The sequence below is a fragment of the Mus caroli genome, unplaced genomic scaffold (genome assembly GCF_978045245.1).
Source record: "Mus caroli unplaced genomic scaffold, Mus_caroli_1 scaffold_1, whole genome shotgun sequence".
Taxonomy (NCBI): Eukaryota; Metazoa; Chordata; class Mammalia; order Rodentia; family Muridae; genus Mus; species Mus caroli.
In genome coordinates, this window is record NW_028227256.1 from 124,907,508 (window position 1) to 124,979,596 (window position 72,089).

General features: G+C 40.3%; 1 protein-coding gene across 2 annotated transcripts; it reads right to left on the bottom strand.

Annotated features, from left to right (window-relative positions):
• Positions 1–1,813: 1,813 nt before the first annotated feature.
• On the bottom strand, positions 1,814–54,472 carry Dars1 (aspartyl-tRNA synthetase 1). Of its 2 annotated transcripts, none has more exons than XM_085840823.1 (16): positions 54,234–54,472; positions 52,413–52,470; positions 50,699–50,791; positions 42,287–42,389; positions 29,322–29,424; positions 26,935–27,015; positions 24,979–25,038; positions 16,262–16,373; positions 13,775–13,909; positions 11,309–11,456; positions 9,501–9,647; positions 6,790–6,832; positions 5,761–5,841; positions 4,324–4,435; positions 4,103–4,174; positions 1,814–2,424 (listed from the first exon to the last, which is right to left on the bottom strand). In XM_085840823.1, exons 1-16 carry the CDS (start codon positions 54,297–54,299, stop codon positions 2,333–2,335), a joined length of 1,506 nt encoding a protein of 501 aa, XP_085696949.1. In that variant the 5' UTR covers positions 54,300–54,472; the 3' UTR covers positions 1,814–2,332. The 2 variants fall into 2 exon arrangements, with proteins under 2 accessions (XP_085696949.1, XP_085696957.1); XM_085840831.1 differs by lacking the exon at positions 54,234–54,472 and adding an exon at positions 53,236–53,565.
• Between the last annotated feature and the right edge of the window lie 17,617 nt (positions 54,473–72,089).

A 72,089-nucleotide genomic window follows, 5' to 3' on the forward strand; every position in this document is an offset into this window, starting at 1 on the left:
AGATACATTTCCTCAAGTTATTCCAATTACAGTGGTAACACTCCCTTCAAAAGATACAGACTAATACAAACTCCAGTCCTAGGCAGGAAAATCTTCTCTTCAAGTTGTTGGCCAAGGAAGTCCAAAAGACTCCCCGCAAAATACAGTTGTCTTAGACCTTGAAGGTAAAACCCTATTGCCATAGACACCACACACTTCAGATCTAGAACTTGGAGAAATCAAAAACAAACCTGAGAGTCTCTCCCCTGAAGATTCCCTCAGAAGCCAAAAGATGCAAAATCTTAATTTTTTTCTTTGTAAATGGATGTCAATTGGAGACAGCTTCCAGGTTGGGGATAGGAGCTTGTGTCAATTTCCCTTGTAAGTACTGGGTCTCTGTTGGCTTGACCCTATGCATGCTGTCACATTCTGCATCCCAATGTGCATCGATGGATCCTGTTGTATCTAGGAGACAATGCTCCCTTGGTGTCATCCATCCTCTCTGGCCCTTACAGTGCTTTGGCCTCTTCCACATAGCCTCCTGAAGCCTGAAGGGAGAGGCTTCATCAAGACAACCTCACTCTCTGCACATTGTCTAGTTGTGGGTCTGTGTTAGTTTTCACCCACTGCAAGAGGAAGTTTCTCTGATGCTGGCTGAGTAAGGCACTGATCTATGAGTATAGACAGGTGTCCTTACGAGTCATTTGTTATGTTCCTTTAACAGAATAGTATTTGATTTCCTCTAGGCCCATGGCCTATCTAGTCTAAAGGCTACCTGAGCTCAGGTACACTGCAACTCCTCTCCTGGTGCTTAGTGCCTGGCATCACTAAGCTTCTACAAAATGGATGTTTTGTCTCTAGGGATGGTGCTACAGTAGACCACAGCCATCAACTCCTGTTGTTGGCAGACAAGTCACTGAAGTTAGAGACTAGCACAGATACGGTGAGTACAGCTCATGTTGATGTACAGTGTGGGACCAGGAAGCACCCCTGGAGCAAGAGTGGGATGGAGGTACCTCAACCCCTGGAAATCTTCCTGAGACTGGCAGGCGTAGGATCACTTCCCACCTGCCCCAGGTCTGTGTGTCCTGCCCACATAACCCTGTGCCCTCACTCATCCCCACCCCAGGGGGTCATGTAGCCCAGTAGCCAGGTTAAACTTTCTGGCAGCTCCTGGAACTCCTTATACAAATGAGGCATCCCCAGCATCCTGGCCTTGGCCAACGATGCCCAATCACCTGGAAAGCCCCTACCCACCCCACAAATGTTTAAGTAGCTGTTGTCCGCAACCCGCCTCCAGCCCCCATTAAACGACCTGTCTCACTGAAGCGATCTTCCAAGAGTCTGTTCTCTTAAGACTCACAGCTGCCTGAGGTCTCCTCCACTCCTGGCCATCCTGCCTTGATCTGCACTACTGAAGCACATCACCCCAAACAGCACCCCAGCCTCCACCCCACCACCTAGCTATTCTGTGTCAGCTGTGCCCAGTGTGCAGTGACCGTGACAAACCAATTTGTGCTGCTTCTTTGGAGGGATCTCTCTCAACGGCACCAAATATATACTAAGATATCTACATGTCGCGCATGTTTGTGTAGACTTTCCCATGTGCTTACTTTTCCTCTGAGGCAGATCTCACGTAGCAGAAGTCCTGAACTGTTAGCTCTCCTGTGCTCACACCCTAGTGCTGGGGTCACAGGCACATCCTGTCATGCACCCTCGGCACTTTTCACATCTAATATTAATATAAGGTTAGTTTACTTTCTATTTTCCCAATATACATTCATCAATAACCAGTTATACAATCAGATTTCTATAAAGTCACACAAAACTATCATTAGCTGTAAGTTTTTATTGAATTTCAGCCTCAGGACTGGTAACAATGTCTCAGTGTTACTGGTTCTAGCCAGTTTCAGATGCTTCACAGGATTTTTGAAAGTAACTTTTAAGACATACCAATTTTATAGATGTTAAAATCTTGGTAATTTCTCCAATTCTTTTTTTTCAATGTCAAGAGTTCAAATATTGAAAATTTAGAATATTAGTATGGTGGCCACCTCAATATAGAAAAGAAAAAAAATTATATAATCCTAAACTGTTTAAATTTTCCTTAACATTTCCTATAGTGAAAGACTATGAATTTCAACCATAGAAATTTCTCATTAAAACGTTCAAGTAATTCCTATTTAAGGATATTTGAAATTCTAAAACGTTTTTTACTTAAATTAATTTGTACTGAGTTACTTAAAAAATAATTGTGGCACTTTAGTAAGACATTAATTCTACTGCATATCTTAAGTACCTCAGGTATAACCTAATCAATAGCAGATTCCTGGAGAGAATAAAAAGTGTGGCTTTAAGGCGTGAGTCGTTTGGGGTCACGAGGGAACATTGAGGTCTGACGTACGTTATGCAATCCTAAAAACAGCATCGTCACCCTTTCCAACCCTGTGGACAAGAAAATAACAGTTAATCCCCCTTTGAAAACCTCTCATTTACCAACCCAATAGCTTTTTGGTGGAGCATACTGTTTTATTTTATAAAACTGAAACTATTATCTATTAAATATTCTTTTTCCTCATCCCTCAGACATAGACATTCACCAAACTACTCTCTGGTTCTGAACCTAACACCTCTAAATACCAGAAAAGTAGAATCATACACAACTTGCCCTTTTGCAACTGGCTCATTTATTCATATGTTGTCTGCATAGTTCATTTATGCTGAAGCACGCGTCAAAATTTCTTTCTTTTTTAAGACTGAGCCGGGTGTGGTGGCACACGGCTTTAGTCCCAGCACTCAGGAGGCAGAGGCAGGCGGATTTCTGAGTTCAAGGCCAGCCTGGTCTACAGAGTGAGTTCTAGGACAGCCAGGGCTACACAGAGAAACCCTATCTCAAAAAAAAAAAAAAAAAAAAAAAAAAAAAAGACTGGCCATACACTCACTCACTCTCTCTCTCTCTCTCTCTCTCACACACACACACACACACACACACACACACACACACACACACACCTCCCCCCCAACTTATTCCAGAAACCAAAACTGTTCTAAAATCTGGAATTCTGGGAGCATCATGCAACACTCAAGGATTTTCAATGGTAAAGTCTATGAATTTATTCCAAACCTCAAGAAAATACAAAATTTGAAATACTCTGGTCCTGAACATGTCAGACAGGGATCCTTAACCACTACCACATTCTCCTGGCCCATCTACTCATGATGGATACTTGGCTGTATTCACGTCTCAGCCACTGTCAAAAATACCACTATGAAGATGTATACATAAGATGTCTTTGATGTGCCATTTCTAATTCTTTTGGGCACATACACAGATTTAGACTGCTAGCTAGGTCATATGGCAATTCTTTCTTTAGGGTATATACATAGAGGCAGACTGTTGGATCCTATGGTGAATGAATCTTTATCTTGTTGAGGAACTATAATGCTGTTTTCTGCCCTGGGCATTTGTCCTGGTGATTGTTATTATAGCTTAAGCTAGCAGCCATCCCAGCCATGTGCAGCGGACCTCACTGAGGACTGGTGCTGCTGAGCATCTGCTCATGCACTCACCAACAAGCACGGAGAAATGTCTGTTCAGGTCCTTTGCCCATTTTGAACTTTTTATTTATTGTGGATATTTACCTCTTATCAAATATATGAACTATAAATATTTGTTCCCATTTATGTAAGCTGCCTTTTACTCATATTTTAACTTGAGAAAATTATTTATTTATATAATTACATGTCTGTGCATGCAGATGTGTTCAGGAGGCATTAGGTCTCTTGGATCTGAGGTTTTAGGTGATTTTAAAGGCCACTGTTCTTGGCCTTTAAAAATTATTTATTTTTAATTTACATATATGTGTGTGAATACATGTGAGTTTATTTGTACTGCTACATATGTAAGAAGCCTGCTGAGGCCAGAAGGTGGCATTAGGTCCCCTAAAACTGGAATTATAAATGGTTGTATTGTTATGTGGGTGTTGGAAACTGAACCCAGGTCCTCTGCAAGAGCAGCAAGTGCTCTTTACCACTGAGCAATCTTTCCAGGTTCCTTTCATAGTCTTTAAATTTGTTTTTCACTTGAGTTTACGTAACTATTTATAAGCAATAGCAGTATTACCAATGCCACCACCAGCATGAGGAGGAGCTCCAAAGCGGAAGGAATCAATGTAAGCTTTGATTTTCTCCAAATCTAAAAAAGAAAACATAACTTATCATCTTAGAATAAAAAAAGCTACTATTAAAATGAAGAGGGGGGAGACTTATCATGAGACATCTTTAAAATGTTCACAATGTGTTATTTTTATAATATACACTGTTTAAATATTTTAAGTTACTTACCAATTCCATGGTGTAAAGCTCTCTCTGTAAGCAACTGAGGATCATGGATTCTTTGTGCTCCAGACAATATTTCTTCTCCTCTCATGAACATATCGTAAGAGTTGGACTGTTTCTGCAGAGAAAAAAAGAATGAGCCACTACCATTCTACTGTGTTATCACACTTTTCCCAGGATAAACGTGGGAAGCAATGATGACTGAGTTAATGATGGCCCTTCTACATAGTGTCCTCTTGATGGCAGAACTGCTAAGGGCAGAATAGTTTTTCTTTCTCTGTTCAGATTTCTGTCCTCTTTAGGTTACCTCTTAATAATCAGAACACCTTATCTAAAGCAGTGGCGCTGGTTTATTTTACATTATTGCCTGAAAATTATTTTTAGAAAGATACGAATTTTGGTCTGTTTTGGTTGCCAATAGATAGTCTATTTAATAAAACTCGTTTAAGTAAAGTTAAATTGAAACTGAATTAACATATCTAATAATAATAATTAATAAATAAAAAGGAAAAGAAACTGAATTAACCTATGTTTAACTTGCTGCCTATCAGGCATTTGATACTATCAGTTTTAACTTTCCAATAAACAAAGATTCTGATCACTTCATTATTACCTGGAACTTGTTATAAATGCTTACCCCTAATCGCTGCCCCAGCCCAATGATTAGAAATGCTAAGGTTAGCACTGAGCTATCTGTATTTCAAAAAGTCCTCTAGTTTGGTGCCAGTGGTATATACTTGGGAGGCACAGGCTGTCAGATCTCCAAGCTCCGGGCCAGCCTAGTCTATATAGCAAGTTCCAGGACAATTAATGCTAGATGGTAAGACCTTGTATTAAAAAAAAAAAAAAGTGAAAAAACAAAACAAAACCCCAAGCCCTGCAGATGGTTCATGAATACTAAGGGCTGGGAACCACTGTAAAGCAAAAAGCTCTAAAACATCTGGAGTATTAACTCCTAAATATAAGCTTTAATTTTCTTCAAATCTATCAAGTGAAAACAATTTATAGTGTGGAGAAATGGCTCAATGGTTAAGCCATTTCTGCTGACTGCTCTTCCAAAGGACCCGGGTTCTATTCCCAGCACCCACATGGCAGCTCACTACTGTCTGTAAGTCTGTAAGAGGACCTGACTCCCTCATACGAATGCATATAAAATTAAATAAATTACAAAAAAATAAAACAAAACCCCCACAATTTACCACCTTAGCGTTAAATTTAGAGAATTGAATGCTCAATTCAAAGTAAAGAATGAGGCTCTCACTTAGCTCTTGAGCATCTAGTACTAGCTAGCATATACAGCCCCATCCCAGTAAACCCTTAGAAGAAAATGACCTAGGATATTAAACTTAGGTTATCACAACTGATTTGTTACAACATTCAAATTGGTTATTATAGAGTTCTCTTTCTTCCCCACAAATAGATACTTAAGGTCAAATTACTTACCGGATTTCTTGGGTCAGGCATGGTATAGAAAGGTCTTACAGCCAATGGATATTTATCAAGAACATAAAAGTCTGTATCATACTATTAAAAGAAAGAAACTATGTTAGATCTATACAATATTTTGTGGAAATTTTCTAATATTAATCATTATTTAACATAAAACCCCTGATTACTTTCTTAATAATTTAGTTTTCTGTTTAGATATGTAAAGAAAATTGGGTACTATTCTTCAAATGGAAACAACTGAAGTAAGTACTGTTAAAGTGTTTGATATTTTTTACTCCCTCATAGGCTTAGTTAAAACGCAATTGCATCTCAGCTCTTCCCCGATGCCACACCCTTTAGTTAAAGGTGCAGATGGAGAGCACGCGAGCGAGTGCTGGAGTGCTGAGACAGCATGCTCAGGGCCTGTCCTAACACTACAGCCCTTCACAGAAAGCTTCACTATGTCAAGTGCAACCAGCAGGGGGAGCTCAAGGACTTTCTACACTTCATTAAATTATTGTCATTTAAAAAAACACAATGAAGATAAGCTTTTCTCTCCTTTGGTTTTAGATTTAGAAAATAAGGGCAAGAGTGCACAGGTTAGACCTTTATAGCTCAGAGACCCTTCACCACTAATCTGGTAATCTGGTGTCCTTTAGAGAGACTTCAGTGTGGCTGTACAAATGTCACACAATGAATTCAAATAGTTGGTTAGAATCTGTCTAAACATTTTTAAATTTTTCTAAGAACAAAAGTAAGCCGGGCCCGCCTTTAATCCCAGCACTCGGGAGGCAAAGGCAGGCGGATTTCTGAGTTAGAAGCCAGACAGGTCTACAGAGTGAGTTCCAGGACAGCCAGGGCTACACAGAGAAACCCTGTCTTGAACGCCCCCACCCCCACCCCAACCCCCCCAAAAAGTATAGTTTTCTTTACTAACTCTGGAGACATACCACTGTAGGGAGATGATAAAATACATTCCTTTTCCTAAGGAACATTTCAGATTTAAAAAACAAAAAAACCCTCCAACACATGTATTAATCCTACCTTTTCCTTCACCAAACGACCCAACAGTTTTTCATTTGGTGTACTGAAAGAGAAACATGAAAGTAGTATTTGAGGGTGAAACAGAAACTGTCTTAATTTTAAGATTTGTCTAAGTGTGTTGGATCCCCTAGAGCTGAGCTATACAGGCAGTTGTGAAGCAGCCTGGCGTGAATGCAGATAACTAAACTCACCGTTTCCGGATGGGCAGTCAGAGCTCTTAAGCACCGAGCTCTCTCTCCAGTCCCCACCAAGTCACACTTAAAATATTAGTTCAAATGAGAAAGGCACCTTGCTATTTAAGGTTCTCAAAGGATAATCAGCACTTCTGTCATCTGTGCACCCTGCACAGGCATTTCAGGAAGCCACCTACAAGTGCTGCTTGGTGCACACAAACACTGCCCCAACACTTAAAATCAGGCAGAGTTACGCTGGGCGTGGTGGCGCACGCCTTTAGTCCCAGCACTCGGGAGGCAGAGGCAGGCGGATTTCTGAGTTCAAGGCCAGCCTGGTCTACAAAATGAGTTCAAGGACAGCCAGAGCTACACAGAGAAACCCTGTCTCAAAAAACCAAACCAAACCAAACCAAAAAAATCAGGCAGAGTTTGGGATTCTGCTGATTCAGAAACAGGAGGCAAACACTTTACTAATTATATAAAATAAAATCTAGTGGGCTAACATTAGAAGGTCTTGCCGTTAAATAGTCTTCTTTCCTATCACTCCACAAAGGTTTGTAATATGACAGCCAGTACACCCAAGACTTTAATTAAACAAATAAATAATGGGCTTAGAATCAAGTATATTTTCTGGGGGAAAAAAAAAAGCAATCACCTTATGCTTCCACATATCTCATTATGTACTGTCGTGATAATTTAACTATTTTGACCAGGAACTTCTAAATAAAATGTATATTGACAGCAGTTAGGTAACAAAATATGGAATATTGATAACATATAGACATTAGTATTTTATGCCCAGTCCTGTATGGGGTGATTTAGAATGCTCTTTACCCTTGTTATCATGGTGATTTTTAAAGTGCACTTGATCTTAGCCAAAAGGCTGAGAAGCGATTGTGATTTTTAAAGTGAAGTAACATTATGACCAAAAATCACAAGCAAAAGTCAGGTATGTACTGGCTAGTTATGTGTCAATTTGACAGAGCTGGAGTTATCACAGAGAAAAGAGCTTCAGTTGGAGAGATGCCTCCATGAGACCCAGCTGTAAGGCATTTTCTCAATGAGTGATCAAGGGGGGAGGTCCTCTTGTGGGTGGGACCATCTCTGAGCTGGTAGTCTTGGGTTCTATAAGAGAGCAGGCTGAGCAAGCCAGGGGAAGCAAGCCAGTAAAGAACATCCTTCCATGGCTTCTGCATCAGCTCCTGATTCCTGACCTGCCTGAGTTCCAGTCCTGACTTCCTTTGGTGATCAACAGCAATGTATAAAGTGTAAGCTGAATAAACCCTTTCCTCCCCAACTGCTTTTTGGTCATGATGTTTGTGCAGGAATAGAAACCCTGTCTAAGACAGTGGTACACACCTTTAATCTCAGCACTTGGAAGGAAGAGGCAAGTGGATTTCTGAGTTTCTGAGTTCTAGTAATGAATTCCAGGACAGGAAGGGGAGACCCTACCTTGAAAATAAAAAAGTAAAACAAAAAAAAACAGGGAAAACTCTCCACATTCTCTTCTTGTTCTATATTACTATTTTCATAAGATAAATTAGGTTCTATGCCTCTATGGCTCTTCCCTCCCTCTCCCTCTCTCTATATATAGTTATTTGAGACAGGGTTTCTTTTTATAACCTTGGCTGTCCCGGATTTCATTATATAGACCAGGCCCCTGCCCCCTGAGTGCTAGGATTAAAGATGTGCACCAAAATGCCTAGTCATAAAATATTTTTAAAGATTCATTTACTTTTATACACATGACTGTTTGGCCTGTCTGTCTGTCTGTATGTATGTATATGTAGTACATGAATACCTGGTGTCCTGCCATGGATCCCCTAGAAGAGGAACTACCAATAGCTATAAGCCATCTGTACTGGAAGCCAAATCTGGATCCTCTAAAAGAGCAGCAAGAGCTCTTAACTGCTGAGCTCCAGTCCCTGCCCCCCAATATATGTATGTATATAATTCATATATTATATATGTTATTATAATATATACTATCTACCCATCTCTATATATAATGTATTTGCTTGTTGTGTGTGACTGTTTATCTACATGTGTTCTGCAAGAACGGCAAGTATTCTTATCCACTGAGCCATCTTTCCAGATCTCCTTTTCATTCATTTTGAGGCTCAGATCTTACTCTGAAGTCCAGGCAAGCTTTGAATTAGGAAACCTCTTGCCTCCTGAGTACATGGGATTACTGTCCTGTGCCATCAGGTTTGTCTTCCTACATTTGTCAAAGGCTTACAACTAGGGGAGAAACTGAAAAGTTATAGACAAAATTATTAAAGCATAGGCAAACAGATTAAATATAACATTAATTTTATCATGTAAAATATTATTATGCAAAATGCCAATGTATTAAGAGTTATTAAGAGTTAAAGATGTGCACCAAAATGCCTAGTCATAAAATATTTTTAAAGATTCATTTACTTTTATTTTATACACATGACTGTTTGGCCTGTATGTATGTATGTAATGTATCAGCTGGGTGAAATACATTAAACCTAAGCATTAAAGTTAAAAGAGAAAATATCAGAGACCAACCTTAGATCTTCCTCATCGTCCATTTCAACTCCAGCTTCTCTAAGCATTGCCAAAGCCTCACAATACTCCAGTCTTAAAGTTGGCTCCAAAAATTTGAACGGCTCACATGGGAACTGTTTACTCACAGTCTGAATTTCAGTCTGAAACCTGTATGTTCAATGCTTTAGTCAATAAAATGTTCATTAAATGTTTCTTCCACAAGAGGTCACTATAAGCAATACACAATATCAGTGACTGAACCAAGAAAAGCATTATCAATTTGTTTAGCATTAACATACTTAAAACATTTCAGTTTCATGCTTTAAAAAGAAGTTTTAGTAGCACTAGAGGATTAAAATTTTTATTTGCAATAATTATCAGCTAACACTGTTGGAAACACAAAATAGCCATTTGGAGAAGCATTAAAAACCCAACTTTTTAATCCTGAAACACTTCTTATACATGAGGACACTAATGCAGGTCTGCCTTGTTCTCCCATTCCCACCATGCTGTCTAAGTTATTTCAAGAACACGACTTCTTTCCTACTGTGATATCCCTAAGGTCCAATGCCTACCCTACACATAGTAGGACAAGAAAAATGGTAACTGCAGAGCTGCATTTCTGTTGTGAAGGATGCTTTCTTGTTTTTTGAGACCCTGATTAGCCTCACGCTTGTGATCTGCAATGTCACTGTCTCAAAATGCTGCAATTTAAAGGTATAAGCCATTATACCTGGCTCAGAGATATTTTAATAAGATTTAGAAAAGCATCTTTTTGGCTAAAATATTTATCGATGAAATGACAGGAAACTTGCTTCAGACGGAGAAGGAACTGGGCATAACAAGAATTAGCGCCAGGTGTGGTGGTGCACGCCTTTAATTCCAGCACTTGGGAGGCAGAGGCAGGCGGATTTCTGAGTTCGAGGCCAGCCTGGTCTACAAAGTGAGTTCCAGGACAGCTAAGGCTACACAGAGAAACCCTGTCTCAAAAAACCTAAATAAATAAATAAATAAATAAATAAATAAATAAGCTGTAGACTGGCAATACCAAGTTCATGGGATTTGTGAGGTTTAATGTCCCTAGTTTAAACATGTTTTAAAGTAAGGGCTGGAGAGATGCCTCAGTGGTTAAAAGCACTCTTCTCTTGAAGACCTGAGTGCAGTTCCTAGTATCCACATCAGGTGGCTTGTAGCCCCCTGTAACTGTAGTGTCAGAGAAATTGACACCTTCTAGACTGAGGACACGTGTACTCACAACATATATACAAACCACCCCCACATATGCATAATAAAAAGCAAAAATTGTCTTTACTCCCATATGGGATTACAGGTGTGTGTCACACCTGGCAGTCATTGATTTGGAAATGACTGCTGCTTTGACTGTTTGTGTTTACTCTCTCCCAACAGTTGACAGGTTCCATCTGCATATTGTCCTGCATCATAAACATGAGCGGGATACAGCACAAGCCTGACAGTCCAAATTACAAGGGACAGAATAACAAACAGTTTCTTTTTTTATTTCCGAGACAGGGTTTCTCTGTGTAGCCCTGGCTGTCCTGGAACTCACTGTGTAGACCAGGCTGACCTCGAACTCAGAAATCCGCCTGCCTCTGCCTCCCAAGTGCTAGGATAAAAGGGGTGTGGCACCACCACCCGGCTTAACAAACAGTTTCAAAGCTATAATAGAAGGCTGTTTTTCAAACTGCTGCCCGCCTCCCCAACAAACAAACAAACAAACAAACAAACAAAAAACAACAACAAAACAAAACCCCAAAAAACTGCAACTGTTTTGAAATTAAGGCCATTTCAGGATATTAAATAATTGTAACCTTTCTTGAAGTCCTTTGAATATTTGCACCAAAGTGTCAGCAATCTCTTCTACAACTTCATGGTAATGATAATTAAAGGCCATTTCAATATCCAAACCAACAAATTCAGTCAGATGTCTATGGGTATTGGAGTCTTCAGCTCTGAAAACTGTTAAGTTAACCAAAGAAAAACAGCACAATATTTTAAGTCTTGTGTAAGTGAGGGCTTAAATACAGATTTCTATTTGGTAGTGCCTAAGTGATACTGTTTTCCCACCCCACAGAGCGAGATGGAGCACTGATAAGCCATCTGTCTTAGCATTCTCCTAGATGGCAAGTTCATTACAAACTCCCAAGTCCTAGAGAAAAGCAGAACCAAATGCAAATTAATAAGAGGCTCTTGAGAATCCCCAGGGAATGCAAGATCCTGAGGCACCACCTCAATAATTAAAACCAAACTCAATTATGACCAATATAGTGAGTTTGTCTCCAATTTATTAAGATATGGCTCAAGCAAAATGAACCTGAATAAATGAAGTAACATTATCCACTTTCCAGAAACTCTGAGTCCAGCTCCTATGCTCTCTGAATCTCCCTGCAGCCCTTCTGACCAGCATGGCTCATCTTTCACTCTACTACCAGATTAAGATTCCTGTAACACAGCCCTGCTTGGACACTCACAAAGACTCCCAAAAGATCACTGTAACAATACATAAAATGACAAAAGTCTGAAACCTTTATACTCTGCAATTTAATCTTAGCCCATCCTTCTACTTTCTAATTACTCTTATTTTTGTTTTCTCTGGTACTCTGTATATTTTAGCCATCCTGGTCCTTCTGACTAGAATATCATCTCAGTTTTTATATATCCTACTACATCCTTTTTTTTTTTTTTTTTGGTTTTTCGAGACAGGGTTTCTCTGTGTAGCCTCGGCTGTCCTGGCACTCACTTTGTAGACCAGGCTGGCCTCGAACTCAGAAATCCGCCTGCCTCTGCCTCCCAAGTGCTGGGATTAAAGGCGTGCGACACCACGCCCGGCTCCCTACTACATCCTTAAAGTCCACTGTAGTTTGAATTTTCTTTCACGGAGACTCCAGCAGACAATATTTCTACACTCACTGTTAATTTTACAGCACATTCTGATTCTTCTTTTTTTTTTTCTTTGAGATGGTGTCTCACTTGGTAGCACTAGTTGTCTGGAACTCATGATGATTCTCCTGCCTCAGTCTCCTGAGTGCTGGGTTACAAGCATGAGCCTCCACATGACTTACTGACACAGACTTAAAGGTGATGTCATTTGGATACATAATCATTGGATTATTTTGCAATTCATTTGCTTATTCCCTGTAACTTGTCTGTGTATGAATGGCATATTCGTACCAGAAGTGGGATAACATGTTACTTTTTCACTTGAGGCATGGTCTGTAAACTGGGAGTAGCAGCAGTTATCTGGGTGTTTGTCAGAGCCAGTTCAGTTTTTACCTAAGGATGCATCAGAACCTGCATTTTACCAAGATCCCCATCAGCATTTCATGAGTGCTATTGATTCTTCTATGAACATGGCACCCAGCATAAGAATATATATGCGGAGCCGGAGAGATAGCTCAGTGGTTACGAACACTGACTGTTCTTCCAAAGGTCCTGAGTTCATATCCCAGCAACCACATGGTGGCTCACAATCATCCGTAATGATATTTGATGCCCCCATCTGGGGTGTCTGAAGACAGCTACAGTGTACTTACATATAATAAATAAATCTTAAAATATATATATATATATATATATATATATATATATATATATATATATAATACATGTCTGGCAAATAACAGCTTAATAATTTCAGAAAATTAAACAATTAATTTTCGTCCCAATTTCTCTATTAGCAAAAGCGTAAGCTTTGTTCAACTATCAAAAACCTTATAGTGTATGGCTGTGCATTGTGTTCTAGCCCACAAAGGCTAGAAGCAGGCATCAAATCCCCTGTAACTGGAATCCTAGTTGGTTGTTGGCTATGGCTCAGCAGTTCAGAGCGCTGGCTTCTCTTCCAGAGGACCTAGGTTTGATTCCCAGCATTTGCACAAGAATTAAGATTCATTAAGATTCATCTGCCTCTGAGTCCTAGAATTAAAGGTATAAATCACCAAGCATGCATTGCTGGTTCTCAAAGCATCAACTTTGAGGTATTGTCATTGACACACATGCGCATGTTTTCATTTCTATCTTGAAGTTCAGTTCAAATTTTTTTTCCTTTTGTTTTTTGTGGAACTGAATGGAGAGTCCTGCACATACTAACAAATGTTCTACCACTGAGCCAGCCACATCCCCTGCTCTTAAATTCTAGTGTTTGTATAGTCACTATATAAAAGGATTTAAGCTTTCAAAATATCTAAACTCATAACTACTTTAAAATTAATGGACTTAATATAATTGTTTAACTCAACATAGTCATACAATTAATAAACATATAAATGATAATATCTTACCTGGTCCAATGCAGAAAACCTTCTCAAAATCAGCACAAATGCACATCTGCTTATACAATTGTGGAGACTGAGCAAGGTAGGCATTATTTTTAAAATAGGACACAGTAAAAACATTGGCTCCTCCTTCACTGGCAGCTGAAATACAAATATTTGCATTATCATAATCAATTGTATATTAAGTCATGTAAATTCTTTTTTTTTTAAAAAAGATTTATTTTATGTATATGAGTACACTGTCACTGTTCTCAGACACACCAGAAAGAGGACATCAGATCCCATTACAGATGGCTGTGAGCTACCAAGTAGTTGCTGGGAATAGAACTCAGGACCTCAGGTGCTCTTAACCGAAGAGCCATCTTTCCAGCTCGTAAATTCTTAATTAAAAGAAAAAGTAGAGCCAGGCATGGTGGCGCACACCTTTATTCCCAGCACTCGGGAGGCAGAGGCAGGCAGATTTCTGAGTTCGAGGCCAGCCTGGTCTACAACGTGAGCTCCGGGACAGCCAGACAGCCAGGGCTATACAGAGAAATCCTGTCTCGAAAAACCAAAAAAAAAAAAAAAAAAAAAAAAAAAAAAAAACCCAAAAAGTAGCACAGGGTCCCCAGTGAAGGTGATAGAGAAAGTTCCCAGGGAGCTGAAGGGGTCTGAAGCCCCATAGGAGGAACAACAATATGAACTAACCAGTACCCACAGAGCTCCTTGGAACTATACCATCAATCAAAGAAAGCACATGGTGGAACTTGTGACTCTAGCCGCATATGTTACAGAGGATGGCCTAGTCGGTCATCAATGGGAGGAGAGGTCCTTAGACCTGTGAAGGTTCTATGTCCCAGTATAGGGGAATGCCAGGACCACAAATGGGAGTGGATGGGTTGGGGAACAGGGGGAGGAAGAAAGGGGTAGGAGATTTTTGGAGGGGAAACTAGGAAATGGGATAACATTTGAAATATAAAGAAAATATCTAATAAAAAAGAAAAGAAAAAGTAGTTCACTTAGAGAAAAAAAGAAAATCTTGAGAATTGCAGATAAATGTTCCCTTTTCTGAACTGTTTTTATATCTATTACTTTAAGACTCTAAAAACCTAAATGAATAAATAGAAGGAAAAAAGATATTCTCTTTCGTCTTTCTGAGACAAGATCATATCAAGTAAGGCCATTGTCTTAATTATTTTTCTAACAGCTACTGAACAATTTCTCTCTTGAGAAAAGGGTTCTCTGCATTTCCCTGGCTGTCTTGGAACTCACTCTGTAGATCAAGCTGGCCGTGAATTCGGGTCTGCCTGCCTCTGCCTCCCGAGTAGGGGTAATTAAAGGTATATGCCACCACATCTGTCTGGCATTTTAACTATTTTTCTAACTGTAACAAAATACAATGTTTAACTTTTTAAATCTATGACTGCTATTCTTGCTTTCTGCTTTTATATAATATATGTACATCATATGCATACCTTGTAGCAGAGATGGTCAGAAGAAGGCATTGGATTTCCTGAAACTGGAATTACATACAGATGGTTCTAAGCTGTGTCTGTGTCAATGCTGGGAACTGAACCTGGGTCCTCTGAAGAGCATCAAGTGCTCTTAACCACTGAACCATCTCTCCAGTCCCATGAATGATAGATAGTCTTTAAAAATATGTGTTGACTAGGTGTATATGCTCGCTCACCTGTGGGGAATGTATCTGAAGGCCAGAGGACAGCTTATGAAAGTTGGTTCTTTCCTCCTCTCCTTGCACTGTGTGTCATGATGTTAGGCTTGGTGGCAGTGGCAAGCCTCTTTACTCGTTGAACCATCACACACTGGCCCTTTGGAGAAAGGCTCTCATTATATAGCTCTGGCTAACCTAGAACTCACAAAGATCTACCTGCCTCTGGCTCCAGAATGTTGGTTGGGATGAAAGGTGTTTTCCACCAAACCAGCTAGAATGCTATGTGTAATACATCTTTTAAGTGTTACGTCAACACTTCTAAAAGGGTAAATGATCAGGACAAGATTCTCATGCAAGAATGACATCAACAGGTATTTAGTCATTTTTACAATGCATTTTATATAAAACCAAACTGCAGTACCAATTTTGCAGTAAAGAAAATTTACTTAATAAAAATATCTATGGCCAGGTGAGGTGGCCCAGTACTCGGGAGGCAAAGGCAGGCGGATTTCTCTCGAGGCACAGCCAGGGCTATACAGAGAAACCTGTCTCGGGAAAAAAAAAAAAAAAAAAAAAATCAACCAAAAAAACCAAAAAGCCCCCCAAAATCTATGGTCTAGTAGGAATTGTGCTGTTTGCTACTGCATTATTTCCTTATAATTTCCACAAAATGACTCTTGAAGGAAGAATATGGAACACTGTAGGCCGTGGTATTACTGACCTTGAAATGGAACTAAACCTTAAGGGGGATTCTTAGGATTATTCCATTAAAAATTAACATAAGCAACACCTAGAAAGAACAATTAATTTTTTTTAATTATAGGAAACATTAAGAAGCATACCTGAAATAATTTTAGGAGTTTGGATTTCCACAAAACCTTTGTTAATTAAAGTTTCTCGGAAGAGATGGCAGATGCCGGACTGGAGACGGAAGATGGCCTGACTAGTTGATGTCTGTAAGAGAGCATCAAAATCTACTTAAATCAACCTGGCACACCAAGCACTCGCTCACCAAGAGTAAGTCAAACTATTCCTGTTCTCAACAATTTTTAAGTCCAGCAGTACTGCAGAAGATGGAACACACAACAACCCAAGCCAGAAGGTGATGAGACACGTTGCAATCTAATGAATACATATGACCACACTGAGCCATTCTGACTAGAGATGCTGCCTGAGCAGATGGTCTCATTTGTACGAATTCCATTTGAGAAAAATATTCAACTATTAATGAAACACCTTGGTTGTAGATCCTCTTGGGGACTCTTTTTAGAGGCAATCCATTAAATGAGATATATCAATATTTACATAGTATAAAAATACTCTCCTAAGCAAGAGTTTAGCATGGAGTAACAAACTACCAAAGACAACATGAATGTTCATCTTAATCATAACAAATTATATACTAACTGTAGATAGCCATGCATTTATTCTATTAAACTAAGAAAATGAATATATAGAAGGCATAAGCAGCTTACAACTCTGGCCTGCAATGGCACATAAAGCAGTGAACAGGAGCCCTTTAAGAGCTTGCTGCTGTCACCTGTTCTATTTTCTTTCATTTTTCCTCTTTACCTCCTCAATTACTCGGGCTTCCTTTGTTTACTTTCAGTCCTAATCAGGATTGATAGTGGCCAGAGCTCTCTATTAATTATCTGTGCTCCAGTCAAAAGAATTAGCTTCTCAGCATTAAGTATTGCCTAATACATTAAAGAAAAAAAGTTATAACCAGGTAGGTGTTTGGTAAACCTGACCTCAAACCACACCAGGGTAGTCACTGAGTTGGTATTGAGGCATTTCAATCAAATGGTCTATGGCCACAGCTCACTCCTGCACAGGCGCACAACACTCTGATGCAGACACTAAGGACCAGGTCGCCTCTTTGCATCTCCTTTATAGGAAAGGAGAAGATCCTGCCTTTTTTTTTTTTTCAAGACAGGATTCCACTATGTAAGTCCTGGCCATCCTGGAACTTGCTCTGTAGATTAGCTGGCCTTGAACTCAAAGAGGTCCTTTGCCTGGGATTAAAGGCTTGTGCCACCATCACCCAGGTGAGGGGCCTATTTTTTTTTTTTTTACATTTTATTCTGTGTGTATGTATCTTTGATGTCAAAGGATAACTTACGGAAGCTGGCTTTTTTTTTCTACCACATGGGAACTTGGATGGATTATCAGGCTTACTTGCAAGTACCTTTCTACCTTGAGCCATCTTGCCATCTTAAAACAGGGCACATTAAGCAACATTACTTTATAACTCAAATTAAGATACAATTAAGATACAATTCTTTTTTTTTAATTTTTAATATTTTTATTACATATTTTCCTCAATTACATTTCCAATGCTATCCCAAAAGTCCCCCATACTGCCCCCCCCCCACTTCCCTACCCACCCATTCCCATTCTTTTGGCCCTGGCATTCCCCTATATTGGGGCATATATAGTTTGCAAGTCCAATGGGCCTCTCTTTCCAGTGATGGCCAACTAGGCCATCTTTCGATACATATGCAGCTAGAGACAAGAGCTCCGGGGTACTGGTTAGTTCATCATGTTGTTCCAACTATAGGGTTGCAGATCCCTTTAGCTCCTTGGGTACTTTCTCTAGCTTCTCCATTGGGAGCCCTGTGATACATCCAATAGCTGACTGTGAGCATCCACTCCTGTGTTTGCTAGGCCCCGGCATAGTCTCACAAGAGACAGCTATATTTGGGTAAGATACAATTCAATGACTTATCTCAAAACAATAAATATTCTAAATATTCTCTATAATCTGTTTAATTATTCACTTTGAAGACATTTATATTTAAATTGGAGGATGTGTGACTCTTTATTTACTTGTTCATTTACTTATTCATTCATTTATTTTTTGCATTAAGTGACTTAAACACCAATTCATCCAATCACCACAAACTGTGTAAACTTCTGTTTTCAAAACCTAGTAGTCTACAAATCAAAGAGGTATGTCATTATATTGTTACATATATGGAGACACAATTCTCTTTAGTGTAATATACTCTGTAAAGGCCACTAGTACACTTCATAGCTATTTCTTTCTTTTAGCAAGGATAACTAAACTTAGTATTTTTAAAAAGCAAATTAAAAAAAAAAAAACAAAAAATAAATATACCCTATCACATACTAAACCCCTATTTTTGGTCTCCCGACTGTATCAATGTACATGGAAAATGGACTGTGTTATATAAGAATAAACACCTCCCTGCTCCATTAGGTTCCTCAATGCATTCGCTGGCTCCTAGAAAAGAAGGACCTGGGAATATAGCTCAAGGCCGTGTCATTTGTCTAGCAAGCTAACATATTCAAAATTCTGTGCTCGATTCGTATCATGGAAGAAGAAAACTTAAAAAAGTAGAAAGCAGTGTGGCTCAGCAGGACACTTCTTGCCCAGCATGCACAAGACCCTGAGTTTAATCTCTAACGCAAGGAAACCAAACCAAACCAAAAACCAAACCAAAAAACCCACCAAGAAACCAAACACAGTTGTTTAGATGATAATCCCAGTTATGTTCCACTTTCTATTTAGCACCTACATGCTAGAGGGTATTTTCCTGCAGATTCTACCCTTTAAAGGGTCTGTGGTGATTATAGACAGCAGTGTACATCTGTAATACCAGTTCTTAGGCTGAGGTACAAGGACTGCCACAATGAACAATAAGGTTGGTGAGAAGAGTTCATTGAAATTTCTATTTTGAAAATACAGTCTTTTTAAAAAGCAGTAAGAAAGAAAAAGTTTCAAAGGTAATCCCCAATTATTTGATTATTTGTAATGCTGACAAGAATTCTTACAAAGGAACCACACTTGCTACTTCTGACTGCACGCCAACTATCTTAGTACTCAAGGCATAAAAAGTCACCACTAAGAAGCTTGAGCATCTATGTATGGAAACTTGCCTAGAGGAAAAAATCTGTTCTCAGAGGAATTGTGCTCATCAGACCAAAAGCCCGAGAAACTTTGAGTCTACTGCTGAATCATGTTCAGCATGCATCTGCTCCTTCTTCAATCACAAAGCATCCTTAGGACATTAGAGGACAACATGGAGTTTGTAAAATCTAAGCAATAGTCAATCGAGTTTTCTGGGATTTGGCCAAACAGTCATTCTAGTTAGAATAATATTTAAAGAGAGTCAAAATCTACTTCTGTCAACTCTTTTAAAATAGAGACTAATTTTAGGGACTGGAAATAACCCAGACAAGGTAAAAATAAAGGGGGGGGGGAACCCCAAAACCAAGACTCTACTTAGAGAATTAGTTTCCCTGAGGTCATGTTATTAGAAAACAACATTGCACCAGGCAGTGGTGGTGGTGGTGGACACATTTTTAATCTCCGCTCTTGGAAGGCACAGAGAGGTAGGCAGATCTATGTGAGTTTCAGGACAGCCTGGTTTACAGAGTGAGTTCCAGGACAGCTAGGGGTACAAAGGATTCTGTCTTAAAAAAACAAGAGGAGGGTTGTTAGGGGGAGGACTGGGAGAAGGAAGAGAAGAAAGAAACCGTCTTTTCATCTTTTAGAGGACACAAGGGGTAGGTTAGTGGGAAGAGTCTGAAGTGTTTAGAGGGACAAATAAACAAAATATATCAAACAGGCCCAAGTTTTCAATGAAACTGTTAATATTCTCACAATAAACTATTTTCAGCTTGTGGCTTAAAAAAACAAAACAAATGAAACAAAAAAACTCAATTACTACCTCAATTGAACCCACTATAGCTTTTGTTTGTTTCCAGTTAATGGTTTATGAAGCTAGTTTATAGATCCTTGTGAAGCTGGACTGAGGAGCAAGAAAGATCTGATGAATATTCCTCAGTTGCAAATCTGAAATGCTCTACAATTTGAAACTTTCTGAACATTAATATGACGCTACAAGCAGAAAAATCTACACTTCTAGGCTATGTTTTATGCAGAAAATTAATGTAAAATAATGCATATAAAATCACCTTCGACTATGTATATATACATACAGATTACAAGTTGAGTTTCTCATCTAGACTTCAGTCCCGTCTCTGGAGTATCTCAATATGTACATGCACATACTCCTAAATCTGAAAAGACTTCAAAATATTTCCAGTTCCAAGCCTATATACAAAAGACACTCATTCTGTCATAGAAAACTGGATAGAAAGCTATTTCTAAAATTAAACCTTTTTCCATTCCAAATGAGCTATTTTTTTTTTAAATCAGGTTGATGTAGAATTTATAATCAAGTACAAGTAATCTTTGTGATAAAAACAAAAACCTGGAATCACTGCAAAACTGTGATTATATTAGCATAATAAGGGGACTTTGGCAGAGCTCAGGTTAAATCCAGTCAAGACTCTAGCACGCAGGCACTGTAGCATATGATAAAGGTACTGCAGACTGAGAATGGGTGGGTTTGCAACACAACAGTGTCAGGCATCCCTACCACACTGATTCAGGCCAACAGTTACCACACATCCAGGACACTCCCTGGACTACCTCAGATCAACGGAAGCTATGTTTAAAATGCTATAGACTATGGCAACCACCCACCTATGGTTCTTATAACACTCCCAATGTTCCCTCTGCTGCTCATATAAATCAGCATTAATTACTTCAACTTGTTTCTGCCTCTACTCATTTCTATTATGGTGGGTTTCACTTATATTAGCATTATTTCCCTTTAAGTCACACCTTAAATGGTGCATCCTTAGCAATATCATCTATGAACACATGAATTTAATTTGCAAGTTAAATCACATTAGCTATTAAAATATAAAGTACGCATCTGTTTAGCACCCAGAAACTACTGTATATTTCCAGTTTGCTGGTGTGCAAACTATATTGCCAAGAAAATCTTTTGTATTAAAAGGGTGTAAAAATTCAAAATATATTTTTTTTATTCTCTACTTAATGACACTCTGAGAAAGGGATGCATTGGGCTGGAGAGATGGGTCAGCAGTTAAGAGCACTGACTATTCTTCCAGGGGTCCTGGGTTCAATTCCCAGCAACCACACAGTAGCTCACAATCATCTGTAATGGGATCTGATGCCCTCTTCTGGTGTGTCTGAAGACAGCTACAGTGTACTCATGTACATAAAACAAATAAATAATTCTTTTAAAAGGGGGGGGGATACACTTTAAAATGTTTTTAGATTTATTTTATGTATATAAGTGTTTTGTATGAATGTATGTGAGTGTACTATGTGTATGCCCCTTTTCCTCAGAGGTCAGAAGAGGCCATTATCAGATCCTCTGAAACTGGAGTTGCAGACACTTGTAAGCTTCCATGACAGTGCTTGGAAACAAGACTTGCTCTTGGCAAGAGGAGCAAGTGCTCTTAACTGCTAAGCCTTCTCCAGCACCCCCGACCCACTCTCTTAAAAATGTATTTATTAATATTTGTTTTAACTAAAAATGTATGTGTATAGGTGTTTTGCCTGCATGTATGCTATGTGGTTTCAGTGCCCAGGGAGGTCTACAGGGCCGTGTTGGATCCCATAGAATTGGAGTTATAGTCAGCTACAAGCTGGGAAACCACATGTGCAAGAACAATGAACACCTTTAACCACTAAGCCATCTCTCCAGCTCTTGTCTAAAATAAAACAAAACAAAACAACATAGCACTTATGTGTGGGGGAAGGCAGTACCTGCCATGATGCATGTGGCAGTCAGAGGATGACATTCAAGAATTGATTGTCTCCCTTTATCACATGGGTTTCTGGGTCATCTCAGGTCATAGTGCTTGGTGGCAGGTACCTACACCGATGAACCATCTTGATAGCCCCAAGAATGTTAAAGTGTTAAAGCCATTTTTATTCTCAGAAAAGTCTGAGTTAATTGACTTTTTCTGTAAGAGCACTCACCCAGCTCCTATTATGGATCACTGTGGCAGTTCATTTCACCCTCCAAGGATGGCAGGCTACTTGGGAGCCTCTGTGGAAGGGTTGCTCTTAAATCAGAATCTCTCTTTGATTTCTCCTTATTCTTAGGTACAGATAAAAGTCGCCAAAATAGTAAATACTTATACTTCCTCTTGGGGATTCATTCTGTAAGTAACAGTGTTCCCTAAACAGAAATATATTACTTTAGTTAGTGTAACACTACAATCTATTTATTTCAAAAGCCCTTTACTGTTTTATGTGTAAAGTGCTTTGCCTGCATGTTTATCTAACATCCCACTCATGTTAATACTCTTGGGAGCCCAGAAAGAACACCAGACCCCTGAAACTGAAGTTACAGGACTATTATAGCTGTGGCCTGCCATGTGGGTGCTGGGAACTGAACAGCCCTCTGGAAGAGCAGCCAGAGCTCTTATCCACTGTGTCATCTCTCCAGTCTACAATTTGTTTTTGTTTTTTTTAAATTAATTGACACCTGCCCTCCCCGCCCCCAAAGTTTATGCTCATGTTACCAGTTTCATATAAACACTGGAATATATAGCAGTTACCTACTTCAAAGAACTCTTAGGAGATTAGACTGTTGTATGAGGTCTTTGTGCAGACCTACCTCCCTGGGGTTGTCAGGTTATCATACAAGTTGGAACTATTTTAAAAAAATCTTACCACATTTAGGCTTGGGATATAGCTAAGTCAGCTGAGTACCTACGCAGAATGTTATAAGGACCTAGATTCAATCCCCAGCACAACCGGATGTAAAACTTGAGAAGTAAAAGCAAGAGGATCAGAAATACACAGAAAGTTCAAGATCAGTTTGGAATGCATGAAGCCCTGTCTCAAAAAAAATAAATACAAGGGTCTGGTGAGATGGCTCAGCCAGAAGAGATGCTTGCTGCTAATCCTGATGACCTGAGTTTGATGCCTGGAAACTACACCCTGTAAGGAGAGAACCAACTCCTACAAGCTGTCCTCTGACTTTCACACTGTGTTCCATGGCATATCTCCCTTCCACAAAATATGTAAGATGGCCCATACAAGTGTTGAGGACAAGGGTTTAGCTCACTAGTACATAAAAAGGCAAATGGTTGTGGAGATCTGCTTATGACCACAGCTCTATAGAGCTAGAGATGGGAGAAAGCTGATTAGGGAGACCAGCCTCCAACAGCAAACCCTGCATTCAGTAAGAGACCCTGCCTCAATATGTAAAGGGAAGAGTGGTCCAGAAGAACTCGGGTAACCTCCTCAGGCCCCAACACACAGATGCACAAAAGGGCACAGGCACTCACACACATACATCTTTACATATGTACCTCCATATAGGGGAATACACACATTATGTACATGAAAACCACAAACACATGAAAAAAAGGTGTTTATAAGGATCAGACAAACACTATGACTGAAATAAAGGCACAATACTTCCTGGTGGTATAGGACAACAAAAAAGGTACATACTCTACTTAGTATTTTAGCCAACATGGGCCCAGGACTGCTAGGATCTCCAACTTCTCAAGAAAAGCCATTTGGATGTGAATATGAAAACCTTCCCACACTTCTTTTCCTCTCACAGACCACAATACTTTGCCCCAGATAGCCTCCAACTCATTTTTCTTCTGTTTTTTTGAGCTAGGGTCTCATTACTATAGTAAAGACTAACCTCTAATTGCCTATGTAATCTAAGTACACTTTGATTTTTACTGCCTCAGCCTCTTGAATGTTGGGATTACTGGTACACACAACCAAGCCTGATCAATCCTGGGTTCAAGTGATCTTTCTGTCTCAGCCTCCCAAATACCTGGGGTCAGAGGCCTGTGCCACTGCACTCAGCAAAACTCCCATTATTCAATGGTGACAATGCATTTAAATTAAAACACCCACACCACTAACATAATTCTTCTGGGCCAACTTGTAGCATAAGCCAGTTCAACAATGTTCAACAAACAGTATGAGCAAACCTAGTCCATCTAACCCTTACAGCCAAAATGCCTGAAAAAACCTAAGCTTTCTTTCTAGGCAGTACAGTACCAGGAGGTTACTTTTCAACATTAATTAAAATGGAAAAAAAAAAAAAGACAAAAAGCAAACAGAAGAAATACTAAGTGTACTACAAGGGGACAGACACTCACAACTTCAGAAGAATCAAAGTCAGAAAGAGCTTGGGGGAGCAAAGTACCTGAGCATGAGATAGATACTTAAGGAGGAAGATGTGGTCAGACATTAGGAAAGAAAGATGACAAACCAATGATGAAACCACTGAACTCTTTCACTTGCAACCAAACCAAAAGGAAATAGAAGCCCCACGAGACGGCAATGTAAACCGCAAGGGACAGTGACTCGCTTCTTCATAACACCTGTCCCTACCTGGCTGCACTAAATTGTAAGCATTTCTTCCACATCTTGTATGGCTTTAACGGTTACATTTCCACGTGCTGACGAAACAGTATAAAGCAGACATCACCCGGAAGCCACCCAAACATTGGTTTTTATAATCATCCGCTGTTTTCAAAGCAAGTCAGCACCCTGGGAACTAGTACTCACCTGCTCCTGTTGCTGGCGGCTCTTTCTGTGGGAAGGGTCAGTCAGAGGTACACTGTATCATGATACTTACACATAGGCAAGTGGCAATTAGCTTTCTGGTAGCTCCACCCATTTCAATGTTAGCATAATTGTTATCAACAAACAAATGAGGCCTACCCTAAGGTCAATGACTCTGTTGTCTAATCTTGTGTCCTGGTTAACGGTAGCTCTTCCGTCCTTTAAAAGAGAGAGAGAGAGGGAGTGAGTGGGAGGGGATAAAAAAACAGATTTTACCAGTATTTTCAAGTACACAAACACACACTACACCCCATTCTAAGAAGCAATGTTTCCTTTTAGTGAGAGATGTGTATGCTAATATTGTACAAGGAAATCAAGAAGCCAAGATAATGAACAAAATAAAAAGGAAGCCAGGGAGAAGTTGGTGAAGGCAGAAATGATGCTGGGGATGGTATGGGATGCCTCTAATGCTAGCACTTGGGAAGCAGAGGCAGGTGGATCTCTGTGAGTCTGAGGCTAGCCAGAACTTAGTGAGACTCCGTCTTGAATACACCCTCCCACACTCCACACACCAACAAAAGAGAAAAGGGAGTGAAGGAGAGGGAGACTTAGACTAATATCAGTGGGTAAAGCATATATAAAGGATGAATACTTGACTTTGAATCCCAATTTTCCCTGGTGGTAATACATGAGCTAGCTAAACTAGCTTAATCAGCGAGCCTAGGTTCAAAGTGAGCTACCCTGTCTCAATATCGAAGGTAAAGAGTGGTTAAGGAAGACAGACAGCCACTATCAATCTCTGGCATCCAATATGCACACAGGTACCCACATACATGGGAACATGCATATACACACACATATACAAAACCAGAGAGAGATGGTAAAATGAGAGGGAACAGATAAGCACTACTGCATTCTTTCCCTTCTCCAAAGCTGCTCCCTAGTGGGGCACCAGAACCACTACCAAAGACCCTCTCAGACTTTTTGTGTCAACTTGACACAGCTGGAGTTATCACAGATAAAAGAGCTTCAGTTGAGGAAATGCCTCCATGAGATACAGCTGTAAGGCATTTTCTCAATTAGTGATCAAGGGGGAAAGGCCCCTTGTGGGTGGGACCATCTCTGGACTGGTAGTCTTGGTTCTATAAGAGAGTAGGCTGAGCAAGCCAGGGGAGGCAAGCCAGTAAAGAACATCCCTCCATGGCCTCTGCATCAGTTCCTGCTTTCTGACCTGCTTGAGTTCCAGTCCTGACTTCCTTTGGTGATGAACAGCGGTATGGAAATGTAAACCCTTTCCTCCCCAACGGCTTCTTGGTCATGATGTCTGTGCAGGAATAGAAGCCCTGACTAAGACACCCCCTTTTTGGGGGTGAGGCAGTGTTTCTCTGTGTAGCCCCAGCTGTTCTAGAACTTGCTCTGTAGACTAGGTTAGTCTCAAACTCAGAGATACACCTGCCTCTGCCTGGAATTAAGGCATGGTCTGCACCACATGTGGCTCAATCGCTTTCGTTCTTACAATACTTTTTGTTCTCACTCATGAGAACTTTGTAAAAGCTTGGTAACTTTTCAACACTATGAATTCAAGAACTATATGAGAACCTAGATGTATTTAGTCAGATATTTATACACTTTGTCTATATTTAGCATGACGTCACACTTGTAATGGGAAAGTTTTGTTTTGGAAAATATAAAGTATGTTTTGGTCACTTTTACTTTTTATCTAAAATATATTCAAGCGTGCAATACTTTATTGACAAACACATCAATAAAACAAAAACTTCTGGGGTTATCTTTTATATTTTTAAGAATAAAAAAGGACATTTTTTCCTTTTGGATTTTGGGACTCCTGCCTGATAGATAAACCTCTACCACTAACCTGTATCCCTAGCTGCAAAACAAATCAGGACACCAAAAAAATTCTAGAGATATGCTGGTGTAACAGCAATGTAATTGAACCTGGGCCTCTTGAATACTAGATTAATCCTCTCCCACTGAGCTACACAGCCTAGTCCCTGTAAAGTTTAAGAACAAACTCAAATCACTTTCCAGGTCCACTTACTACAATGAATGTTACAGAGTACCCAGAGCAAGCAGATAATGTGACACAAAGTTTACCTCTTCTCCTTCCACTTCAGGTCGAATGGCATCATCCAGCTGCAAGGGCAGGCGAGGTTCAGCCAAGCTAATCACATAAATCTGAAAGTGAGAAATTGCCAAAAATACTAAGAAGTCAACAAAACCTGGTATCTTCTGTTTAAAGACAATCTACATGAAATATTTGCATACATCTTTAATGGAAACTACTTGGTGAAATAAAATAAGGTAATATCCATTTAAAAATAAATTATTTACTTTTATTTTATGTGCATTGGTGTTTCACCTGCATGTATGTCTGAATGAGGGAGTCCGGCTCCCTGGAACGGGAGTTACAAACAGTTGTGAGGTGCCATGTGGGTGCTTGGAATTGAATTAGGAACCTCCCACATCAGTCATTAATCAATTGCCACTAAGTCATTAGTGGATCCAGCCTGGATAATATCCATTTTTAATCTATGTCACAGGGATAATATTGTTGGCTTTATGGATTGTTTGAAGTTAACAAATATTTTACAAACCCTAGGTATACACCAATATAATAAACGAAAGCTGTGATTAAGGAAATCAATTCCAAAGCTCCAATTAAAATGGAATCTGCCACAAGAACCAAAGCATTAACATAGGGGTTGCGATTACTGTTAGCAGTACTCAGCCTTTCCCACTACGACGAGCAGCGAGGTTACACTCACCGTCCTTTCTTTATTCTTAACTGCCTCCTCTCATCAAATATCACATCTCACTTCCTGCTCTTCTGGTCAAGAACTGCCTCAGAGAGGATGTTCTTTTACGCTGTCCAAGCCCCTTAATACACACTAATTTCACATTTTAGTGAGAAAAATAGTGAGTTTATGAGTCAAGAAGGATTTTCTGAGCACCCTTAAAAACATATTACCTTATCACTTACTCCCAGTGAATCACAAAAGGGAATTGCCTTTATTTAGTTAAGTCAAGAAAGGAAGCTATATTCTCTCAATTTGTAGATTACACTTGGCATTAAGAGAAAGTGTCAGAAGGCTTTACTCGAAAGTAGAATTATCCATCATGGTTCCCTATACCCAAGTTTTAGGCTTCCTTTGGTTAACACAATCTTGACCTTCAAATCCCAAGCTGAAGAACCCAAGGGCTATGACTTTCATAACCAGTGGAAATCCACCCTCTCCTTCACTGGGTCTGAGTTCACATAGTACTTGGCACAAAATATATACAAGCAGTAACTGTTGAATACATAAGAGTGAGAGACAGCACAATTTAAATTTGTTGTAAAATACTTTATTATTAATATATAAAATATATTACCATGATGATGAAACTTTTACGTTTCTAAGACTTAAAAATTTATTATTGATACTTCTAATGTAAGATATGTGCTCTGCCATTGAGGTAGATCCTTCCTAATAAAAATATTAAAAATACATGTTTTGTTTTGTTTTGTTTTGAAGTCACAAAGTTTTCCTTAGTAGAGTGCTGAAAGCCTGTCAGTTGGAAGACAGTGGTAATGTATCCTTTTTGTCAATATAAATGGATTTCTTTAGTAGACTCAACCAAGAACATAGTAATGTGTCAGGTCAGGTCAACTAAGCAAAAATACAAGATTTTCTATATCTCAGAGTTCCATGACAATTAACTCCTATTAAATTTAGCTGTCCTGAACTCTCCAAGTGAGCCAACCCGTCATTCTTATGCAAGCTCCAGAGTACTTTACTCCTCCCCTCTGTGGGAGGGGTCTCTCTGTATACATTCCTTCTGATGGAGGGAAGAAACTATCCCTTGTCTTGAAAACTTCTTAAACAGTCATTCATTTATTTATATGAATGTGCGCATATATATGAAAACTTAGGCTCACATCTTGGACTAGGGTGGAGATCAGAGGACTTTTTTTTTTTGGTTTTTCGAGACAGGGTTTCTCTGTGTAGCCCTGGCTGTCCTGGAACTCACTCTGTAGACCAGGCTGCCCTCGAACTCAGAAATCCTCTGCCTCCCAAGTGCTGGGATTAAAGGTGTGCGCCACCACGCTCGGCCAGAGGACCATTTTTTATGAGTTGGTTCTCTCCTTGTAAGTGGGTCCCACAGCACAAACTAACCAATTCAGGGATTAACATAAACCTCAGAAATTTACATCAATTTGTTGTTTGGTTTGGTTTTTCACTATTAGATCAGGATAGCGTCAAACTCACAAATATCTGCCTACCTCTTACCTCCCAGTTGCTTCAATTAAAGGTGTATACCAATATGCCCAACTATAACTTAAGAACATAAAGATCTGACTTAAAACGGTCTAAGAATCCCTCAAATCTATATACAGTTTTATCTGTGTGTCTTTTATTCTTTCTTTTCTTATGGGTCAAATGCAGGTTACCATGCATGCTAAGCTCTATCTCCAGCCCTCACAGTTATAAATGAGTTACCTTCTGGACATGCAACTCAACATCCTGCTGGGTACAGCTTCCAATTTTCTGATTGACTTTTCTCACAACACCTTCTACGTCAATAATACTTTCTTTGTTGATGCTGTCAAGAGAAAAAAAATCCTCAACGTTAATAATCTCATTAGAGGTGCCAGAATTCATTTGGTATTTAAGCAGCAGAATATGTCAAGCCATTCTTTAACACAGGAGACTGTTTCAACAAAGCCAGCCTCTTCGATCTACTTAAAACAAGCCTTTGTGAGACTTGTTTAAAGAGATGACTTTTTAAAAAAGATGCCACAGTTTAGTAACCATTTATAAGATACTTGAGAACATAAAAGGCAATAGGACAGAGTGAACTGTGAAATGTAGTAAAGTCTCTGAATTATTAAAAAACCCTTTCCTTCTTATACTTGAGATTCACTAAGATCAGCATTTCCTATAATAAGAAACACTGGCTTCAATAAATGTAATTACTGTTATGTAATGGAATTAAATAATAGAAGAAGGTCAACCAAAAAGTGTTCCGAGTCCTTTGCAATTACAGTTTCATTGCTTAAGGGTTTTTTTTCCTCTCACCTTTCCCCTGGACTGTGACTGATAACCTGGATATGCACTCACACTTAAGGAATGCTCATGTGATACTTGTGTATTTGGTGAAAAATATAAGATTTAGTGTTCATGGAAAAGTTCCCTTCATTCTGTACCAGAATTGCATCTTCAGTAGCTGTGATGTTTCTAGACACCCTAGAAACCACACACTGCTCTCTTTATACCAGAACACCACAGGAAGGAAGCTACAAGGTAATCTACAAAGGTTTGGAAAGGAAAGCCTAAGCTGTACTGCCTAGGATTCTGTCACCAACTATTAAAAAAGAACAGGTCAGGCAGTGTGGTATATGCCTTTAATACCAGCTTTTCTCTCTTGAGTGTCTGTACCACAGCCATCACTGAATACCTAAAGAAAAATCATAATTTGTAATTAAAAGTAGGTGGTACCTGTAACCCAGAAGGATCAGGTTTACTGATGATCCATTTACCATGAAGAGCATTTCCCAACCCTGGTACTGTAGTGCTGGTCTACCTTCAGATGAAGATGCAGAACTCTAAGCTCCTCCTGCACCATGTCTGCCTAGATGCTGCCATGTTCCTGCCTTGATGATAATGGACTGAACCTCTGAACCTGTAAGCCAGCCCTAATTAAATGTTGTCCTTTTTAAGACTTGCTTTGGTTGTGGTGACTGTTCACAGCAGTAAACCCCTAACTAAGACAGGGAACAAAGACCCCCTGCTTAGGACTGGCTGGAGATTTCCTTAGGTTTCAAACCTGGGACAACTGGAAGAGGTGCCTATTTAACATATCAAAGAGGACCGCAGGTTCTCCCTATCTTCTTCAGTCTCTACAAGGTCATCCTGTCTGGCATACCCCACCTCCTACCCTGAACTGGGGGTGGGGTGGGGGGGGTGTTAGGCTGCTCTTCCCTAAATAATCCAACATTTTGGTTACTTGCCCTCTTTGTACCTTTTCGCCTCTTGGCTGCTGCAACAGCTCCCCTGGCCCCACCCCCCAGCACAACTCAGTCTGGTTCTGTCCATTCTGGACTCTCCCAGATGTCCCTGCCTCTGGATATGCTCTCCCAAGTATCTGTAATAAACTTCCACCACACCTAGGAACAGTTAGTCATGTTCTGTTTTCCTATTTTTTTTCATTCATAAATGAATGAAATTAAATTTTGGATAATCTATTTACTATTTTTAAATATCTAAATTTATGCATTTGCCTACCCCTAATTTGCAGAAATGAGTGAAATCATAAGAAAAAAAAAACCATAATAAGAAATAACAAAGGACTAATTCTAAAACTTTCTAGTAGAACCTGGAAGCGGCTGAAAGTTTCCTGAGTGTGCACAATCATGCACACTTAAGGGTCAACACAGTGACAAAACTACCTGCCAAATAAAAGTCCCACAAGTCATTCTGGTGTGGGCAATTTCTCAGCTGAGCTTCTATCTTCTCAAATGATCCCTGCAGAGGTCTCTGTGACCACCATGGCCAGCAGAATAATAATGTGTGGGAGGCAAGAAGGTAGTTCAGTTCAGTAGCCCATGTTGATTCAAACTCCAAACCTCAGGAATCTGACACCAAGTTGTTTATTTTAGATATATTTTGTTGACTTTTCCTGTGATGATTAACTTAATCTTGTATGCACAACAATAAAGGTTAAGTTGTGACTACATTGAAACTCTTTGTAAAATACATGTGATATCTTCCATAAAGATGGGTTCTACAGATTGACAAGCTCAAGGCGTGGGTCTGGGGGAGTACCTGGTGTGGTCTCAGCCATACTGATAGCACAAAGGGAACCAGGCTATTCACCACGTCCACTCCCAGCCTTCTGGGCTGAAAACAGGTTGTACATCCTTCCCTTTGAAGGAACATCTCTGGCTCCTCTAGTGCTCAGCAGTAAGCACAAAGACCTTGATACCTGCCCTTCCCAACCCCTCCCCCCCACAGATGCTAGCTTGTGCTGACACACAAAACACAAAAACAAAAGCAGTACAACTGACCCCTTGTCAACTTGATACACAAACATTATCACTAAACCATAACCTTTCTTTGTCCCCAGATCTCATGTTAATATTAATATCATAATACAAAACATAAATAACTTTAACTGATCCAGTCTTTAAAATATTCTACTTATGGGGCTGGAGAGATGGCTCAGAGGTTAAGAGCACTGACTGCTCTTTTGAAGATCCTGAGTTCAAATCCCAGCAACCACATGGTGGCTGACAATCACCTGCAATGAGATCTGGTGGCCTCTTCTAGTGTGTCTGAAAACAGCTACAGTGTACTTACATATAATAAATAAATCTTCAAAAAAAAAAAAAAAGAGCACCTGGCTGTTCTTCCAGCAGACACTGAATTAGATTTGAAGTACCCATATGCTAACTCACAAATGCCTGTAGCTCCAGTCTAAGGGGCCCTGACACCTTCCTCTAGCTTCTGCAGGCACCAGGAACACAAGTGGTGCACAAAGATATATGGGGACAGACTATTCATACACATAAATTTAAAAATCTACTTAATTAGGTATTAAATTGAAATTAGTCATAATACAACTGCCAGTGAATCAGAACACAAGGCTGTCAGCGTCAGCCCCTTCTCATGACTGAGATCTTCAGCGACATCAAATGCCATAGGTGACAAGACTGTAACAGGAGACTAACAGGTCCTGTGCTAACCCCAAAGTAAACATTAGGAAGATCAAATACTTTCTAATCCTTTCAGATAAATAAAGAAAGAAAAGTAGGAAACTACAAATGTATGAAGAAAGGGAGCTAGGAAGGGAGGGAAGGAAGAGAGAGGGAGGGAGGGAGGGAGGAAAAGGAGGAAGGGACATAAAGGTGGATTAGTGAATTTTCTTTCCCTCAGTAGGTCCTTGTACTCTGGAGATCTACAAAACAAAACTCACAAATGCTGTGAAAAGGCTCCAATTCGAGGAGATAATCTGAAGGTCATTGCTCAGATTGTCATTTCTACCTGGGCATTAGATGAAAAAATGTTAACTAGCACACCACTCTAGTCAAAGGCATGGCAATACTGCATGCACACGGGGAAGATATAATCCCGGGGAGGGAAAACCCAGCTCATCTTTCTTTTCTTGGTGTTGGGTCCTGGGCCAAGTGGCAACTCTTTCACCTTCCCCCTTTATCCCCCTTCCCTCCATTCATGCAGTTTTGTTTTGTCTTTCTGAGTATAAGGAATCACCTAGGATGGGTGTTAGCAAATGTCTGCAATGCCGGCACTTAGAAGGCTGAGGTAGGAGGACTGGTATGAGTGGAAAGTCCTAAATTACAAAGTAATTAGAAGCTAGCTGGGGTATAACATGCAACCCTGTAATCTATCTAAAAAATCAACCCAAACCAAACCTCCAGCTTAGACTGTCACTGACCTGGGAATGACAGAATATTCTTAGATTTTAAGCTCTTTCTTTATTGGCTATGCTGAGGCTAGAATCTGGGGCTTTACTGCTCCTGTTAGAGAGAAGTATTCTACTTCTTACTGACCCAGAGTCCTAGCCTTTTAGAGATGGCTCAGTGGTTAAGAGCACTGAGTTCAAATCCCAGCAACCACATGGTGGCCCACAACCATCCGTAACCAGGTATGACGCCCTCTTCTGGAGTATCTGAAGACAGCTAGGGTGTACTTATAATAAATAAATCTAAAAAAAAAAAGTTAAGAAAATATAGTTTTAAAACTTATTTTTTGGGTCTAGTAGTTAAGAGACCTTGTTGCTTTTGAAGAGGCCCAGGTTCAGTTCCCAGCACCCACCTCTGGAGACTCATAGTTCAAGGGACCCACCATACTCTCTGGCCTCCTGAGTACCATGCACACACATTGTATACTTACAAACATGCAAATAATCATACACATAAAATAAAAATAATTTTTAAAAACCACCTTATTTTTAATTACAAAATAATATTTACTTATTATCCAGATTCAAATGCTAATACAACTTTATCCTCTATGGTCACTGGTTTCTTTTTTCTTTGTTTTTTGTTGTTTGTTTGTTGTTTGCTTTTTAAAAGATTTATTTATTTATTGTCTGAGTACACTGTAGCTGTCTTCAGACACACCAGAAGAGGGCATCAGATCCCATTACAGATGGTTGTGAGCCACCATGTGGTTGCTGGGAATTGAACTCAGGACCTCTGGAAGAGCAGTGGGTGCTCTGAACCACTGAGCCAGCTCTCCAGCCCGGTCACTGGTTTCTATTTGGTACATAACTCCACATTTTTTTCTCTCTCATTTGCAGAGAATATGGAATGCGTCATAAACTTTATGTCATCATTTCACGATAGTTTGTTGAATTTATTTGTATTTTTTTAAATGCTGAAGAAGCTTAACACACTTTTATTTTGTAGCTCATAAAAGTCACTGCAAATCTCTACAGCACTGCCCGAATTATCACTCAGCCATTTCCTTCTAAGTTCCAGTTATGTTTAGTGCTTGAGGCACACAAACACCATTCCATTTACACTTTACAAGTGCCCATAAGGTAGGGATTATCATTTAAAGATGAAAAAACAAAACAAAACAAAACACCCAGATCCTAAGAAGTTAAATAATCAGCTGACCACATGCAGCTGGCCACAAATAAGTCAAAGGTTATTTGTTACTAAACCAAAAATTAGCACTAAATTTAAATATATCTTCACACTTGCAAACAATACACTTTCATTCTTTTTTTGAGACTCCCCCCCTCCCCCCAGGGTTTCTCTGTGTAACCCTGGCTGTCCTGGAACTCACTTTGTAGACCAGGCTGGCCTCGAACTCAGAAATCCTCAGAAATCCGCCTGCTTCTGCCTCCCAAGTGCTGGGATTAAAGGCGTGTGCCACCACATCTGGCTACACTTTCATTCTTAAGACCCTATGGGTTACAATGTTTCTCTAAAGCTTTGTGACACCAAGTAATGGGCCATCTGCTAAGAGTTTTCCAATGTTCAGGAATCTTATTACCTTCTTCAATAGCACTGATATAGTTTGATGCCCTAATATTGTCAACTTCAGCAGAGCTCAGCAGAATCTTTGTATGAAATAATAAGTCATTAATTATATTTAAGCTAGGTGATTTAATGCCATAAACTAGCTGGGAATTTCTGACATCAAATTTCAGACTTAATCTTATGTGTGTATGGAGCTCCTAAGGTCAGAGAATAACTTACAGTGCCAATCCTTGCCTTCTAGTTTATTTGAGACAGGGTCTTCTTATCATTTTCCTGCTTTGTATGCCAGGCTAGCCAGCCAGAGCTTCCAGGAAGTCTCCTGTTTTTACTTCTATATCCCTGTAGAAGTACTGGGATTACAGACCTGTAGGATACTGTGTCCATTATTTACATGGGTGATTCAAAATCAGGTCCACAAGCTTGACTGATATGGCAAATGCTTTACCCACTGAGAAATCTTCCCAGCCCTAGACTTAAGTTTTTAAAAAAATTACTTATACATTTGTACATGGGTTTTTTTGCCTTCACACCATATGTGCACAGTGCTTACAGATGCCAGAAGAGGATGTCAAATCCCCTGCAACTGGGGTTATAAACAGTTATGAGCTGCTATGCAGCTGATAATCAGATCCAGTTCTCTGTAAGAATAATTCGCTCCCTTAATTGTTGAATTATCTCTCCAGGCTTCCTAGAGTAATTTTTTTGTTGTTGTTGTTTTGTTTTTTTTTTGTTTTTCGAGACAAGGTTTCTCTGTGTATCCCTGGCTGTCCTGGAACTCACTCTGTAGACCAGGCTGGCCTGGAACTCAGAAATCCGCCTGCCTCAGCTTCCCAAGTGCTGGGATTAAAGGCATGTGCCATCACTGCCCGGCTCCCTAGACTAATTTTTAAAGCATACCTTTATCCAAAATTTCAGGACAAAGCTACATAGTCATTTCTTCCCTAGCAGATAGCAACTTGTTCCAACAAAGAGTCAAAGCATGTAGGTTCAAGGAGCAGTAATGAATAACAATGCAAAGGCTTAGCCTAAGCTACCAACTTATCCAAGTGGATATTTGGCTTCTTTGGGTCTCAACTCTAGGTAAGTATTTACTCTTACCAGCAAACTAATATGTTTCCATAGTTTTTAATCTTTTTCCCTGGTTGACAAGTTTGGCCAAGTGCCTGGACCAGTGCAGATGTTAATAAGTAAGTTTTCTAAGTCAGTGAGACTTCTGAGTAATAGTCTTCCTATTCACAGCTCTAATAGTTACAAAGTAGTAAAACAGAATGTTTATACCTACCAACCAGTGAACTATCTACTTTAGGTGACATAATCTCAGAGGAAGGAAAGGAAACAAAACTAGTATGTAGCTAGGTGACTCACTAGAGAATGAGGAATATACTTGTGACTCAGCCTCTAGCAGTAAATCATTTAACCACAGTGACTAATACAAAGAAAAATAAAGCCAAGCACATATATTTATGTACAGAGTAAACTTTGTTTTCAGAGTCAAAACAGCCTGATGTTTGAGGTAGAGTGAGCATGAAGAATAATACGTAATTCTTAACTTTAAAAACTACTGAAGCAGAGGCCAGCAGAGCTCTGTGAGTTCCAAGTCAAACTTGTCTACACAGCAAGTTCCAGGCCAGCCAGGGTACAAGGTGAGAGACTGTCTCTAACAAAACAAACATTGAAATTACTATCCATATTAGTTATAGCTCTTTAAAGCTGCTGCTACAAAATCAGCCTTAAGCCTCAAAAACTTGCATTTATATAAACTGTTGTCCGCCATTAATACTTGATACTGAATGGCTTCCAGAGCACCTTACCAAAATAAAAACAAACAAATCCAAAAAACTGCCTTTATAAGACTTAATTGTAACTCACACAAATGATAATGAATTAAAAACTTTTTTTCAAAAGAAAAAAAAGTCCGACTTCTTGCTCAGCTCTTTAAAGAATCAGGTGACAAAGTAAAGTGAGGTCAAAAGCTCAGTCTTCTGCTTCCCGAGAAATTTCATTTCAGAAAGACCGTCAACCATTTCAGACACACAATTAAGATTCTGGCCTTAAAATCCCTATGGAGGCGGATGTGCCAACCTCTCTGTGTAATTCATTCAGCTGCTTCATTTTTCTGCTCTTTCAGTCACAAGAAAATTGATCTAACAGATTGATTAAAATGATCTGCTCGAGCGTCCTATGGCACTGAATCTAATTAGTGAGCCAACTTTTGGGTGAGAACATTGATAAACTGGACGATCCCAGGACACATTTCCCTCCACATTAAATTCCAATGTTTCTTTTCAAGGAAAAAAATTTCAAAAGCTCAAAATTAGCAATACAGTTTAGTCAATAAGGCCTCAGATTTAATATCTAAAGTAAATGCTAAGATCATTATCTACTTAAGATATTACAAGTGACCTTGATTCTTGCCTTTTAAGTGATTAGGAAACCCCAGCTGGACCTATCTGATTTGGTATTTTTAATAGTGGAGTCCTAGCTTTTCTCCACCTGGTAAAAGACCAATGGGAATAGGGTTAAACATAGGGCTGCATGGAATTAACATATAAATACCATTCTTTCCCCCACTTTGTAGAGTAAGTTCACGATTTATTGTCCAGTGTCCTTGGGTTGCAATCTTCAAAATGGAAACACCTAGAGAGCCAACAGAGTTCAGGTCCTCTCTCTGCAGTAAAAACAGCCACAAGTATTTCATATGTAAAAAGTGACCCAGGAAAGAATTAAACATAAAGTGAGGGTTAAAAGCAGCCTTTTCTTCATACACGTATTTCTGTGGGTATTATTTTCTAAACCAGATTCTGGCAGCACTGTTAGCTGGCCCACTCCCTAAGCAGCTGGCTTCCGCCAAACAATGTGCTACAAAATATTCTTTTCAATCACTTCATGCTTCATTGGTCCTCAAATTTTTAACGTCAGCTAAAAACATAAGTAAGCTTTTCATTTTATTTAAGCACAACACCCAGAACTGGTTTAGAAGCTGGTCATGTGTTGTTTTGATCTTAATAGGAGGCCACTGCATATTTTATGGAACTCACTGTTTTCCAATTTTTTCTTGGGTAATTATACTTATAAAAGAGAGAATAAAAAGCAAATATCCTCAAGAATTCTGCTAACTAATGAAAGTATCTAAAGGCTGTAAGTCTTCAATCTTAATCCCCACTATCAGGTAGAATATATAGACAGGTCCAACTGAGTGGCAGATCAGGTCATGATCCCACACAATGGCCTCAGTCTGGGTGTGAGAAAAGCACCAGGAATCTGTAGAACAAGGGACTTACAGACATTGCCAGTCAAGGGGAAGAGAAAGGAACAGAGATAAGGGAGTTCTGGGTGAGGTACAGGATGATGGAGAGCCTTGAGGGAAGGGGTCTAAGAGAACAGTAGGGTTATATCTACGAGTTCCCTAAACTCCGAAGCCATCTTCCACTCCTGTTATTTTCTTCATTCCCACACAGGAGTAGTTAGCAAACAGGCAAGATGTTTTTCAAGAAGATGTAACACTTGTTTAAGAACAATGCCAACTGTATTTGTCTGTGTTAGGCAACACCAATGAGAACCACGAGGCCAATGTTATTAGCTATATCCATCTGCACTTGATGTTCCACCTTCCCTCCAATTCCAGGCAGCTTCCACAATTACTTCACAACAACAGAAGCTACATTTCTTTCACAAGCAAATTACAGATATTTTTCTCAAAGTAAAGTGCCATACTTACTATGTATTTACTAACCACCTAACATTTGTAAAACTGTTCAACCTACCTTTAAAAAGTCATATTCTTGCCCTTTACAAATGAGCCATTAAAGGCCAGGCAGTGGTGGCGCACGCCTTTAATCCTAGCACTTGGGAGGCAGAGGCAGGCGGATTTCTGATCGAAGCCAGCCTGGTCTACAGAGTGAGTTCCAGGACAGCCAGGGCTACACAGAGAAAACCCTGTCTTGAAAAACAAACAAACAAACAAGCAAACAAACAGAGCCATTAAGTTTCTCAGCATTATGCCATTAGCCTCACCCATAAACTGTGATCTTATTGCCCAATTTCATGCTGCACAGTGATTTTTAGGAATGTATATGTCACACAACAGAACTGACAATGTCTTAAGTCCCATTTTTTGAAAAATGTAACTTTATAGGATGCTCATGTCTGAATGTCCTGGGAACACTTTCTCTTGGAAGAACAGAGAGCAATTGTACAGATGTGTGACAAATACCTGCAAGGCAGGGCATCGAGCGACAGGACCCACCGACCCGCCAGCCGACGTGTGAGCTTTACAGGTGCGTAGCGGAAGACAGTGACTCTGACTTCTAAGTCTATCGTTGCATTTCCCCAACAGTTGTATTACCACACAGCTGCTTCGCTGGGGGAGTCTGCACTTCATTCCTCACAAAGGGAGTGCGGTGAATTTTACATTACACTGCTAAAGGCCATGCTGGTAAGAAAAAGGCCAAAGCCTCATTATCAAAAGTATGTGAGATTATTAGATCTATCTGGTAGCATAAAGGTTCCACGTTTAGAACTATTAAATTTTTTTATTACTGAGATTATTCAGAAAAAGTGACTGTCAGTGCAAACAAGAAACTCAGTTATAACTCCTTTTTCTCCTATTGTTTCAACAGCTTTTAAATATGGGGTGATTCCTTGGGAAGGTCCTTGTGTTTTATAAAAAAAATGAAATAAATATTAGTGTTAATGTTAGAAAACTTAATTCCTCCTTTGGAAAATTTTTTTTGTATCAATGAATTCAAAATACTTCCCTTTACTGTGTAAACCCCACTGTTCCCCCATCCTGCTGGAGGTCTTCTCTTAGACCCCTTCCTCACTGCTCCCCATCATCCTGTTCCTCACCCAGAACTCCCTTATCATACCTCTGCTCCCGTGTAAACAACTCAGTATTTCAATCCTGTATTTCCTTTGTTAAAGAGACAGATACACAAAGACTCCAAAGCAGTGCTTTAACTCATCTGGTGGTTGCCGCAATATTTTTAAGAAAATTGTCTTATCAAGCAACCCACACAACTACCGTATACCACCGTGACAAGAACTCGGTTACAAGAACTGTCACCACAAAAGCCACCAATACACGCACAATTCATTACTCTGCTTAATCCTTTAGTATATCAGTGCCAAAAGCATACAATTATAATGCAAGTATGATGTACTAAAGCTATTGCATAAAATTGACAATATCACTTGTACATAACTAAAGATTTTATAATCTGCGATAGCTTACTTTCTCCCACACATTGCTAACTGTATAAAGTCTAATTTTTAATGCACTAAATAAATAGATACATGCTTTAAAATTGTTTTAGCATGTGCCTTTAATGCTAGCACTTGGGAAGCAGAGGCAAGTTGTGTCTCAAAAAACCAACCAACCAAAACAAAACCAAAGGATCAACAACAAAATCTTACAGCCTAACTGTTAAGTATGAATGCCATCTAGATCTTCATTGAGTTCTACTTTATAAATCATGAATGTAGAATTATCTATATTTCTCTGTTTAAAAGAAAATTGATTTCTCGTATTTGTGAGTAGGTGAATGCCCATGGAGGTCAGAGGACAAAACCATGTAGGTATCATTCCTCAAACTACCAGTATTTTGAGGAAGGGTCTCGCATTGTCCTGGGTCTTGCCTTGCACAATAGGTTGGTTAATCAGTGAGCTCCAGGGATCCTCCTGTTTCTGCCTTCCCAGTGTTGGGATAATAAGAACACACCACCATGCCTGGATTTTTTCAGTGGGTTCTTGGGTACTGAACACAGGTATGCTCCAAGTACTTTACAACTGGCTAGACCAGCTGATATCACCCTTGACTATCACTTGTGCAATGAAAGCATGGCCTTTCTTTAATTTATAAACACAGGACACTGGTGAACTACATTCTGTTTGCAAGACTATTTGTAAGTACTTTTACCAGGTAGTAAGTTTGGGCTAATATATCAATTACTGTTACTTGTTTAATTCTCGGGATTCCTGAATGATCTGAATAAAAGGAATACTTTTTGTGGACCACACTAGCTATCACAGATACCCAGTGCCCACAATCAGTAGGGAACCCCTCAGTGAATATTAAGGGTTAATTGATTTTCTTCTTCTTTTTTAGTTTTTCGAAACAGGGTTTCTTTCTCTGTGTAGCCCTGGATATCCTGGATCTCACTCTGTAGACCAGGATGGCCTCCAGCTCAAGAGTGCTGAGATTAAAGGCATGTACTACCAACAGCCAGCCAGCTAGGGTTAATGGATTTTCATAAGGTTTTTCAACTATAATATATTATAGATGTAGGAATCTAGCCCTAAAGTTATAACAACCCGATAGAGGAAGTGTGTGCTATGTAAAACCATCAGTATCATTTATTAGTTTCCCAGAACTAAATAATATATAAAAGACAAAAATCAATAGATCTTTTTGTCTGAGGTTGATTTTTGCCAAGTATTTTAAATACAATTTAGCATGGCCATCTGTGATTTCCATGACCATTTACTTTAAGTAAATATTTTACAGGATTTACTTTAGATTTAACTTATCACTTAAAATGTAAGGGCAGTGGTGCCACACGCCTTTAATCCCGGGTGTATGTATATATACAGTGTACTTGACAGAGGTAGACGGATCTCTATGAGTTCGAGGCCCGCCTGGTCTATAGCTCAAGATCCAGGACAGCTAAGATTACACAGGGAATCACTGTCTCAAAAAAAAAAAAAAAGAGAGAGAAAACAAAAAAGATCATCCATTCATTTCCCCATGGCTCTTTAATCATTATCATGAGAATACTAAATTAAGAAAAACATGCTAACAAAATGGCTACATCGTGAACCACGAAGAGTCAGAGTACCTAACCACCCCTCTTTCCTATCTCAATGTCCTGCTTCTTGCAACTAAAACAAAACAATGTTTTTCTATAGAGCTCTGAGCCAGGCAGCAATTCCTTTACAGCTAGGAAAAAAGCAAGTTTTATCTCTTTTTTCCCCTAGACTCTTTGGTGTCAAAGTTAAAAGCTGTAACATTATTAATACATGTTTGACTTCCTTCAGGAGGAAATCATCTGCAAAAGCACATTGTCTTTCTTTACATACTTTTATTAGTTAGAAAACTTGTTGCTCATTATGCATCTCAAAGGGGTGGGGGAAGGGAGCTCAGCAAATACAGCAAACTCAAGTTGCTGTGCCCTGTTCAGGATGCCAGGCTTTTTGTTGCTCTACTTAAAAGTAATGTGACTTGTCTGTGAAGAGTGCAGCTTCAGCAATTCCAAATGAATCACAAGCCTGTGCTCCATATTTTCTCCTTTGTGAGTTTAATGTATTCAAGCAACACTGAACTGACAATTTAAATAACTACATTTTTAAACAAACGAAGCATTGATGTTAATGTATGAAAATGGTCCAAACCCCTGGGAGTCTTGGTTCCCACCATTGTTTATTCTGACAACAGGATATAATTGCTTACTTACTTGGCAGCAAATTTAACCATCTGCTTGCTTGCATGGTCTCCCACTGCCACAAGAGCCTGGACATTAAACTGCTGCTGCCTCAGGACTAAGAAGCACTGCTTCCCTGCATGAGACAGAGAACACGGTACATCAGAAACATATTAACTCAGGTTTTACAAAGGAAATGCCTTTCTACTTTAAGACTAGGTCAAAATTTATACACTCATCAGGTATATGTGTATGTTCATCTATCAGCTTTCAAAGCCAAAATACCCACACTCAACTGACAATCACAGAAACACTAGTTTTTATGAATAACAAAAAGTGCATTTGACAGGTTTCTTCTGAGAACATAGAGATACATAAATCTAGATGATTATTCTATAACATTGAACAAATTACAAGTTATTTCAGATGACTTTCACTATTCAACTAATGCTTCTATATTCTACAGGCAAGGAGGCTGAGCTAACTGCCATGGAAACTTCAATCATGCAATCACAAAAGTGCTAAGCAAGTGTTTACTAGTCAGAGGACAGTGCGCTTTGCGGTGGTCCATCTACAGAGTTCTTTCTGCCAAAGGACATTTTAAAGAGCACACAGATTAGCAGGATAGCTCCTGTTGCATTCCACTTCCCCACTCACTTGTCCTCTGCAATAGTCCTACGTTTTAAATCTTCAAGCAATTTTACTTTTGCCAGTAAAATGCCACCTTTTAGTAAGTCCTGTAACCAATTATATTTTCAGGTATGCTGACCGTTTGCTTCCCCTCCTTTCATACAGAGCTGTCATTTCTTATTCTTAATCTGAAAAATATTACTTATGCATCCTGTATCATCCATCCCTCTTCTTCCAAAGCAGGTCATTTTAAATCTCTGATCAAATTCTAGAAAACTATTTCCTCATAAAAATGAATTAATCTTTCCAAGAGCACTTGTCTTATCAGACTATCATATAAAACACCACAAGGGTATGTTTTTTTTAATTATTCCTTTATATTAAGAATTAACCTTGGGAGAAAAAAAAAGAAGCAAAAACTGGAAGCAAATAGTCACTACTTTCAACACACAGTATTTTAAAATGTGTACCACAGTGCAATCATGAATTTAAAAGACAGGTTAGTTAGGCATTTTGGCCCACACCTTTGATCCCAGCACTTTGGAGGCAGAGGAAGAAAGATCTCTGAGTTTGAGACAAGCTTGATCTGTAACTACAAAACAAAAACAAATAAAAAAATTTTAAGATTAAGAAAGGTAGATTGCAGGAAGAATGTCAACAGAGATAGAATTTATTGACCTTGCAGTCACATAATTGGCATATTTTTATCATGAAAAAGGACACTAACTTTTCCCTCATATTTTACAATTTGATTCACATGCAAGTTAAAATTAAACAAATTCAAAGGCATTGAAGATACTGGATGATAAAAATGACCCCAGAAACGTGCACATGATCAAAATGACATTATCTAAGAATATTACTATACTATATATACTATAGAACCCACAGCTGGATCTTGTCCCACTTAGAACACAATGTATGGAGAAATGGAAGGTGGTGTGCTTATTATAAACCCAGTGCAGGCTGAGAGAAACCAGCATTTTAGCTGTTGTAGTTCATACAAAAGCAGTCCAGCCTTCCCTGCATTATAAAGCTGCCCAGCAATACAATACAGCTCTAAACCAGCACAAAGGACTCTGAGTGAATGGAGAGGTCTAAGGAGTTTACAAAAGGGTCAACACTAAGGATTTAACACTCCACCAAACCCTTTGATAGAGTAAAAAACTTTGAAACCTGTTTTTTGTTTGTATGATTTACTGGATGGATTTTTTAAGTCAGGATTTCTCTGTGGCTCCCTGGCTGTCCAGGAACTTGCTTTGTAGACTAGGAACAGGTCTGGGATTATTAAAGACATGGGTCACTACCATCCCAGGAAGACTTTGAACTCTAAAGATCAGGGACAACATCCTATCACTTCTACAAAGTGGTCTCCCGGGAAAACTATTAAGCCACTGTGGGTCTCTGTTCTTCATTTGCAAAATGGAGACTAGCATACTTCTCAAAGGTTTACTTTTCTTAATATAAAGATTTATAATTTATGGTCTGGAGAGATGGCTCAGTAGTTAAGAGCACTGACTCCTCTTCCAGAGGTCCTGAGTTCAATTCCCAGCAACCACATGGTGGCTCACAACCATCTGTAATGGGATCCGATGCCTTCTTCTGGTGTGTCTGAAGACAGCGACAGTGTACTCATATACATAAAATAAATAAATCTTAAAAAAATTTACAAACCAGGTGTGGTAGTGCACGCCTCTCTGCAGGCAGAGGCAGGTGAATTTCTGAGTTCGAGGCCAGCCTGGTCTACAGAGTGAGTTCCAGGACAGCCAGGGCTACACAGAGAACCCTGTCTCGAAAAACCAAAAAAAAAAAATATATATATATATACACACACACACACATGTATATATTTTTTTTCTTAAAGATTTATTTATTATATGTAAGTACACTGTAGCTGTCTTCAGACACTCCAGAAGAGGGCACCAGATCTCGTTACGGATGGTTGTGAGCCACCATGTGGTTGCTGGGATTTGAACTCTGGACCTTCGGAAGAGCAGTCGGGTGCTCTTACCCACTGAGCCATCTCTCCAGCCCCATATTTTTTTTCTTGAGGATGATATATTTAAAGGCAGAGCCCCTTAATGCTATTAATTTTTTTGTTAATAGTATTTCTAATATTGGCAGCTTATTTGAGGGTTGCTTATCATTCCTGTTTTGTAGGTGGATAACTATATACAATTTATGTGGAACGCTGAGTATATGATGATAAATATTCAGTAAACATTTACATGATAAAACTGATCAAATTGTATACATAGTTCCAATTTTGTTTTTGTTAATAAGTATTTTAAGGGGGTAGAGAGATGGCTCAGCAGTTAAGTGTAATTGCTGCTCTTGTTAAGGACCCAGGTTCAGTTCCCAGAACCCACATGTCAACTCATAATTCTCTCTAACTCCAGGTCCAGGAGACCCAACAACTTTTCTGATGGCCTAAACACTATTTATATGTGGTGCACATATATACATGCAAACACTCATACACACAAAATATTTTTTGAATTACATAAAAACCAAGTATGTTAAAATTGATAAGGAAAAACATCAAAATGTGGCTAGTAACTGCTGATAAAATAACAGGGAACTTTGCTCTTCTATTTTTCTATAGTTTTAAAACTTTCTATAGTCTGGGCATGCTAGTATACATCTTTACTCTCAGCACCCTAGAGGCAGAGTCAGGTCAACACTTATGAGGTCAAGGTCTACTTTTTCTATACTGTGACATTTTAGGCCACCCAGGAGTACATAATGAAACTTTGAGAAACAAAACAAACAACAAACCACCACATATACACAAACACACACCCTTTCTATAATAAAAATCTTTCTTAATTAAAAAGATTTTTAAAAATATGTACGTAGCCAGTGGTGGCGCACACCTTTAATCCCAGCACTCGGGAGGCAGAGGCAGGTGGATTTCTGAGTTCGAAGCCAGCCTGATCTACAGAGTGAGTTTCAGGACAGTCAAGGCTATACAGAGAAACCCTGTCTCAAAATACAAAACAAAACAAACATGTATGTAAAGTATGCACATATGTGTGGGCTGGTGTGCTTCCCTATGTAAGCACATGTGGAGGGCAGGATGTCTTTCCTCAATAGCAGCCCCCCACCCCCCACCCCCGCAAGTCACAGGACAACCTGCAGGAGTTGGTTCTTTTCTTCTGCCATATGGACTCTCAGGATGTAACTCAGACAGTTTCTGAACCTGAAGCTTGTCACTCTGACTATACTGGCTGTCCAGGAAGCTTAGAGGAACCCACCTGTCTTCACCTCTACCATCTCAGTGCTGGGGTTCTAGGTGTATGCCACAGTGTCTGGCTTTTAAGGGTAGGTTCTAGACATCTGAACTCGGGGCCTTATGCTGAATCAACAAGCACTTTACCACTGAGTGGTCTTTCTAGGCAAAAATAAAAATAAAAAATAAAAAAAATTAAATTACATAATCATAGATAAGGCACAAAAGGAAAAGTCAGGGCTAAAAAAAACTACACTCAAGATTCACCCTTGAGCCGGGCGTGGTGGCGCACGCCTTTTATCCCAGCACTCGGGAGGCAGAGGCAGGGGGATTTCTGAGTTCGAGACCAGCCTGGTCTAAAGTGAGTTCCAGGACAGCCAGGGCTACACAGAGAAACCCTGTCTCGAAAAACTAAAAAAAAAAAAAAAAAAAAAAACCACACTCAAGATTCACCCTTAGGGTGGGATTCAACACACAGAGGAGTAATGTGGGGGCATCTAGGAGTTAAACACAGAAGGAAACAAACATCCCAAGATCTGACACATCTGCTACTGGAAAGAAACTATGAAGGGGCAAAGTACTTTAAAAAAAAAAGTTTAATATTCCTTAATTAGGTAAAATCCTAAATCTCTTCTACTAAAAACAAAAACCATATTGCAACAAAAAGGCCACAGAGCAGGAAGGAGGGGCTGAGCAGTGAGAGTCCCCTTGAGCTCACTCTGCCCTAATCCTAAATTGCAAAACCAGGTCACCAAATTGCCACATCTGTGAAGGCCAAGACCCAAGCACCAGGCTACAGAGAGACTCTAAACAAAATCTACCAAAGCGGGAAAATAAAGTTGGGTGTGGTGGTAGATAGCTATAATCCTGGAACTCTGGAGGTGAACAAGATAATCAATAGTCAGATAGTTGAGGTTGAGGCCTCCCAGGGCTACATGGGACACTATATCTAAAAACAAAAAAACCAATCAAACAAAAAGCCCCAAACAACTAAAACAAACCTAAACAAAGAAAGGCAAAGCAGCTCATCCGGAGAGAACCTGAGAACACTGTTCCAAAAAGAAAACCAGTAAACAATGAAACCAAGGACTAAATTATACAATAGTAATATATTATTAATGGAGAGACTGGACCCAGCAGTTAAGACCACTAGCTCCTTTTCCAGAGAATCCAAGTTTGAGCCCCACTACCCACAAGGCAGCTCAAAACCCTACATAACCCAGTTCTAAGGGACCTGAACAAAAATTAATAGGACTAGCATATAAAGTTCTTAAAGGTTTATAAGAACACTGAATCACCCCTCACAAAAACAAACAAAAAACCAGACAATAATTCAAAACAGGTAACATGAAAGAAAAAGAAAACAAATCATCCTGGCACAGTGAGTCACACCTTTCCCCGCACTTGGGAGGCTGCAGAGGCAGGAAGATCTCTGTGATGTCATCCTGGTCTACAGCGTGAGATCCAGGACAGCCAGGGCTACAGAGAAACCCTGTCTCAAAACAGCAACAACAACAACAACTCCCGCCTCACCACCACCACCACAGCAAAGCAACCACAAAAGTTAATTGTAAGGAACAAGATGTTAGTGCTTTGAGAGCAACAAAAGTTGAAGCAAATGATGGCAATATGTTATTTACTTCTCAAATGAGCACATTTAAAAAAAAAGAATATTCAATGCTCAAAGAATTAAGTAAAAAGCATTCAACTGTAACTGGCTAAAAGTAATCGTAGCCCATGCTAATTGAAGGGCAATCTGGCAATGGCCATGATGTAATTATATTTTAGTAAATTTTCTCATTCTTTTTTGGTTTTTGAGATAAGAGTTTCTTTGTGTAGTCTTGGGTGTCCTGGCTGTAGACAAGCTGGCCTTGAACTAACAGAGGTCCATTTGCCTCTGCCTCTCCAGTGCTAGGAAGAAAAGTCCTGTGTCACCACCACCCAGCTCAAAAAATACATTTCTTAGGATGTATGTAAAAGAAATTAAGTATGGACAAAAGTCATAATGACAAAGACATTCATTACATAACTATTCACAGAAAAGAATGGAAACTGTTATCCCTCACTTCATGTTTGTAGGCTTCATTAACACAACAGACCTACAGTCAACTTCAGGGCCACAGTTCCAAGCTATCTCTGTGAAAGTATTTCTAAATACCACAGCTTTAAAATCGTCTGCTCAAAAGGATTCTGAAAACCCAGGACAGAAAAGCCAGTACTAGTGTCTTGGCACAGAACTGTCCACTCCAACTACTCCCACAGGTACTTATGATGATCAGTACCAAGTTCTGGCCATGTGCTAACAAACACAACTGTTCTTTCTTTGGCTCTGGCAGTGACATTGAAGGCCATGATTTGCTTAGTTCAATGTCCTATAAGGCACTGCCTTACTTACACACAGAGAACCAGAAGTAGCATACATTATCCTGTATAAAGTTTAAAAAGTTAAAAGCAAGCTGGGCATGGTGGTGCACTCCTTTAATCCCAGCACTCTGGAGGCAGAGGCAGGCGGATTTCTGAGTTCGAGGCCAGTCTACAAAGTGAGTTCCAGGAGAGCCAGGGCTACACAGAGAAACCCTGTCTCGAAAAACCAAAAAAAACAAAACCAAAAAACCCAAAACAAACAATTAGGCAAACAAGCAAACAAAACCTAAGACACATGGACAAGAGTTATTTTTTAAAGAGGGGAGAGGAGTAGGTCTGAAGGAAGTCATGGTCCGGCTTTCTATCGTCCCATTATTTGAATACAGTATGGAGCTGGACAGATGGCTCAGCAGGCTAAGAGCACTTGTTCTTTCAGAAGAATAGAGTTCAGTTTCTAGCACCCATGTCAGGCAGCTCAATAAAACAATCTTTTTGTTTTGTTTTTTGAGACAGGGTTTCTCTGTGTAGCCCTGGCTGTCCTGGCCTGGAACTCACTTTGTAGACCATGCTGGCCTAGTACTCAGAAATCCGCCTGCCTCTGCCTGCCGAGTGCTGGGATCAAAGGCGTGCGCCATGGCTCAATACAACAATCTTAAAAGAAAATGAAGAAAAAGAGCCAAGCATAGTGGTACACATCTTTAATCCTAGCAAAGGCAGGTTGATTTCTGTGAGTTCAAGGCCATCCTGATCTACATAGGGTTTCAGGCTACCATAACTGCACAGAAAGACCCTGCCTCCAAAAACAAACAAATAAAACAACAAAAAAGTGCTTGAGCTCAACACAATGACTCACACCTTTGATCCAGTGCTCATATGCATATACCCACACAAATACATGCAATAAAGTAAATCTTTAATAGTTAAAAAAGAGAAAGAACAAATGGTCGGTAGGTTTCCAGTCTAGAGTGAGAAAGAAAGAAAGAGAGAGAGAGAGAGAGAGAGAACGAACGAATGGTTGGTTCAAACTGTCATCAATTTAAAACTACTAGTACACTTTTCAAAGTCCAACAACAGTATTCATTTACTTAAGATTTTGATATTAGAATAGACAAGTCTTAATAATAATTAATGGTATTGGGAAGCATGAATATAGAATGGCAGGATTTTTAAAATTATATACATATATTAATCTGTAATAAAATGCTTTAAATAAAGTTTAAGAAATGTTGTAATATGAAACACATTAAAAAAAATTCTTCTGAAGAGACTAAGATGACTTAGCTTGGGCCTGGAGAAATGGCTCAGTGGTTAAGAGCACTGACTGCTCTTCCAGAGGACCTGAGTTCAATTCCCACAACCATCTATACTAGGATCTGATACCCTATTCGGTAATGCAGGCATACGTGGAAGGAAATAAAGCACTCATATACATAAATAAATAAATCTTTTTAAAAATTTTGTTTTTTTAAGGATGTCTTAGCTTTGTGAGTTCTGTTCATAGTCTACCAATTATGATGAGACTGGGCAAGCAACTTTATCTTTCTTTAGAAAGTGAATTAGTGGGGCTGGAGAGATGGCTCAGCAGTTAAGAGCACTGACTGCTCTTCTGAAGGTCCTGAGTTCAATTCCCAGCAACCACATGGTGGCTCACAACCATCAGTACAGCTACAGTGTACTCATATACATTAAATAAATAATAAATAAATAAGTTTTAAAAAGTGAATTAGGAATGTCTGTTCTGCCTTCTTCACATATGTATAGGTATGATTAAATTTGAAAAGCAGGAAGATACAAATGAAGTTATAATAAATATAAATGTCATTAAATTTTTAGAAAATGCTGAAGAGTAGGCCAATGCCATTCTTCCATAAAAATTGAGATTTAAACAACCTTAATGTTTCTTTTAATATTCTCTTACCTAAATAATTACATCTATAAATATACAATGTGGGGATACATAGACTGATACATATACTGCTTTTACTCAGGACCCATGTTCCATTCCCTTTAAAACACAAATTCTGTTAGGCAGCTGGCAAATGCCTTTACCTTCAACCCCAGGAGATCCAAAGCCCTCTTCTGGTCTCTGCAGGCACTTGAGCCTATACATATACATACTCATACAAAGACATACAACAGGCAAAACACTTATACACATTAAGATTTTTAAAAAAAATGTATACACATCCAAAGAGCTATAACCATTAAGCCAATCTTACCTTTTGCTCTGCTTGTATGAACTCTTGCACGGACCCAAACAACATCATCAGCTTTTTGTACTGTCAGGTCCTTAACTCGAACCAAAACTCTATCTGTAATACACAATAAAGCAATTTTAAAGTTCAGATTTACAGTGATAATCGTCTGATATTCAGCTTAAAACCCTGCTATCACTTTAATAGTTCTCTTTGATGTTTTCTCTCTCTGCAATGCCTCCTTTATGAACTGCACGTCCTAACTATACTATCTTCTACTTGCTACCACCTTAAACCAAGCTACTTGCCCAAGACTAGAGCAAAATGCTCCTAACTATCCTTCTTCTAAGTTAGTCTATCCTGTAGTCATAAACATTTCACACTGCAAATTTGTTCAACATGTCAATGCTTTTAAGTAGCCAAATACGATGTACCTCGCCTGGCCGGGCCAAAGCTAACAGGATGATTTGTGTACATGCTGTGAAAACAGCCACCTGATGTAAATAGGCTAGTTACGAGGGTCTCTGACAGGCCTGGATAATCATAGTTTCTCATTCCTTGGAACTTTGAGTAACCAAGGGAAGCATTGATTAAAACTAATATTAGATGCCAGCGAAAGGCTCTTGAAATTCCTTGCCTCAGGTTGAGATGGTGTAGGCCCAGGGCTGTAGTTAGCATCTTTCCCACTAGCAGTTCATGGGAGAGAATGAGAAAATGTCCTAAAGGAGGCTAAAGATAAAGAAAGTGCTAAAGATTCGCTAGTCTCTAATACAGCGGGCTCTCAACCTGTAGGCCAAGACCTCTCTGGGGTGGATGACCCTTTCATAGGGGTCTACTTTGTCTAAATACACTAGTTAGTCTCATAAGGCGAAGATGCAACTGTAAAGAAATACAGTTTATAGGAGAACACTATGGTTCTCAAGGCCCAAAGCAAAGGAAACCAAAGAAGAATGCTGCCAGTAGACTACAGACCAAGAGGATGTCTGCTGCATCTACTGTGCAAATCCAGGATACACATATTGTGAGAGAGAAAAGACAGAGCAGCCGGGCGTTGTGGCTCACACCTTTAATCCCAGCACTCGGCAGGCAGAGGCAGGTGGATTTCTGCGTTCGAGGCCAGCCTGGTCTACAAAGTGAGTTCCAGGACAGCCAGGGCTACACAGAGAAACCCTGTCTCGAAAAAAGAAAAAAAAAAAAAACCAACCAACCAACCAACCAACCAACCAAAAAAAGACAGAGCAGCCTGAGGGTTTAAAGGGAAGGTCTGGCAGAGCAATGATGGCACTTGCCTTTAATCCCAGCACTCAGGAGGAGAGGCAGGTGGCTATCTTTGAGTTTGAGACCAGCTTGGTCTACAAAGTGAATTCCAGGACAGCCAGGACTACAGAGAAATCCAGTTTCAACAAACAAACCAAAAATTTAAAAATTAGACCTGATTGGATTGGTGGTACATGCTAGTTATAAATCAGCACTCAAGAGGGGTAGAGGGTAAGTCAGCAGTTAAAAGTCACTCTCTGCCACACAGAGTTCAAGACCAGCCTGGGTAATCCTAATTCACAAGACTCTGCCTCAAATAAATAAATAAATAAATAAATAAATACATACATACATTAATTCTTTTCCAGATTAAGACCAACAGGCTGATAATGTTTACACAGTGTGTTAACATCAATAAACCTTTAGTCAACCCTATTTTAAACTTCATGAAGTATTCTAGAATTACAAGGAAAATACTAACCTGGCTTTTCTTGTGATTGTATCATAGAAGATATCCCATATCTCTCTTTAGCATAATCCTAGGGAAAAAATTTTTTTGGTAAGATATCTTTTAATTTAAATACATAAATACAAGCACCTAGAACTACAAATAAATTTGTATTAATTTCCAAAAGTATACTATTAAACTCAGCCATTTTAAATATGGAAATTTGTTCACTTATGTGCTTACTACAAAGAAAAAAAGCACCCAGTTTCTGGTTATATATTATATTTACATATATGCATAGATATATCATGCATAATAGTACTCCCAGGTTAACTTACACATGCATAAAATGCTTCTTAACTACCTTATTCCAAGGGAGATTAATCTACTTCAAAGGAGAGATATAAATTTGCCCTGTGAAGGGAGTAAGATGAAGTCTTACAGTTTTATTAACTTTCTATTACAGGAAGAGCTGTTCAAAGAGAACCAATGCTTTGGGTAAGGTTTCTGAGCACCAGATGTTCAGCTTTTAGAAATCGGAGCTGTTTGATACACGCTAACTACAACTTTCCTTTTGTAAAACATGACCAGAAAATTCACCTGCCTCCTATTTCTAGAACCCAGTCTATTATATAACAGATTACATAGTTTGAGAATGGCAATATTATCAAATTTCATGGAGTAAGTTAGGAACAGGAGCTGAAGTTCAGGCTATGAACTACACTTATTAAACAGTTAGGTAGTCTTTCATTTTATCTTACCTTACCTCTACAATGATCATAAGTTCCTTCCATTTATTTATAGAACTCTATCATAATGTCTACCATATACTGTATCTTATACCTATACTACTTACAATGGTGTGTTGATAATTTATACAATTAGACACACTAACACACAAAAATAATTTCCTTAGATTTTTTTTACAAGGTAGTTTTGAAAGATGTCTGAAACAGTTTCTGTTCTTCTACATTCACTTGTTGAAATTGTTTCTTCAATACGAGAGAACTGTCACATAGTGGTATGTGCCATAAATAGGTGGTGCATTTGAACTAAAGGGGGGGTGAAAATAAGAAAAAAAAAAGTGTTATTGTTTCTATTTCGTACTCACATTTCAGCAGAACTAAATAGTAACTTATTATTCTGAGTTATGATGTAGTTAGCAAATGCTGGATTCCTCCACCAAAAAAAAAAAAAAAAAAAAAAATAGGAGCCAGGAAAAGATTAAGGCTTAAGTATTACTACAAACACCTAACTTGGAGTATTTCAAACCTTGATTTCTGCAAAGTGCTATGGATCACTGAGGGTTATCTCTGAGAACTGAACTACCCTACCTCACAGGGTCACTGAGAAAGGAAACCAAGATAACACGTGTTGGCAGCTGTCACAAGGAAAAGTCATTAAATACACTGGCAGTTCGTGTTGCAAAGGGCTGTCTTTACTGGTCAGAACATTATGAGGGCTAAGAGGGTATCGATTAGTAGTGCTTTATCAGAAATGTCCGGGGACTGGGCTGGTGTGTTCCGTGCAGGACGTGCTAACCGAGGAAGGCTCGGGTGACCCTCGCCGCAGCTACTTCCGGTTCAGCGAGCGCCGCACGTTTGCCCGTCCCCCCACCCCCAAGGAACACGGTTCTTCCAGGCCACGGTCCCAAGAGTAAACAGTCCCGAGTAGTTGAGGCCGCGAGCCCAGGCACGGCCCCTGGGGTCCTCGGGAGCACTGGCCTGCGACACGACACCCTAGGCCGCGGCCTGCGAGTAAAGCGCTGACGGGAGCTACGGAAGCGGCGCCCGGATCGCCCCACTCCCTCCCTCAGCGCACTCCCCCGACCCGGGGGGAAAGGAGGAAACCCACTTCCGCCGCGTCCACGATCTCCCGCGGCTTCTCCTGACCCTTACGGCTGGCGTTGGCGCTGGGCATCAGGACACTGGATTTGGGGAGTGGATACCACCCTCCCTCGCAGGCTTCCGTAGGACAGGCTAAGAAGCGGCTCCCTCCCGCACAGTATCGCCCTCCCAGCCCGGGTTCTAAGCCCCTAGTCTCCGCGTGGAACCTTGGCTTCGGAAATATCGCGAGAGCCACAGCGAGCTCTCGCGCGTCGCCGCCAGCTCCTCCTTCTGCCCCGCCCCACGGGAGTCATGGGGCGTGACCCAGAAGTGGGTGTGGTCTCGCAGAATAGGCTCCGAGGAATCTGCCCTGCAGAGCCTCTTGACGTACCTACCCTCTTGGTCTAACTTCATTCCCAGTTGTCTTCCCCTTGCTCCCAGAGTCCCTCTTTTTAAATTTAATTCTAATTATTTTAAAGACAGGGTCTGTGTAATGCTGTCTGGCCTGGAACTCACGAGGATCCTCCTGCCTCTGCTCCCTGAGTGCTGGGATTAAGTGTAAAACACCCCGAGCTTGCTTACTTGTATATTTAGAGACAGGGAGTTGGGGATGGGGTGAGTATCACTGTTTTTCACCCTCCCTCACAGACAGCTTGTCTCGTGTCCTGCAAGCTCGGATCTCCGCTTTTGGAATTGATGCCTTCACTGCCCTGTGGAAGCCTGTCTCTTGGGTCAGAGGAGGTCTCTGGGCAACCTGCTCTGTGTGGGAAGGCAGGATGCTGTGTTAGAGGTAGATCGGTAGGCTCCTAAGGCAGGATGGAGTACTGTTTTAAAAGCAATAGCCTACAGGTTTTCCTTGACTTGTTGCGTTGTGAAAGGCAATGCATAGTGTTGGTTGTCTAATGGGTGAATCTTCCCTAAATTAAGACTTTTGAAAAATGCTGTCGTTTTTATTGAATGTGGGCTTTGGTAATTCAGGCCTACAGTTACAGCACTCAGGAAGCAGAGGCCAGCCTTGTTTGCGTAGTGAGACCCTATCTCAAAACAAAAGGAAAAAGGAAGGAAAGGAAAAGTTTGTTGGGATGAAATTTGAAGACTTGATCACATACTACTTCCGGTTCTGGACACAAGCTTTAGCTGTCTTTGTCACCTTTCAGCTGTCTGTAGTGTCTTATCTTGGCATAAAATGTCATGGTCAATACTTGTTAACAGGATACAAGTGGACCCTCCTCCCCAACCCCACCTTATCCCCTCAAATGAAAGCTCTCTGGGAATAACTTTACTTAGACCTGGAATCCAGGTAAGATAGACGTGGTGGCTCCAGAGGTGTAGTTTACTATGTAATTATAGGTGGGGGGAAATATGGTTCAATTAACTCGTCAGTGGTTATAAATATGTGCTTTGTGCTAAGCGTTATATAAGCCATTGGCAATAAAATGATTACTGATGGTTCTGGCCAGGAGCCTGAGCTGATCTTTCTACTTGATGCAGGCTGACTGCCGAGAAGAGACACATCTTCATCTGCTACTGTTTGCTCAAAACAGAAGAATGTCTTCATTCCTTAGGGAATGATAGTGAATACTTATGGTCAATAACACATTCAATTATAGTCAAGGGATTCCAATGCAGAAAGCATCTGAATTGGCTCCATTTCTAAAAGAAGTATTTATTCTCTTAGCCTTAGTACTAATGTATGACCTGATCAACAGAAGGCAACATATAAATTCTGTTGTCATTTGGTACAGTGGAATTGTCATATTTCAGTGTGTCCACAAGACTCCTTTTGTTTGTTTGTTTCTTGTTTTCCTGCATATGTCTTACTGTGCTCCTTTGCTTTGGTAGAGTATTCTTATTTAGGTCATAACTTTGGAGTAACGATGTAAATATCTGTAAGAAATATCAACTATGACTTTTTCTGTCGAGTACTGTAAAACTTGTGTTTAGGACCAGGAATTCAAATCTGTTTATGTCCCTTTCCTTACAAGACTTATGAAAATACTTTAGTTCCCTACCCAGTAAAACCTTTGTTTACACAAAGGCTCCATGCTCTAGTCTAGGAATTCAATGGCTTGGAACAGTGACCCTTTTCTCCTTGGAGCAGTGACCCCTTCCTGCTTCTTCCATTTCCTGTGCACCGGTTCTTTGCAGACTAGCCAACTGAATAAGACTGTGAGGTCGGACCCCAGCCAATGGGGAAAAGACACAGCTGAGGTAAAATAAAAACCAAATGTACTTCCTGTGTTGGGATGTTTGCTCTTCAGAGGATACCCTTTGATCAATAGTCAAGTTTACCTTGTCCAGATACTTTGGTTGGACTGGTAGTTTCTTTCTTTGTGTTCCTGAACTTATTTCTAACAATATGTGCTCTTGCTTTCTCACCTAACAGAAGAAAAGCATTTGCTAGCTACATCAATGGCCACACGCTATACTCCTGAGGTCTCCCAAGTGTCAGTAGCTGGGGTTTCTCAGCAGAAGAGCATCTTGGCAGATTGGGGCTAAGGAATGCCATAAAATCACACATGCAACAGACCTCACTCAAGAGATTGAGTGGGGCTTGGGGGAGTATACAAAGACAGCCTTTGAGCAAGGATGGAGGAGAAAGAGAACAAGTTGTGAAGACACAGGCTTTATAAAGGGGTACAGTAAATGTGCGCAGGGAGAATACGCCACCTACGATGATTGGAAATGGGCTGCATTTGGTGACTGGTGAGATGACATGGCTGCTGTCTCTTGAGTTACTGAAGGCAGGCTGGGTGGGGAAGACCTGATTCTGGAATGAGGGTGCTTCTTGGTTTTCTTATATTCCTCTCTCTTATTATAAAAGGTGAGGAAATAGGAAAGGGTGACAGGTGAGGTAGAAATGGGGGCGCCGTGTTCCTTAGATTGCTTCCTGCTGTCTGGGGATGGCAACATCTTTGGAGCCCTGTTGATCCTCACCAGCAGGACATATTCAGCAGTCATAAGTCTCTGGCCCGTGGCTAGGGGTTGGTGGTCCTGTAAGAACTGATTAAATGTTTGATTGGAGAGTTTTTGAATTTGTCGCCGGAGAAAGGTAGAGAAGAGATTGATAAAGTTAAGTAAAAACAGGAAAATGAGAAGGGGGAGGGTCATGAAGGGAAGTATTCACTTCCATACGGGGCCCTCAGAGGACCAGGGACTGGAGGCATTGAGTTTTTCCTTACCTTTTTGGAGGTCTGTTTGGAGCTGGTGGATTTTGTTTTGTATTGTACTGGATTGACTGACATAGAAGCAGCGTTGCTCTTGGAGGAAGAGGCAAAGGCCACCTTTTCAGCTGTCAAAAGATCTAGTTCTTGTCCATGTTGGAGTACCACTGCTGCCAAGAGTCAATTTGTCCTTGAAGGGTGAGTAGGGTTTGGGCCATATGTTGGAGGATCTGAATGAACTGGGAACATGACTGAAGATCCTTGCCAGGGAGGTGGTCAGTCCTGCTGGTCCACATAATTCCTGTGATGGCCAGAAGAGGCAGGATTTGAACTGGCCTTTTATTATGTAGGGCAGCTATTGAGTCCACAACCAGAATCAGTACAGGCTCTTCTTCTTGTGTCATCCGCAACTTGGGGAAGAGAAATACTAGCATGCAAACTCCTAACCAACTGGCAGGTAGGTGACGGGAGACTTGAGTACTGTGAAGAATCAAAGCACTGGGATACTGGGACTGAGATGGGGTGGCAAGGGTTAGAGTTTTATTGCAGTCTAAGAAGTTTAATGCCCCTACAAAATGTGACCTGGATGCCTCATAGTTGTTTGCCATGCCAAAGAGGGTGATATGAAAAAGGTAAGGAGTTGTGACGACACTGGACTCAGGGCAGTTGGTGAATGGTGACATAAGATTGTTTGATGGCGTTACAGAAGAGGCTGTAAGTAAGCACTGTGAGCTAGTCCTAGGAGGAACTCATAGGCAGAAATCCCCAAAGTGGCCAGGTTGGGTGACAATAAGGAGTTGGTAGGTCTGTGGAGGTCAGAATCTGAGGCAGGAGTCAAAATGACAGGTTTGTGTTATTTAGGAGAAGGGATGTTAAAGAGGTTACAACCTTGGAGGGATGTTGACTCACCTCCATTATTTCTCCTAGCTCCAAGGGTTGAGTAACTGGTATTTTCTCTGAATTTTAACTGTGCTCACTGGGTGCTGGGGGGGGGGGCGGGGTGGGGGGCTGAAGAAACAGTAGAACTTACTGGTAACAAACCTGTTTCTCACCTGGGATCACACAGATCCCTGAGATAGAGATGAACAGCTCCATTTTGTAGATAGAGGTAGGAATTGGGGCTAGGTGCACATGTGGCACATAGTATTGGCAAGACTAGTAAGGGCAGCCTCCATGTACATCTGGCTACTCTTTACAATAACCTTCTGGGATACTGGGACTGAGATGGGGTGGCAAGGGTTAGAGTTTTATTGCAGTCTAAGAAGTTTAATGCCCCTACAAAATGTGTCCTGGATGCCTCATAGTTGTTTGCCATGTCATGGTTATGAAATGAAGGAGGAGGGGTGAACATAGGGTTGATGGGAATTTTACCTGGCTTCTGACAGCCGGCTATGGAATAATTCCCAAGCCTATTTGGAAGGACTGATTTGTAGAAGTGAGGGTCTCTTATCTGTATGTTTAAGAGTTACCCTGATAGAAGTGGGCAGGAGGGAGAGGAAGAAAACTCTATATCCAGTTTAGTAGAGTAGAGCTTGGCTGCCAGGATGAAGCCTCATTCTCCTGGAAGCAGGAATAAGGTGGCTGATCTCGGGGTCTTCTGACTCTTAAGGGAGCAGGGTCCTGTTGGGGTTGAAATTATCTTGAGGCAGAGGAGTAAAGGGCTTGAGGTGGGATAGGGGAATCAAAGAGGGAGACTCTCAAGCTTAGCAGCTGTAGGGGTTACAAGAATTACCTTAAAGGGACTGCAATTAAGGGGGAAAGGGTGAGAGACATTGGTTTGGAGGGGAGAGCAGGATCAAGAGTAGTGGAAGACTCCTCTTGTTCAGACTTCCTAGCAAGAAGGAGCTGAGTCGGGGAACAGGAAGAACAGAGGGAAGGCTTAGAGCGAAGATAAGAGAATGCTTGAACATAGGGAATCTCCATTTCTCTAATCATAGCAATAACTGTAGAGGTCTCTAATAATGTGGGGATCTAGGGTGCCGCTGGCTGGCCATTTTGATTGATTATCTGAGGGGTATTGAGATCAGATTCAAGTGCAAAGGCAGTTAGGTTTAGAGGCCTTTAAGGCAGGTGTTAGATGGAGAGGTAAGAGGTTCTCATTTCAAAAGGCCAAAACCAAACTGCAAAATAAAGCTTCACCCCAGGGAAAGTGCAGAGTGGGATCATTGATGCAGGTCAGCCATAGCCTTAGAGACCATGGCTGGAGTTCCTCTGCCTTCAAGAATATTAGAGAGATGACCAATGCTTAACAGGTCACTCTCTCCCATCCAGGGAAGTGTTTATGCCAACTGAAGGGAACACTTATCAACTGCCGCTGTTGGATAGGGTTCCCAGTGATTGGTGAGCCAGAAGGTGGATCTGTTGCAAGGGGCTGGAGATAGGGTCCTAGTACAGCTTAAACCCCTTACGGGGAATGCTCAGGTACCAGGATATTATACCAAGTCTCTGCACCAATGTTGGAAGAGTACCATGGCAGATCGGGTCTAAGGAGTGCCACAAAGTTACACCATGCAACAGACCTCAAGGGAGAGACTGATTGGGGGGAGGGTATGCAAAGGCTGCCTCTGAGCAAGGATGGAGGAGAAAGAGAACAAACTGTGAAGGCACAGGCTTTATAAAGGGGCATAGCACATGAGCAGAGGGAGAACACGCCACCCGTGGTGACAGGGGAAGTGTATTGCCTTTGGCAGCCAGTGCTGAGTTACTGAAGGCCGGCTGCAAGGCAGCGCACCTGGTTCTAGAATGTGACTTGTTCTCAATTTTCCAACATCAGTGCCAGGATTAACTGGAGTTATGGGCTGAATTGTATGGTCCCCCTTACCCCTAAGCATTCATATTTTAAAATCCTAACCCAGAATGTGACTACACTAGGAGACAGGATCTTAAAAGAGATAACTAACTAGAATAAGGTCATTGGTGTGAACCTAAATCCAATGTCCATATAGCAGGAGGGAATTAGACTAGGAGTACTGTGGGAATTCCTTACAAAACATTTGAGGTTGTATCAGGTGGGTAAGTTCTCCTCTGCCTTTCACTACTAAGGATCTGGCTCCCTCTTAAAGTTGTTTTCCTGAGACTCTTGGTTAAACTCTATAAGAAATTCAACGTCTGAAGCAGATTGAGTTACTGGTCTATTAAATAGGGCTGCTGCTAAAGTGGTAGCTCACAGGATTAATCCCTTACTTCCTTATCAATTACTTAGCCTTTTTTCCTCCTTATCATCTATGGAACCATATATCAACAAGGGAATGGTACTATAGAAATGTATGCATGCCTCAATTCTCCGCAATGATCTGTAACTCCTTATTTACAAGACATTATAGACTTGATAATGGTGGGAAGTACACATCTTTTTAAACAGCTTACTAGTAAAGAGCCTACAGGAATCACTGTGCCACTAAATAAAATACAGGTTGATTATTTGTTCCACTCTGATAATAATTGGCTGATAGCATTAGCATGTTACTCAGGATATATAGATCATATTATCCCAAAGATTCCCTTTAAGAATTTTTTAAAATATCCCATGGACATTACCTAAAATTATATCTAAAAAAATCCTATAGACATTGTGTTTAATGCTTTGAGGTAACTCTTTATCTTAGGGTTTTATTGCTGTGAAGGAATTCTTATAAAGGAAAACACGTTGCTGTGTCTGGTTTACAGTTCAGAGGTTTAGTCCATTGTCATCCTGGTGGTAGGAAGCATGGTGCTGGAGAAGGAGCCAAGAGTTCTACATCTGGATTGACAGGCAGCAGGAAGAGAGAGTGACACTGGGCCTGGATTGACCATCTGAACCCTCAAAGCCCACCCACAGTGACACATTTCCTTCAAGAAGGTCAGACCTGCTCCAACAAGGCCACACCTCCAATAATGCCACTCCCTATGAGTCTATGGGGGCCATTTTTCATTCAAACTACCACCCTCTTCAAGGGTGCTTGTACTTTATATAGAAATTCCACATCCTCTGTGAAAAATATCCTACCCACCCCTTATTGTACAGCTCAGCAGTCTGAACTCACTGTAATCAATTAGCTTTAAGTACATTTTTTCAGCCATTGAATGTTTCACCTGACTCTGCACATTGTGCTCAAACTGTTTCTCTTTTAGAAACTGCAAGACCTAAAACCAACCCATTACTAATCTATTTCACAACTACTCATCTCCTTCAGACGGCTATATGACAATGAACTTAACTTTTTTTTTATAATTCATATTCATGCTTATTTTAATTTTCCAGTTCTGTAAACATCTACCAATGTTTAAGCCAATGTGCTGGCCACTGCCATGCCCTAATGCTTCATTTTTTAGGCCACACAAAACTTTCACAGACTTTTATCAAAATGCAAAATCTTCACAGGTGCAATTCTCTTCACCTTGTGAGAAAGCTTGGCTGATCATTCAGGCCTGCCCTTCTTGGCCTCTTTCTCCCACTGCCATCTGCCAGTGGAATTAATCCTAAAGGGTTAAAATCTAATGTCCTTTGGTAAACAGATATTACTCATATCTCAGAGTGTGAGCACCTAAAGTTCATATAATGGTCGATACTTTTGGAATATGGTTGTTGCTTCTGCTCACGGGGGTGAGATACCCTGGATGCCATTAATCATTGATTTTATCCATTTCCTGTCTAGGACTCCTACTTCTACTAAGAACTGATGATGGTCCTGCTTATACTAGAAACTGCTCTGAAGAATTCTTCAATTTATGGAATACTAATTATGGGACTATTCTGGAATCCCTTATAACCTACAGGATCAGGCTATTGTGGAATAATAATTAAATGGTAAATTTTAAAAATAAGGGGCTGGAGAGATGGCTCAGTGGTTAAGAGCACTGACTCCTCTCCCAGAGGTCCTGAGTTCAATTCCCAGCAACCACGTGGTGGCTCACAACCATCTATAATGGGATCTGATGCCCTCTTCTAGGGTGTCTGAAGACAGCTAGAGTGTACTTACATATAATAAATAAATAAATAAATATTTAAGAATTAAATAAATAAAAAGGGGGTATAAACACCCACCTAAGTCTCTTACACAGTATGTGACGTTTAGCTATGCTAACTTTAAATTTTTTCACGTTAAAGGGTAATGATTCTGCTGCTGCCACAAGGGTTTTCGCCCTAATGGAGACACAGCCTAAAGAATATGTTAAATGGAAAGATCTAGAAACTAATCAGTAGAAAATTCCCAATGTTCTTCTAACATCAGGGTGAGGTTGTGCTTATGTCTTTCCAGGAAATGAACAAAATCTCATACGGTTCCCACTATGATGCATCTGACCAGGGCAACATCCCAAAGACCACTGATAAAATGTCCAAAAGTGGATATGACAAACCCATCAAAAGGACCCATCTCTAGATGGAAAGGAAGCTGATAACCTGGGGAGACATCAAGGCTTTAACTCGACAAGCCAAGACCTTGGGGAGACTACAAGGAGACAATACTACTGCCCCCAAAATGATGCTGTTATCTTTATTGACTATAGTCTATTTTAATATAGACTATATTAATTCTCAGCTTGTCAGTGCAGAATCCAAATGCTTTTTATCAGGGAGAATAGAAGGCACACCCCTAACAGGAGACAGTGTGCTAAGGGACATAGCTCTAATGGGAAAGCACGCTAAGCATTGTTTTTAGACGATGATGATGATGGTGGTGGTGATTATCATTACTATTATTAACAATCCCAAGAATGATTACTGGAATACAAAAAGAGGTTTCAAAAATGACCTGTATTGATTAGTGTACTGGCTGGTTTTGTGTCAACTTGACACAGGCTGGAGTTATCACAGATAAAAGAGCTTCAGTTGAGGAAATGCCTCCATGAGATCCAACTGTAAGGCATTTTCTCAATTAGTGATCAAGGGGGAAAGGCCCCTTGTGGGTGGGACCATCTCTGGGCTGGTAGTCTTGGGTTCTATAAGAGAGCAGGCTGAGCAAGCCAGGGGAAGCAAGCCAGTAAAGAACATCCCTCCATGGCCTCTGCATCAGCTCCTGCTTTCTGACCTTCTTGAGTTCCAGTCCTGACTTCTTTGGTGATGAACAGCAGCATGGAAGTGTAAGCCAAATAAACCCTTTCCTCCCCAACTTGCTTCTTGGTCATAATGTTTGTGCAGGAATAGAAACCCTGACTAAGACAAAGCTGAATAAACCCTTTCCTCCCCAACTTGTTTTTTGGTCATGATGTTTGTTCAGAAATAGAAATCCTAAGCCAAACTGGTACCAGAAATGAGGTATTCCTGTGACAATCTGACCATGTTTTGGGAAGGACTTTGGAACTTTGAGCTAGAAGAGCCATTGCTTAAGAGCTCTGTGGGATGTTTTGTAGGAGCTTGGAAGATAATGTTGAGAATGGTGCAGAAGATGGAGGCCTGGCTTGTGAAATTTCAGAGGGAAGATTAAAGACTCTTATCAGGGCCATTGCTATTTTGATTGTGAAGATTCTGTGGTTTTGGTTAGCTGGGGCTGAAGAATCAGCTGTGATTAACAAGATACCAGAACTACTAAAGCAAAAACTTTGAATTACTGGGACTATTGATGCTGGTTAGCTGGAGCTAAGAAATTAGTGGTGATTAAGAAGAAACCAGCATCATTGAGGTGACATCTTCTGGGAAGTGTTTTCTGAGAGCATAGAGGCTGTGTTCCAGAGATAGCCAAGGTTGTACCTTGTGCTGTGGCTGGGCTGGGTAATGTGTAAAAGTCACCCAGGTGGTACTGGTTTTAAAGGCATGAGGGGGTCATGAAGAGCAGCTGAGGCTTAGCACTGTGAGAGACCATGGAAGGCCACTGGTGAAGGTGCAGCCTCAGTTGTAGTTGATGACCCAGGACTTGAAGGGGTCATGCAAAGGAGTTGAGGCTTGGCACCATGAAGAGAGCCCATGAGAGGCTATTGGTGAAGCCTAGTTACAGCAGAAGACAGCAGTGTTTTGGAGATGCCAGTACCATGAGTGACTACCAAGAACAGCAGCAGCAGTGGAGTACAGGCATCTGGAGCCTAGAAGACAAGGTGTGTGCTACAAAGGGCAGAGCTGGAGAAGTGACCCAAGTCCTTGGAGGAATCCAGAAGAAGATCGTGAGTGGATCCCAGACATTGGACACTTGGAGTTTGCTTTTGCTTTTGATTGTGCTCTGATATTTTTCCCTCTTGAAGGAAGTATTTAGTTTTATAGTTAAGAGACTTTTAATTATAAAAAAGAACTTTGGATTTTAAAAGAGATTCGATATTTTAAAGGGATTGACATTTTAAGAATTTGTGAAGACGGTGGGACTTTTAAAGTTATTTAGATCTTGGGGAAGAATAAGAAAGTAAGAGTTGAGGCTTAATAGTGATGTGTTTGTGTGTCAAGCTGACAAGGGGTCAATTGTACTGGCTGTTTTTTGACACAAGCTGGAGTTATCACAGAAAAGAATCTTCAGTTGAGGAAATGTCTCCATGAGATCCCGCTGTAAGACATTTTCTCAATTAGTGGATCAAGGAGGAAGGGCCCCTTGTTGCTGGTAGTCTTGGGTTCTATAACAAAGCAAGCTGAGCAAGGCAGGGGAAACAAGCCAGTAAGTGACATCCCTCCATGGCCTCTGCATCAGCTCCTGCTTCCTGACCTGCTTGAGTTCCAGTCCTGACTTCCTTTATTGATGAACAGCAGTATGGAAGTGTAAGCTGAATAAACCCTTTCCTCCCCAACTTGCTTCTTGATCATGATGTCTGCACAGGAATAGAAACCCTGACTAAGACAATTAGTAAGTTACAGAATATATTAGCAGAAATTAGTCAAGAGATGAATAAATTGAAAATCATGATTTTATAAAATAGAGCTATTTCTTGTCATGTGTCAGATTTTTCTCATATTCTCAATGGTCAAATTATAAGGATAAACAAAATATCTCAAGTGACCTTTGAATGTCCTCATGGTTAAGACGGCGTTCCCCTTTCCTTGGTTCTCTATTAACTATTCTTATGGCTTGTTTTGCTTGTCTGTATTAGACCAGCCATGCAGTGATGCATTCAGTCGTGGATCCTATTATAGCCACAAGTTTCTCTTTAAAAAAAATTTAAAAAGGGGGGAAAATATGAGGGGTACAGAGGTTCTTGTGCTCACAGATAGAACGAGAAATGTGAAACACACAGGGTTGTTCCTTCAAAGGGAGGGATATACAACCTGTTTTCTTCCCAGAAGGCTGGGATCAGACATTGTTAAAGCCTGGGACCTTTGTGCTATCTGTGTGGCTCAGACCACACAGGATCCTCTCCTAGACCCTTATCTTGAGCTTGTCAATTTGTAGAACCTATGTTTATGGAAAGTATCACATGTAGTCAACCTGTAGAACCCATCTTTATATGGAAGATGTCACACGTACTTTACAAAGAGTTTTGATGTAGTGATGTCTTAAGCCTTATTGTACACATGGCATTGAGCTTTTTATTACCAGGAAAATATTCATCCAATTGTCCTGTGCTTAAATATGCCTAAATAAACTACTTGAGATCAGACTCCCAAAGTTTGAATGAACATTGACTACTGAGTTGTGTTGAACTGGACTCTCTATCTTCTTGCCGCTGGTAGGTCATTGCTCTGCTAGCGATGGTGGTCACAGATACTCAGTGGAGTATATGGAGAGAGACCACATGGAGGTAAACAGGTTGTATATCCCTCCCTTTGAAGGAACAACCCTGTGTGTTTTACATTCCTCATTCTATCAAGTTAGCAACTTGATCTTAGACTTTTGCTTTTGAAAATGGTTAAAAAACAACAACAAATTTTTCTGTTGCTAAATCATCTAGATTACAAAACTTAGTTATAGAAACTTTAATAAATAGTACACTTGAGAACTTGTTATTAATGTAAATCCTTAGTCTCATTTCATTCAGAAGCTCAAGGGTGAAAACCAGCAATTTCTTTTAAAGATTCTGCACATGATTCTTAGGCACACATAAGTTTGCAGAGAGTTGGCATGGTTGTTAAGTCTGTAAACACTAGACTGTCCTACATTCATACCTTATCTACCATGAACTACTGTGTATTTGAAGGTAGCTTTATAAACTTGAATAAATTTAAACTTGAGTTTAAATTTCTTCATTTGTAAAAAAGTGTATAACCCTTATCTCTTCTTTTGTGAATTCTAGGCAAGGGCTCTACTATTGAGGTGTGTCCTTGGCTTCTCTCTACATTTTAGGTTGCTATGATAAATAAATCCATCCAGGTAGAATTTAGAGCAGAGATTTATGCATGGTTATTCTCTACACTGTGAAATATTATTATAGTAGCACTAACCTCCAACCCCTATCTTGCTTGTTCATATGTCTGGATTCTCTGAAACTGGAGTTAGAGATAGTTGAAAGCTGCCATGTGGTTGCTGGGAATTGAACCTGGGTCCTCTGCAAAAACAGCCAGTGCTCTTAACCACCGAGCCATCTCTCCAGCCCCCTCATACTTTTTTTTTTCCTTATTATTTCCTGGTTGTGATTGTGATTCGGAAAATGTAGATGGTGCCAAGTTCTTTAGAGTTTATGCAAATAATGCATAGCTCACATTGTTAAAAGGCTCTCCATCCTCTCGGAAGGCCTATTGTCATCAGTTTTATATCCTGTTCCCATGAGAACGTCACCTCTTTTCTCTTTGCATTTTGCTGCATCTTGTGATGCTTAAGGTCAAGCCCTGGCTGTGGTGCTTGCCAGGCAAGCTCTGCCATTGAGCCTTCACACCTGCAGCCCTCTGTTAGCCTCCTCTTGCCGGGATTGCCAGCTTCTCACTCAGATGGCTTATTCTCATTCTCTTGGCCTGTTGGACTCTGCCTTCTTTTAAAGCAGTTTCTCATCGAGGCACTCCATCCCCTGTCTTCCTCCCACTCTCTTCCTGAGGCAACTGTTTTACTCTGCAGCTGTCGCTAGATCCCAGGAATATTTTCACTAGACAAGTTTTGCCGTTCAGCCTTGTTTCTGTGTATTTGATTGTCTTTAGTATTTTATGTAAGTTGTAAACACACTGGGTAGAAACAACTCAATAAATGAAGAATAGTAAAATGAATTGTAAAAAGTTATGGTCTCATAAAATAAGAATGGGGGGGGGGCTTTCCCAAACAGAAGTGAACTGGATGTCAGAATGTCTGAGAATATTGGATGGCTGCTACTTCACCATAAAATCATTTCCCAGTCCCAAGCTTGTTTTTGTTATTGTCTCCTGGTCGTTCCCCTTCCACTTGCCTTCCTGGCCACTTGGGATAACCATTCCTTTATCTTCTAGCTCCCAAATCTGGGTACTATTTCTTATGGTTTCCCTCCAGCATCCTAATATCTAGCCAGATCTTTTCCTGCTTTCTACTTTTAAACGTTATCTGTTTCTACTTTATATCTCCAAGTGCACACCTTAATATAACATACTTATACATACCTACACAAGGCTACTGTCCAGAGCATAGAAAGTAGTTCTTTCTGGTCTAAGTCATATTCAAAACCATTAATAATAATTCCCAGAAAAATTGGGTTAGAGAAAATAATTATCCCAAAGCAAGACAGATGCTACAGTGTGAGGCGCTGGAGAATTTAAGGTAAGTCCTAATTCATCTGGCCGCACTGGGGTTGATCTCATTTTGTGATTTTCTATGTAATTTTCCAGCTGCAGCAATGTCTGGAGATTCTGCAGAGGCCTTACAGCAACCCCCACATATACACATCCATAAATTAAATGTAAAATATAAAGCATTTACATTTCTTAAAAGAACTGCACACTAAAGAGGCAGGCTGGGAATGACACAATACGAAGACTCGTGTGCTGTCTGGCTCTTGCTGGTCATTATTAGGTCTCCTCCCATTGTTGAATGTTTGCTTGCTTCAATATAGAACCTTCTGTTCTTCACTTTTGTGTCCACCATTGTCACTATTCAAGTAGGGTGTAGTTTTAGCCTCTGTCTTGCTTTGGGATAAGTATTTTTCTCTAACCCCATTTATCTGTGAGTTATTAATGGTTTTGAATTAGACCAGAAGGAACTACTTTCTATGCTCTGGACAGTAGCCTCATATAAGGCATGTATAAGTATGTTGCATTAATTAAGATTTAGTTCTACTTCTTGGTATCGATGGCACAAACCCCGGCTGGTCCTATTGACACACTCAGTCTAAACCCCGTTAAAGCCCAGGAGCTGGGACGGTGGCTCTGCTGGTAAAGTGCTTCTAGTAAAAACATGCGGACCTACGTGTGGGTCCCCAGGACCTCCTCACAAAGCTGAGCTTGGCAACATGTATTTACAATCCCAGTGCTAGAGAGGCAAGGATAGGTGGATCCTCAGGGCTTAATGGCCAGGCTTTCTAGCTAAAATGACAAACTCCAGGTTCAGGAGAGACTCCAGAAGGCATTCTTGTCAGAACCCCTAAGATAGGCTCAGTCTGTGAAATAATAAAGGGGGAGATGTGGAGAGCTTTGGTGGTCACTTGGCAGGGATCTGACACTGGCCAAGGACAAGAAAATGGGCTTCAGTAATCTGACATTAGGCTATAACAGGGAAGTAAGTTCAGGCAGGAATCTTAATTTTAGGGTGGAACAAAAGAAGTAGGCTTTAGACAAGAATATGATTCTGGGTTTGAACAAGGAAGTGGGTTCAGATATTTTGGTCATTCTGACAAGCCTAAGAAACAACTATCACCAGAGTAATCACGGGACTTTGCTTCCTGCCTTGCTTGTTCCTTCTTGTGCTGCTCACTCTTATTACTTGCATGTAATTAAAATGGTATAAAAGCAGATTGGGAAAAGAATAAACCTACCTCAGCCTCAGAACTGGCTGGGGTCAGGCTACAGTGTTGTCTAATTGTCATTTTTCTTTTTAATCCTCACTCCTGCGCTGGAGAACCTGTTGACAGACTGCACTCACTTGGTCACTCTATCTCAAAGGATAAGGTGGAGAGAGATTGAGGAAGAGAGCTTGTATCGATGTCTAGCCTCCATGTGCTCATGGACACACGTGTACACCCCTCAACACATGTGCACACATATGTGCTATACATAGGGAAAGAGGGGTGGGGGATGAATTTCATTCCTTACTGATCCCTTAGCTATAGTAGATGATGCTCCACATATGGTCCCCAAGAATATCTATCTCCTGAACGACTTTTTCAGTTTGACTGGATTATATGCTTTCTCTCTTGTTGACACTGGACTGGCCCATGACATATTTTGATGAACAGGATGCCATCAGCAAGACTAGGCCCTAAGAATTTATCAGCTTCAGCTTTTATGTCTTGGCATGTTCTTTCTTGGAATCAGCTGCTATGGCTGAGAGGAGGCTTAAGAGAGGCCGCACAGTGGAGAACAACTCTAGCTGAGCTCCCAGGTGACATGGAGATGAGGTCAATTGTGGTGTCTCAGACTACTTGGCAGAGAACCAGACGGCTCTCCATGTGCAGGAGCTGCTGACCAATCTACATAATCATGAGCAATAAAGAATACAGTTTTAAGCCACTGCATGTTGAGGTGATGAATAATGTTCCATGCCTGACTGGAAGCCCCCCAGGTCACCCAACTCACTGTATCACCCTCTGACCTCTGCCAAGGGGAATGACTTCTTTTTCTGGTCTTTAGCAGCCTCTTTTGGCTCTATTCACAAAGCGGCTCAGTGATGATGAAAATGGTGAAAGAAGAATCGCAATGCTGTTAACAGCTTTTAACATTCACACTGTGGTAGTTTGAGTGAGAACTGTCCCATCTGGGCTCATGTATTGAAAGACTTGGTCCCCAGTTGGTGTCACTATTTGGGAAGGTTATGGAAGTCTTAGGTACAGCTTTGTTGTTAGAAGTAACTCAGGACAGCAGGCTTTGAGGTTTTATAGCCTAACCCTACTTCCTGTTCTCTCTCTCCTCCTTGTTGTGGTTGAGATGTGGTCTCTCAGCTTCCTACTCTGGTCATTATGTCTTCCCTGCCGTTATGGACATCCAGCCCTCTAGAACAGTGTAGTGGTTGGTTTTTTTTTTTTTTTTGGTCAACTTCACACAGACCTAAATGAAGGGACTTTCAACTGAAGAGTTTCCTCCATTAGTTTGGCCTCTAAGCAAGTGTATGAGGGTATTCTCTTGATTAATGCTTGATGTGAGAGGTCCCAGGTCATTGTGGGTAGTGGCCCCCTAGGCAGGTGGTCCTGTGTTATATAAGAAAGCTGACTGAGCAAGGCAATAGAAAGTGTTCCTCCCATGACTTCTCCTTTCCTGCCTCCAGGTTCCTACCTGGAATTTCTGCCTTGGCTTCTCTCTATGGACTATGCCCAGGGATATGTAAACCCTTCCTCTCTAAGTAGTTTTTGGTCATGGTATTTTATCTCAGTAAAAGTAACTAATTCATACACCAAGTCAGGCACTATTATATTTTTTAATATGCTTAATTTTTAGGCCATTTTTCTGATTGATGGATGGATGGATTGATGGATTACTAGAGATTGTAGGTCTGGAAATTGAACCCTAAGTCCTGCAAGGTCATAGGAGGGACAGAGTGACATAGTTCCCACCCCTGGAACAGAGGGTCAGCAGGGCATGGGGCTTCCATAGTAATATATATATATATATATTTTTTTTTTTTTCTCTCATGTTCCTCCTTTGGGAAATATTCTTCCTGCCAAGGTCATTGGGGAATATCCTCTCAGCCAAGGTTAATAACTCCATGATAATCAGAGACAGCACCAGTCTGGGAGGCAAGGGTGTATCTATGTTCTTAGCAAAATGGTAAACACTGTGTCCCTCAGGACAGCCCTTAAGGCTGTGGGAAAGAACTCTAAAAGCATGAATTCAAAGATATATAAACAGGATTTCTCAACTATGCAAAATATAAGGATACAATATGAATTATATGAGGGGCTTCATAGATCTAAAAGAACAGAGGGAGCTACACAATGAACCAGCTTGTCAGAAAGATACAAAGGCAGGCAGATTCCTAAATTCAAGGTCAGTTTTGGACAGAGAGAATTTAGGCCCAAGCATGGAGGGAGTGGTGATCTCAGCCGGGTACCACCACCTAGAGGATTGTCTGTTCTTACAAAGGAAGGCCGATCTCTGTGCTCATTTGCAATGTTAAGAAAAATGGGCTTACTGTCTTTTCCTGGGAGTTGACAGGCTCAGGTCAAAAAAAAAAAATGATGCTGATTGGTGGTAAATCAAAAGGGAACAGGGAACCTGGGGCAGATGATTGAATTGATGTAAATAAAAGATTGGGCTTTCATCGGCAAGAGCCAAACTGTGTGATGATCTTCAGAAAGCTATCTCAAGCAGAACACAAGGCTGGTTGACTTCAAATCTTTTTTTTTTTTTTTTTCTGCTTCCAAATACCCCTTCCTTAAGGACCCTCTCCAAGCCAAGGCTGGTCCTTGTCACCCTAGACCTAGACCTTTTATGTGAGCATTCTAACACTATGCTAGAACAACTTTTTATTGACTCCGTTTCACAGATGGAGGAAAAAAGCCACAGAGAGTCAGAGATAACTTGTTCAAAGTCAAATAGCATGGAGTGGAGTCAGCATGAGAAACCCAAGCATCACACCCCAGAAACCCCAGTCTAGCCACTAAGGTCCCACTGCTGTAATTAACACTTGGTTAATTCTAAGGTGACTTAGGTGAATGAACCATTACTCTTAAATTTTATGTTGTTTGATTGACAAAGGAAGGTTCTTTTAAAAAATTAATTTATGTTATGTATGTGAGTACACTATCACTCTTTTCAGATGCACAGAAGAAGGCATATGATTCTATTA

What these genes read in the sequence shown, in the direction of transcription:
- Dars1 (XM_085840823.1), bottom strand. Translation starts at nt 54,299, where the DNA reads ATGCCCAGCGCCAACGCCAGCCGTAAGGGTCAGGAGAAGCCGCGGGAG. An exon ending in ATGGTTAAATTTGCTGCCAA is followed by an intron (nt 29,425 to 42,286) that starts GTAAGTAAGCAA and finishes TTCTCTTGACAG; the next exon opens with CATCAACAAAGAAAGTATTA. An exon ending in GTCGTTTGGTGAAGGAAAAG is followed by an intron (nt 5,842 to 6,789) that starts GTAGGATTAATA and finishes TTCTTTTAATAG; the next exon opens with TATGATACAGACTTTTATGT.